Source organism: Tachyglossus aculeatus, chromosome 1, assembly GCF_015852505.1.
Source record: "Tachyglossus aculeatus isolate mTacAcu1 chromosome 1, mTacAcu1.pri, whole genome shotgun sequence".
NCBI lineage: Eukaryota > Metazoa > Chordata > Mammalia > Monotremata > Tachyglossidae > Tachyglossus > Tachyglossus aculeatus.
Window position 1 is genome coordinate 32,429,961 of NC_052066.1, and position 72,089 is coordinate 32,502,049.

The window sequence follows — 72,089 nt, forward strand, 5'->3', positions numbered from 1 at the left end:
TCGGTTTCACATTCATAACATCACTAAAATCTACCCTTACCTCTCATCCGAACTTCTACCCTGTTAATACAAGCATTTATCGTATTTCCGCTGCATCAGTCTCCTTGTTGACTTCCCTGCCCGCTGTCTCTCCCAAGTCCAGTCCACACTTCACTCTGCTGCCCAGGTAATTTTTCAATAAAAACGTTTAGTTTATGTTTCTGCACTCCTCAATAACTTCCAGTGGTTGCCCATCCACCACCTAATCAAACAGAATCTCCTTATCACTGGCATTAAATCACCTTGCCCCGTCCTACCTTACCTCATTGCTCTCCTACTCCAACCCAGCCTGCATGTTTAGTTCCTCTAATGAGAAGCAGCATGGCTCAGTGGAAAGAGCTCAGGCTTCGGAGTCAGAGGTTATTGGTTCAAATCCTGGCTCTGTCAGTTGTCAGCTGTGTGACTTTGGGCAAGTCACTTCACTTCTCTGGGCCTCAGTTATCTCATCTGTAAAATGGGAATGAAGACTGTGAGCCCCCCGTGGGAGAACCTGATCACCTTGTAACCTCCCCATCACTTAGAACAGTGCTTTGCACATAGTAAGTCCTTAATAGATGACATCATTTTAGACTGTGAGCCCACTGTTGGGTAGGGACTGTCTCTATGTGTTGCCAACTTGTACTTCCCAAGTGCTTAGTACAGTGCTCTGCACACAGTAAGTGCTCAATAAATACGATTGATGATGATCATCATCATCATTATTATTATTACCTTGATCTCATCCATCTCACCAAAAACCCCTTGCCTGCATCCTGCCTCTGGCAAGGAATACCCTCTCTCTTCACATCTGTCAGACGATTATTCTCTTCACCTTCTAAGCCTAATTGAAAGCAAATCTCCTCCAAAAGGCCTTCCTTGATTAAACCCTCATTTCCTCTTCTCCCTCTCTTTTCTACATCCCCCTTGCACTCAAATTTGCTTGCATTTTTCAATCCTCCCTCAGGCCCTCGGCACTTAGGTTCATATCTGCAATTCATTTATTTATATTAAGATGTCTCCCTCCCCGAAATGTAAGCTCGCTGTAGGCAGAGAACAGGTCTACCAACTCCGTAATGTTGTTATATTGCCTTCTCCCAAGTGCTTAGTACAGTGCTCTGCAGACAATAAGCACTCAATAAATACGATAGATTATTTAATTGACTTGTTAGACAGTGAGGTCACAGCTGAGGTAGTTTGCTTTAACACACTTAAACTGAACTAGCCTGGTAGGATAATTTCATGTTAGGAATGAAAGCACAGACTGCAGATTTTACAAAACTGCTGGTTTTGCCTTCAGTTCTCATAAACTACTGGGATATCCTTGGAAGATTTAGGCTTCTCTGCTATCAGTGGGAGAGCTCCATCCCTCTAAAGGAGGGGACAGAGTTTCCTCAGGAAAAGCTTGGAGAAAGAGTCTTCGTTTAGTTGTACTGTGGGCTTCTCATTTCTCCTGGTTAAACCCATATTCCCCTCTCAGGGTCACACCTATAGAGTTTCCAGTACTCTACCAGTCTCGACTATAGGAGGGACAGTCAAGCAGAGACAAACCCTTTCCATTCCTATATCGGGCAGGGGATAGTGGGTGGAAGGCAATCTGTTACAAGTCAAAACTCACCTGTGTTAGGCAGCAGTGACATGAGAGAGAGTCGAGGGCAGAGACTCTTTTACAGTGCAGAAGGAGGCAATGGTAAACCACTTCTGTATTTTTACCAAGAAAATGCTGTGGATACAGTACCAGAAAAATTGCATGTGGAAGTGAGGTGTTCTGGGAGAGATGTGTCTATGGCGTCACTATGGGTAGGACACGACTTGAAAGCATAAGACAACAGCAACAAGACCCATATTAGAGGAAGAGTTTCCCATCTTCATCCTTCCTGTCTCACAAGCCCGTAAACCTGACTCCTCTCTCTTATTCAACCTGCATATTCAATCCATCATTAAATCCTGTCGGTCCCACCCTCACTACATCACTAAAATCCTCCCTATCCTCTCCATCCAAACTGGAATATAATCATTCATTCTATCCCACCTGGATTACTGTATCAGCCTCCTTGCTGCCCTTCCAGCATCCTGTCTCTCCCCACTCCAGTCTATACTGCACTCTGCTGCCCACATCATTTTTCTACAGAAAGGTTCTGGACATGTCCCTTCACCCCTCAAAAAAACTCTAGTGGTTACTCCTACACCTCCCCATCACACAAAAACTCCTCACCATTGACTTTAAAGCACTCCACCTCCTTGCCCCCTCTTACCTCACCTCACTACTCCCCTTCTACAACCCAGCCAAAACATTTCTCCCCTGGTGCCTCAATCTCACTTATTTTCACCATAAACCTCTAGACCACATCCTGCCTCTGGCCTGGAATGCCCTCCCTCCTCAAATCTGACAGACAACTACTCTCCCCCACTTTCAAAGCCTTACTGAGGGTGCATCTCCTCAGAGAGGTCTTCCCAGACTAAACCATTCCTTTCCTCTTCTCCAACTCCTTCTGTGTTGCTCTAACTTGCTCCCTTTGTTCTTTCCTCCTCCTAGCCCCACAGCACTTACGTGCATATTTGTAATTTATTTGTATTGATGTCTGTCTTCCCACTTTTAGACAGTAAGCTCATTGTGGGTAGGGTATGTGTCTGTTGTTGTACTGTACTTTCCCAAGTGCTTATTACAGTGCTCTGCACACAGTAAGAGCTCAATAAATTTGATTGAATGAATGAATCATGATATTACTCTCTGCTTAAGATATAGTGTCTACCAACTCAGCTGTATAGTACTCTCCCAAGTGCTTAATACAGTGCACTGCACACAGTAAGAACTCATTAAATACCATTGATTGATTTACATGAAAGGCTTGTACCTTTTATATCTAAAGAAATCCCCACACTCCTTTTCTTAGTTCCCAGTTCTTCAGAATCTTGCATGATGAGCTAGTTCTGTCTTTTGATGATAGTATGACAGAACACTTGTAGCGAAAATTCCTCTTCTGAGGTTGTAAAGAAAACTGACTGATTCATCCTTCTTTTAATGTCCTCTTATGTAGTCAGAAACACATTTGTTGAGATTTCCTTGCTTGACTTCTAGTATGCGTAGACCTTGAAAAAACGATGACCAAATTGTCTGTCCCAGACTGATAGCACAGGTAACTTCCTGCCACTGTTCAAGGACTTATGAGAGGAAGGCCTTCTGCAGGAATTGTGATTTCAGAAGAACTTTGAAGAAACTGAAACAGACACTCCTCACCAGCTTACTATCTGCAGAGAACGGAACTATGCATCTGGGAGAGTACTATACAGCAGAGTCGGTAGACGTGTTCTCTGCATGCTCATTAAATATCATTGATTAATTGGCTGATTGACTGATTAGTTTTAAGGCACTCAATCAGCTTGCCCCATCCTACCTCACCTCGCTGATCTCCTACTGCAGCCGAGCCCGCACATTCTGCTTCTCTAGCACCAGTTTACTCACCATGCCCCAATCTCATCTATCTTGCTGCCAACTCCTATCCCACATTCTCCCCCTAGCCTGGAACTCCCTTCCCCTACATATATGCCAGTCCACCACTCTCCCAACCTTCAAAAAATTATTAAGGTGAGATCTCCTCCAGGATGCCTTCCCCAGTTAAGCCCTCTTTTCCCTAGCTCGCTCTCCCTTCTGCATCATCTATGCACTTGGATCTCTGACCTTTGGGCATCTGATATTCACCCCACCTCCAACCCCACAGCACTTATGTACATATCTTTAAATAATAGAGAAGGAGCATGGCTCAGTGAAAAGAGCATGGGCTTTGGAGTCAGAGGTTATGGGTTCGAATCCTTGCTCCACCACATGTCTGCTGTGTGACCTTGGGCAAGCCACTTAACTTCTCTGAGCCTCAGTTACCTCATCTGTAAAATGGGGATTAAGGCTGTGAGCCCCATGTGGGACATCTTGATCCCACTGTAACCCCCCAGTGTTTAGAACAGTGCTTTTCACATAGTAAGTGCTAAACAAATGCCATTATCATTATTGTTATTGTTATTATTATTATTATCGTTAATAGATTATGAATTATTTATTCATATTAATTTCTGCTTCTCCCTCAACATTGTAAGAGCATTATGGGCAGGGAACATGTCTGCTAACTGTGTTGTGCTGTACTTTCCCAAAGGCTTAGAACAGTGCTCAGCACATAATAAGTGCTCAATAAATACAATTAATTGATTGACTAATTGACCCTTTCCCCATGTTCTTCCTCAAGGCCTGAATTCCCCTCATATCCAACAGTCCACCACTTGTCCCACCTTCAAAACCCACCTAAAACCACATCTCCTACAAGAGACCTTCCCAGAATAAGCCCTTTAGTTCTCCTATCTGCCCTCTCCTCTGCACTAGGCTATAAATCCCTTAAGCATGTCATACTCACCCCAGACCCACAGTGCCTCTGTAAATATTCTTCTACTATACTATTTCCCCTTTCTCTAATCTATTTTAATGTCTGTCTCTCCCTGTAGACTGCAAGTATTTGGGGGCAGAGATCACATCTAACAACTCTGCTGTATTGTACTTTTCCAAATGCTTAGTACAGTGCTCTGCACACAGTCAGAGCTCAATAAATGCCACTGATTGATTGTCTGATTGGTCTGAGAGCAGCAGTCTGCCATATATTAAGGAGGAGAGAGCTGTAGGCTGGAGGAGGACATAAGCAAAATGTTGGCAGTAAGAAAGACGAGAACGAGCTATAGTGAACACTTCAGTTTGAGAGGAAGGAAGAGTTCAACTAACCTGATTACTTCAAACTTTTGGCAAGCTCATTGTGGGCAGGAATGTGCATATTTATTGCTATATTGAACTCCCCAAGCACTTAGTACAGTGCTTTGCACATAGTAAGTGCTCAATAAGTGCAGTTGAATGAATGACTAAATGAATGCAAGGTGTATGGACTGGCCTCTCTATATGTGGAGTTTTATTATATTCCATGTTGAAACGGAGCCTCTCAAAGTTCCCACTCATAAAGAGAGTCACAGAGCATCAAAGAAAAGCGCTAGTTACAAAAAGTCCCCATTTATTAAATACTAACATCAATTCAATAGGATAGAACTGCCAAACAGAAAGAATAGTACACCTTTTGGTAAACTTCTCATTGTACTCTTATGCCTTTAGACAACTCCTTTCCACTATGATCACTGCTCTCCCTATCTTCAAACTCTTTCTGAAAAGACATCTCCTCCATGAGGCCTTCCCTGATAAATATCTCAGCTGCCCATCACGTTTACCCTTAATACTGCCACTTCAGGATATTTTCATCATCTGCCCATATGCCTTCATTGAAGATTTTAAAGTCTGTAGCTTCCCCCTACTTGTAATTTATCATAATGCCTGTATCTCCTGCTACATTGTAAGGCCCTTGAAGGCAGGGACAGTGCCTAACAACGCTGTTGCATTTAGCCAAGAACTTAGTACATTGCTCTGCCCAGAGTAAGCGCTCAGTATATATATGACTAATGATTATAATGTTTCTTAAAAGTACTAAAACTGAACTGAAAACCACCAACTTGCAAAATCATCTTTTGGTTAGTACTTATTGCTATAGTTCTTTCCAACTTGCTGATTTATAGGATAAATTGAAAATAAGGAAATATAACTGACTCATCAAAGAACAATGTTAATAAACATTACTAGCACGGCTACTTCCTTCCATAAATCCTTTCACCCGGACAGCATAAGATTTCAAATAAATGTAACCTTTTCTTTTGGGTAAAGCTTGCGATTAAATCACTGATGCTTCCAAACTGTCCTTCTACAGGGTTTATATAAGCGTATAATTTTCATGTTTGTCCTTCTGGAAACTTAAGATAATGTACTAGTCATTCCTTGGGAAAACAGAAACCTGTGGCCAAGTTAAATAATACATTAGATAGAAAAATTGCACAAGCTTAATGACCACAGTGTTTAGACATATATATTTTAGGATGAATAATCTCTTCTGACAGGGAATAAAAAGGTGCAAAAAAATCATATTGTTTTCTTAGGAGGACAATATTTTATTTAGTTGATGGTTCACACAGTGTGGCCACTCTGCATGTTTTACTAGCTTCTCTGTTGTTGGGAAGTATAGCTTTAGTGTTTTTAGTAACTATTTAGAGTTGTGGGTTTGAATTTCATGACTATGTATTAGTTGATCTGTTTCAGAGTGCCCACATGCACAAGAGTCCATTGGAAGTAGGAGCACCAGTCCCAGGAATATGTGGAGTTCAATCCTACTCCCTGTCACTTCCAATCCCCCAGATGAGAATTGATCTGCAAGGTGGGCTTTTTCCAGAATAAACCATTTGGCTCGATGAGGTAAGGCACAAGCAATAATGCTAGATCAATTATCAGTCATTTTTTCCTCACATTTTTCCTGTTCTACTGGGGTTAGGTTTGGTGCCCATTTTTCCATTGATCAAAAGTCTTTATTGGATAATAATAATGGCATTTGTTAAGTACTTACTATGGGCAAAGCACTGTTCTGAGCACTGGGGGAGATAGAAGTTGATCAGATTGTCCCACGTGGGGCTCACAGTCTTCATCCCCATTTTAGAGATGAGGTAACTGAGGCCCAGAGAAGTTAAGTGACTTGAGCAAAGTCACACAGCTGACAATTGACAGAGCAGGGATTTGAACCCATGACCTCTGACACCCAAGCCCATGCTCTTTCCATTGAGCCACACTGCTTCTCTAATGTCTTGAATGTCAGCAGGGTTGGGAGATTAAACTTCAGTAGAAGATATGATTCCTGACCTCAGGGAGTTTAAAATGTCAATGCATAGTATGGTACTCTGCACACAATAAGGGCTAAATAAATACCATTGATGGATTGATGGGGGGAGTTTCAAAGGTACGAATTATTTACCAATTGTTGGGGCTGGATAGTTAGTGCCAACAACAATAAAGTGGAGATTTTGCTAGATTGTAAAATCTTCACTAGACTGAAAGAGCCTTGAGGGCATGGACCATAATCTATTTATTCCATTGTACTCTTCCTAGAGCTTAGTACAGTCCTAGCCACACCATCAGTGCTTGGTACTGTTAATTGATTTATTGATAGTAAAAGTTGAATAGATAAATAAATAAATAAATAAATAAATCAACTGTATTTATTGAGCACTTAGTGCAGAAAACTGTGCTGAGCAATTGGGAGAGTACAATAGAGTTAGTATCATCATCATCATCATCATCAATCGTATTTAATGAGTGCTTACTGTGTGCAGAGCACTGTACTAAGCGCTTGGGAAGTACAAGTTGGCAACATATAGAGACAGTCCCTACCCAACAGTGGGCTCACAGTCTAAAAGGGGGAGACAGAGAACAAAACCAAACATATTAACAAAATAAAATAAATAGAATAGATATGTACAAGTAAAATAAATAAATAAATAAATAGAGTAACAAATATGTACAAACATATATACATATATACAGGTGCAGTGGGGAAGGGAAGGAGGTAAGATGGGGGGGGTGGAGAGGGGGATGAGGGGGAGAGGAAGGAAGGGGCTCAGTCTGGGAAGGCCTCCTGGAGGAGGTGAGCTCTCAGTAGGGTCTTGAAGGGAGGAAGAGAGCTAGCTTGGTGGATGTTTGGAGTGAGGGCATTCCAGGCCCGGGGGTGACGTGGGCCGGGGGTCGATGGCGGGACAGGCGAGAACGAGTTACGGTGAGGAGATTAGCGGCAGAGGAGTGGAGGGTGCGGCCTGGGCTGGAGAAGGAGAGAAGGGAGGTGAGGTAGGAGGGGGCGAGGGGATGGACAGCCTTGAAGCCCAGGGTGAGGAGTTTCTGCCTGATGCGCAGATTGATTGGTAGCCACTGGAGATTTTTGAGGAGGGGATTAACTTGTCCAGAGCGTTTCTGGACAAAGACAATCCGGGCAGCAGCATGAAGTATGGATTGAAGTGGGGAGAGACACGAGGATGGGAGATCAGAGAGAAGGCTGATGCAGTAGTCCAGACGGGATAGGATGAGAGCTTGAACAAGAAGGGTAGCGGTGTGGATGGAGAGGAAAGGGCGGATCTTGGCAGTGTTGCGGAGCTGAGACCAGCAGGTTTTGCTGACGGCTTGGATGTGAGGGGTGAACGAGAGAGTGGAGTCGAGGATGACACCAAGGTTGCGGGCTTGTGAGACGGGAAGGATGGTAGTGCCGTCAACAGAGATGGGAAAGTCAGGGAGAGGGCAGGGTTTGGGAGGGAAGACAAGGAGTTCAGTCTTGGACATGTAGACATGGTTCCTGTCCACAAGGAGTTTGCAATCTAATTCATTAACTGAGAGTATGCTTAAGTACCATGTGTAGGTCATAAACCAAAGGAGTATTTGAAAAGAAAGCTCAGTGTGAGCACATTCATTATTCTAAATTCATGAGCATTTTGCAAGTTCTTTTTTTGAACAAGGATTTAACCTGTCTTTCTTTTCTTAACGTTCCAAAGAAATCTTACTGTCACAATCTACAATTACACATAGGAAACAGATCATTGAGGGAACAGGATATAAAATAGGTGAATTAAATGTACCATATCACTTTCATTGCCAGTGTAGTCCATGATAAATACTGTACTATTCATCAGAACAATACGGCAGCTCATTAAGCTGCAGAAATAACATTCAATAAACAACTGTAGCATTGCTCAATTGCTTAAGCATCCAAACGACCTGTCTTCAATGCATCATCAAGCAAAAGTCTGGTGTGTTGAAGGCACATTCAGATCTTTGGTTACATTTAAATAAGCAGTGACAACCATGCTTGCTAGGCAAGCAGCTGCTTGTTCATTCATTCATCCATTCATTCAATTATATTTATTGAGTGCTTACTGTGTGCAAAGCACTGTACTAAGCACTTTGGAGATTGAACTTACAGTCTATAGAGGGAGACAGGCATTAATATAAATAGATAGATAAATAAATAAATACATATATATATATATATGTGTTGTGGGGAAGGGAGGGAGGATGAATGTGAGCCCACTGTTGAGTAAAGACTGTCTCTATATGTTGCCAACTTGTACTTCCCAAGTACTTAGTACAGTGCTCTGCACACAGTAAGCGTTCAATAAATACGATTGATGATGATGATGATGAATGAAGGAGCAAGTTAGAGTGGTACAGAAGGGAGTGGGCAAATAGGAGAGGAGGATTTAGTCAGGGAAGGCTTCTTGGAGGAGATTGCCTTCAATAAGGTTTTGAAGTCAGAGGGAGAAATTATCTGCCTGATATGAGGAGGGAGGGCATTCCAAACCAGAGGTAGGATGTTGGCAAGAGGTCAGTGGTGAGATAGACGGATTGAGGTACAGTGAGAAGGTTAGGAACAAAGTATGTGGGCTGGGTGGTAATAGAAGAGTAGTGAGGTGACTTCGGAGGGGACAAGGTGATTAAGTGCTCTAAAGCCAATGGTGAGGAGTTTTGTTTGATGCGGAGGTGGATGGGCAACCATTGGAATGTTTTCAAAGGGAAATGATTTGGGCAGCAGAATAGAGTTTGGACTGGAGTAGGAGGAGACAGGAGGCAGGGAGGTCAGCAAGGAGGCTGAGGCAGTAATCCAGGTGTGATAGGATGACTGATTATATTCACGTGGTAGCAGTTTGGATGGAAAGGAAAAGGAGGATTGATTCTGAATCATATGTAAAATATTCACAAATATTCTAGACCTTCATTAATTCAGTCGTATTGCGAAGTGGATATAGCACAGGACTGGAAGTCAGAAGGTAACGGGTTCTAATTCTGGCTTCACCACTTGCCTGCTGTGTGACCTTGGACAAGTCATTTAATTTCTCTGGGCCTCAGTTCCCTCATCTGTAAAATGGAGAATTCATTCATTCATTCATTCAATCGTATTTATTGAGTGCTTACTGTGTGCAGGGAATAAGACTGTGAGCCCTATTCTCAGGACAGGGACTGTATCCACCCTAGTGCTTAGAAGGGTGCTTGGCATGTAGTAAGCACTTAACAAATGCCATCATTATTATTACCTGCCCACAGCAAGCTTGCAGTTTAGAGTGGGGGAGACAGATATCAATGCAAATACCTTCCTTCTATCCAGCAGATAATTTGATGGTCATGTCATTAATTTAATTTTTAAAATGCACTATTTGTGCTAATTCTCCTCTGTGCTTAAAAAAAATTGAAAGACAAATTACTCCATTCATAACACATATGGACATTGCACCATAACAGCTCTGCACATTGACATCACGGGAAAAGTTCAGTCAAAAACTTACAGCCAAACTGAAATCTTTCTTGAAAAGAAAGGGTCCTGAACATAGTTTAATTGTAGTCAGTATTTCATTGGCTTTTGGAAAGGACATATTCCTTTACAAACTAAAAACTGCCCTGGCAAAAAAGTCCCCCAGGCAGACTGAGCAAGTCAGAAGAAAAGATCCCAGGGGCAGGAGGGGTCAGCTCTCATTCATTCATTCATTCAATTGTATTTATTGAGCGCTTACTGTGTGCAGAGCACTGTACTAAGTGCTTGGGAAGTACAAGTTGGCAACATATAGAGACGGTCCCTACCCAACAGTGGGCTCACAGTCTAGAAGGGGGAGACAGAGAACAAAACCAAACACTCTCCTGCACTGAGTGGTTAATGGAACTCTTAAGAACTGTTAGTCAAGAGTTTCCATGTCTGGGGATGCACTGCTTTAAAGATCTGGCCTTCTGTGTCCTGAAGTAAACTAATATTATGGTGGCCTGTGGCTCATGGTGGGATTCATTCACCCACTCATCAAAATTCAATTGTACAGCATGGGCTTGGGAGTCGGAGGTTGTGGGTTCTAATCCAGGCTCCTCCACTTGTCAGCTGTGTGACCTTAGGCAAGTCACTTAACTTCTCTGTGCCTCAGTGACCTCATCTGCAAATGGGGATTAAGACTGTGAGCCCCATGTGGGACAGCCTGATTATCTGACTATCTGATTATTTTACCTGATTACAGCCCCAACCCCTCCCTACCTCCTCATCCCCCCGCCCTACCTTCTTCCCCTCCCCATAGCACTTGTATATATTTGTACAGATTTATTACTGTATTTATTTTACTTGTACATATTTACTATTCTATTTGTTCGTTAATGATGTGCATATAGCTTTAATTCTATTTGTTCTGACGATTTTGACACCTGTCTATATATTTTGTTTTGCTGTCTGTCTCCCGCTTCTAGACTGTGAGCCCGTTGTTGGGTAGGGACTGTCTCTATATGTTGCCGACTTGTACTTCCCAAGCACTTAGTACACTGCTCTGCACAAAAGGAAGTGCTCAATAAATACGATTGAATGAATGAATGAATGAATGAATGATCTTGTATCTACAGTGCATAGAACAGTGCTTGGCACATAGTAAGTGCTTAACAAATACCATCATTATTTTTATTTATTCAGTGCTTACTGTGTGCAGAGCACTCATTCTTTCATTCAATCATACTTATTGAGCACTTACTGTATGCAGAGCACCATACTAAGTGCTAGGTAGAGCACAATATAACAATAATAATAATAATAATAACAATAATGGTATTTGTTAAGCACTTACTATGTGCCCGGCACCGTACTAAGCACTGGGGTGGATACAAGCAAATGGAATTGACACAGTCCCTGTCCCACCTGGGGCTCACATTCTCAATCCCCATTTTACAGATGAGAGAACTGAGGCCCAGAGAAGTAAAGTGACTTGCCTAGGGTCACACAGCAGACAAATGGCAGAGCTGGGATTACAGCCCCGATCTTCTGACTCACTGGTTTATGCTTTATCCATTAAGCCATGCTACTTTTCTGAAGATATATTTCCTGCCCACAGTGAGCCTTCAGTTTAGAGGGGAAGACAGGCATTAATATACCTAGATAAATCACAGATATCTATGTGGGGTTGGGAGGAAGGATGAATAAAGGGAGCACGTCAGAGAGACACAGAAGGGAATGGGAGAAAAGGGAAAGAGGGCTTAGTTAGGGAAGGCTGGGTGTCCAGAGATGGCTGTAGGTCGAACCCACGGGACCTGGGAGTTGCCTTGGAGAATGGTTGCCTTGGAGAATGTCCCTTACACTGCTGCCAAACTAACTCCCGTTACCCAGAGAGGCCCTGGGACCACATTTGGGTCACACCAACATTAATAAAATACTCCGCAGTTTGGAAAAAATCCTATCAACACAGTGACATATGAAGCTTTTTCCAAAGTCCTTTCCTTTCAGGTTTTGTTTCCCTCTTTCCAATCAATCAATCAATTACATCTACTGAGCACATGTAATAGTAATAATAATGGCATTTGTTAAGCGCTTACTATGTACAAAGCACTGTTCTAAGCGCTGGGAGCGATACAAGGTGATCAGGTTGTCCCACGCAAGGTTCACAGTCTTAATCCCCATTTCACAGATGAGGGAACTGAGGCCCAGAGAAGTTAATTGACTTGCCCAAGGTCACACAGCTGACAAGTGGTGGAGCCAGGATTTGAACCCATGACCTCTGACTCCCAAGCCCAGGCTCTTTCCACTGAGCCACGCTGCTTCTCAGACACATTCCCTGCCCGCAACGAGCTCACAGTGTCTCAAAGGCAGGGTGAAGGGGGAGAGAAGATGGGGTGCGGCTGGGGAGGGGGGATCAATGTTCCCAGGCAATTCCAGAGGGCAAGGAAGCATAGAGTATATTCCAAATTGTGGGGAGTGAAAGACTGGGTCTCTCATCTTAGGGTGTGAAAGTAAGATGTTTCTGGTCCCTATGGCTTATTGTAAAGAAAATGACGGCGGGTCTGGGCTGCATTTGCACCCTGCCAAAGTGGAAAGACAGGGTATGGAAGGTCGGGGGTCTTGGAATCTGGCCAAGTAACTCCTGGAGGTGTCGGTACTGAAGGTCACAGGAAGAGTGAGTGGGAATCTAAGTTAGTGTCACCCCTGCTGCTTCACCCTAGAATCTCAAGTACCCATTTGGCATCTTGCCCATCATTTGATACAAAGTAAATATTTCAGATTATTTTTCTGATACAAGGAAAAAGTCTAATGTAGAGTGAAATACATGCCACTGAACACTTTGCCTCAGAAAACAGAAAAATAGAGGTAGGAAGATCTGGCTTCTAATCCTGGCTCTGCCATTGCCTGCTGTATGACCTTGGGAAAGTCACTTAACTGCTCTGTACCTCAATCCCCTCATCTATAAAATGGCAATTAAATCTGTTCTCCCCCTTAGGCTGTATCCAGCCCAGCACTTAGTCCATGGTAAGACCCTAGTAAACACCAAAATAATAACAAAATATTAATAATGGATAGTATCACTATTTTTTAACAGAGGCCCAAGATCATGAGACCCTAGTCAGGAAATCGTGAATTTATTCAAGCTCACTGCTAGACTGATTTTAATGATTTATTGAAAAATTACAAACAATAAAGACAATTGGGCATAATAATAATCTGGCTTCTGTCCCCTCCTCTCCACTGAAACCGCCCTCTCAAAGGTCATCAATGACCACCTTCTTGCCAAATCCAATAGCTCCTGCTCTATCCTAATCCTCCTTGACCTCTTAACCACCTTTGGCACTGTGGACCATTCCCTTCTCTTCAACATGTTATCCAACCTTGGCTTCACTGACTCCGTCCTCTCCCAGTTCTCCTCATCTCTCTGGCCGTTCATTCTCAGTCTCCTTCGTGGGCTCCTCCTCATTCATTCATTCATTCATTCATTCAGTCGCATTTATTGAGCGCTTACTGTGTGCAGAGCACTGTACTAAGTGCTTGGGAAGTAAAAGTTGGCAACATATAGAGACGGTCCCTACCCAACAGTGGGCTCACAGTCTAGAAGGGGGAGACAGACAACAAAACCAAACATATTAACAAAATAAAATTAATAGAATAAATATGTACAAATAAAATAAATAAATAAATAAATAGAATAATAGATCCTATCCCCTAAATTTAAGGGTCCCTCAAGGGTCAGTTCTTGGTCCCCTTCTATTCTGCATCTACACTCACTTCCTTGGTGAGCTCAATCATTCCCTTAGCTTATCATCTCTATGCAGATAACATTCTTGACTATGCTTTCTCATTCACCCCATATATCCAATCCATTACCAAAACTTGCTGCTCTCACCTTTATCACATCACCAAGATCCGCCCTTTCCTCTCCATCCAAACTGCTACCATGTTAGTACAATCACTCATTCTATCCTGACGGGATTACTACATCATCCTTCTTTCTGACCTCCCAGCATCCTGTCTTTCCCCACTTCAGCCCATACTTCATCCTGCTGCCTGGATTATTTTTCTACAGAAACATTCTGGACATGTCACCCCCGCTTCTTAAAAATCTCCAGTGGTTGCCTATCAACCTCTGTATCAAGAAAGACTCCTCACTATTGACTTCAAAGCTCTCCATCACCTTGCCCCTTCTTACCTCTCCTCTCTTCTCTCCTTCTACAGTCCAGCCCACACATTCTGCTTCTCTGGTGCTAAGCTTCTAACTGTGAATCGTTCTCACCTGTCCCGCCATCAACCCCTGGCCCACATCCTATCTTTGGCCTGGAAAGCCCTCCTTCCTCAAATCCACCAAACAATCACACTTCCTCCCTTCAAAGTCCTGCTGAAGGCTCACCTCCTCCAAGAGGCCTTCCCAGACTAAGCCCCCCTTTCCTCAGCTCTCCCTCCCCTCCGCATTGCCCCTACTCACTCCCTTTGCTCTACCCCCTCTCCCTGCCCCACAGCACTTGTGTATATATGTATCTACAGTTCTATTTACTTATATTGATGCCTGTTTATGACAGCACTTAGAACAGTGCTCAGCACTTAGAACAGTGCTTTGCACATAGTAAGTGCTTAAATACCATTATTATTATTATTATTATTATGTGTATTTGCCTATAATTCTATTTATTTATATTGATTCCTGTTTACTTGTTTTGATGTCTGTCTCCCCCCTTCTAAACTGTAAGCCTGGTGTGGGCAGGGATTGTCTCTTTTTATTGCTGAACTGTACTTTCCACGGGCTTAGTACATTGCTCTGCACACAGTAAGCACTCAAAAAATATGATTGAATGAATGAATGGTTAATACCTATAATTGTGAGCGCCAAATCTGAAAGATAACATTTATCTCATGTTTTGCGAGATACTATTGCACTTATTTTCTGGCTTTTTTATAGCAATTTATATCATAGATCTAAGTCCCGAAAAGAGGATGTGGGAAATGAAATACAAATGAAAACATGAAATAAAAGGAAAATGGCTTCATTTTCTCCTGAATGAACCATTCAAGTTTATGTATTGAGGGAAAGTGTGAATGAGAGATAAATCAAAATATAACTCACTAAACTAAGCATAAATTTTTTTCTGGAAAAAATTGGAGGAAATCTATTATGTTAGGATGGAATTTTACCCTTATTTATGCAGGAAAATGAAGTATTCTATGGGTGACATGATAGTTTAAACCATGTAAAAATATGTCATATAGTTTATATGTTCACTAGAAAATATATTTTCACAATTATGGCTTTTTTCATGTAATTTAAGTCATATGTAAATAATTTTAATTATAGTTTCTTCCACAACCCAAATTATATATGACCTTTATTCAACAAAATTTAATAAACAGTGATATTTGTCAAAGGATCATCATTTTTGCTTGATGTTTTTTGAAATAGATGTTAGGCATCAAATCTCATCAACCATGGTTCTAAGTAAGAGAATCAATGCTACAATGCAGGTGACCATTTGCAAAAATCGCTAATGACAGAGAAACCACAGAAAGCAACATAGATGCTACAAGAGTTTAGTTTTTATATGGAGAGAGTGCTAAAGCAAAGATAGATGTTAGATGCAGTTCTTATACTTCAAAAATTCCACCGGCTTTCTTGGGCTCAACCCCATATCTACGGACATTACTGATTTCAGTTCAATCACTCGGAGCGGAAAGAAGTATATCAGAGACATAGAGACAGAGGGAGTATAAATCTCTTCAATCGTGGATTTACAAATGTTTTTGCCCGACTTGCTATTAGTTACATGTCTCCTGGGCTTTGTGTGTCCAACCCGGGGGATTTCCAGAAGGCTCTGGGAATTGTAGAACGTTAGCATCCTGGGACTAGTAGTTCTCATAAAGGAGGGCTCAGAAATAGGCTTCCTGTTTCTCCTTTGACCCCCCTTTACTTACAGTTCTTCTTTCAAAAGTGATTGAGATATTCGTAAAACCTAATGATAATAATAGTGGTATTTGTAAGGGCTTACTACGTGACAAGCATTGTATTAAGCACTAGGGTAGATATAAGATAACCATGTCCCACATGGGGCTCACAGTCTAAATAGGAAGGAGCACAGGCATTGAATTCCCATTTTGCAGATGAGGGAACCGAGGCACAGAGAAGTTAAGTGACTTGCACAAGGTCACACAGCAGACATGTAGTGGAGCTGGGATAGAACCCAGGTCCTTTTGACTCCCAGGCCTATGGTTTTTCCACTAGGCTATTATACTTTCCTATAAAAAAGGACCTAGATATTTTTTATATAAAAGACCTATATATTTTTCTCTCTACCAAGAGAAAAATATTCCCATTTAAACTACTAAGTTTTAATTCAGAAGGTAATCCCTGGAACAGGACAATCATTCACTTATGTCCAAATAGCTTAATCCATTCATTTTGATGAAGGAACCTGGATAGAAAATAGGCCTGATTCCCTACAATTGTGTATTACATTTGGTAAGATCCAAAAGACAAATGATGAATGTCAATGGTTAACCCAAGAAGCATTTGACTGGGTTCTTTACATGCTTTTCAGGGTTATTTAGAAATGGCCAATTTCAGGGACATTTTTTTCTCTTAAGACTATGCCATAAGCACTGATTCAATCTGGCATCTCATCACCACCTATAGAAAAAACTTAGAGGCATTCTTCAGTGAATTCCTTGCTGGTGTCATTGTGGGCTTTTGTTCTCATATAATAATAATAATAATGGCATTTATTAAATGCTTACTATGTGCAAAGCACTGTTCTAAGCCCTGGGGAGGTTACAAGGTGATCAGATTATCCCATGAGGGACTCACAGTCTTCATCCCCATTTTACACATGCGGTAACTGAGGCCCAGAGAAGTTAAGTGACTTGCCCAAAGTCACACAGCTGACAACTGGCAGAGTCGGGATTTGAACCCATGACCTCTGACTCCAAAGCCCATGGTCTTTCCACTGAGCTATGCTGCTTCTCTATAAGGAAAACAGCATGGCTTAGTGGATGGAGCAAGGGCCTGAGAGTAAGAAGATCATGGGTTCTAAACCTGGCTACACCACTTGACTGTTGTTTGGCCTTGGGCAAATCACATAACTTCTCTGTGCCTCGGTTACCTCATCTGGAAAATGGGGATTAAGACTGTTAGCCCCATGCAGGACAGGGCCTATGTCCAAATCGACTTGTTTGTATTCATCACAGTGCGTGGCACATAGTAAGTGCTTAACAAATACCACAATTATTATTATTATTTAGGCTTCCAAATCATTGCACACTTGTTTTCTTCCCCCAGGTTGGATGTAATTGATGAAACTGGTTAACAAACATTCATAAAAATGGACAAAAATATTTCCATGATTTCTTTTCAAACTCCAACACACCTACATCACCTTAGAAAGCATAATATAAGATAAAAGTCCAATTAAATAAAAGCAGCCTCCATTTCTTGCTCTTTTTGCATTAGGCTATGTTTTCATGACACCACTCTGGTTGTAATTTACAGTCGGACAGTGAGTTACAGGCACTCCCAGTATTGGTGCAGTCACGTGAACCTCCTAAGTAGTAAAAATGCTTGTAACTCTCCATTCTGGTCATAAATTATGGTCCAGAAGGATGCCAAGATTCATTTAATTGCTCTCGTGAAGACAGGCCCATAGTTCCGTGAGGCCATGTATTTCCCTGCCTCCCTGGGTCTCACAACACCATATCTATATCCAGCAGGAGCAAATACTGATATTGTTCATTGGACCTTTAATGCTGTACACATTCTAAGGTCTTTGGAGAGTATGGCCAGCCTAAAAAGGAATAGGGATGGTATGAATGTTTCTTAACAGCAGAGAAGTAAATATTATCAAAGTCACAGGTGAGGTTGAAGTGTGTGCATCAGTTAACTGTATATCATTAACAAAACTGATGGTAGAATGAGTAAAAACTCATCCATTGGATTACAATAAAAATAAGAATGCATTGGCTTTAAAGGCCTCGATCAGCTCACCCACTACTACAATACTTCACTGATTTCCTTCAACAACACAGTTGGCTATTGGCTGTACCACAGTCTCATAATAATAATAATAATAATAATAATAATAATAATAATGGCATTTGTTAAGCGCTTACTACATGCAAAGCACTGTTGTAAGCGCTGGGGAGGTTACAAGGTGATCAGGTTGTCCCACTGGGGGCTCACAGTCTTCATCCCCATTTTACAGATGAGGTCACTGAGGCTCAGAGAAGCTGACTTGCCCAAAGTCACACAGCTGACAATTGGTGGAGCCAGGATTTGAACCCATGACCTTTGACTCCAAAGCCCGGGCCCTTTCCACTGAGCCACGTTGCTTCTCTAATCTATGTCACCACTGACCACTTGCCCAAGTCCTGCCTCTGGCCTGGGACTACCTCCACCTACATATGTGGTTGACTGTCCTCGCCTACAAAGCCTAATTAAAATCTCATTTCTTCCAAGAGTTCTTCCCCAAATGAGCCTTTATTTCCCCTACTTCCTTGCCCTTCTGTGTTGTCTATGCACTATCATGGCCTAGTGGATAGAGGATGCATCTGGGAGTCAGAGGGATCTGAGTTCTAATCCTGCTTCGAACACTTTGTTGTGTGACCTCGGACAAGTCACTTCTCTGTACCTGAGTTATCTCACCTGTAAAGTGGGGACTGTGTCTAACCTGATTAGCTTGTACCTACCCCAGATCTTAATAATAATAATAATAATAATAATAATAATAAAGGCATTTTATTAAGTGCTTACTATGTGCAAAGCACTGTTCTAAGCACTGGGGAGGTTATAAGGTGATCAGGTTGTCCCACGAGGGGCTCACAGTCTTAATCCCCATTTTACAGATGAGGGAACTGAGGCACAGAGAAGTTAAGTGACTTGCCCAGAGTCACACAGCTGACAATTGGCAGAGCCGGGAATTGAATCCATGACCTCTGACTCCAAAGGCCGGGCTCTTTCCACTGAGCCATGCCACTTCTCTAGAACGCCACTTCTCTTAGAACAGTGCTTGACACATAATAATAATGAAAATGATAACTGTGGTTTTTGTTAAGCCATTACCGTGTGCCAGACACTGTACTAAGCACTCGGGTGGATACAAGTAAATCAGGTTAGACACAGTCCTTGTCCCACAGGGGGCTCACAGTTTTAATCCTTATTTTATAGATGAGGTAACTGAAGTGCACAGAGAAGTGAAGTGATTTGCCCAAGGCCACACAGCAGACAGTGGCAGAGTCAGTATTAGAACTCATGTCTTTCTGACTCCCAGTCAAGTTCTTAACAAATACCATCATCATGATCCTCATCACTGGGGTCCATGAAGTTTAGGTATTTGGTATTTGCCCCAAATTCAGCCCCACATCCCTTATGTCCATCTCTATAATTTATTTCAATGTCTGCCTCCCCCTCTAGACTTGTGGGCAGGAAACATGTCTACAAACACTATTGTATGGTGCTCTACCAAGTGCACAATCCTCTGCTCACAATACGTGCTCAATAAATATCATTGACTGATTGCTTGTTGGCTGTATTTCATATAACATGGCTAAACCAAGGCATAAATATTTTGGAGCTATGGAAAAAAACTGCAGGCTGAACAACGAGCTTATGACAATTCTTAAACAAAATCTACAGCAATTGGTATTTGTCTTTTCACTGCCGGAACAATGTTCTTTTTTTTTTTTTAATGGTACATATCAAGTGTTTATTGCAGGCCAGACACTGTACTAAGCACTGGGGTGGATACAAGATAATCAGGTTGGACACAGTCCATGGCAGTCATGGGGCTCACAGTTTTAATCTCCCTTTTACAGAGGAGGTAAATGAGGCACAGAGAAGTCGTGACTTCATTCATTCAATCGTATTTACTGTGTGCAGAGCTCTGTACTAAGCACTTGGGAAGTACAAATCGGCAACATATAGAGATGGTCCCTACCCAACAATGGACTCACTGTCTAGAAAACGGGCTCACAGTTTAGAACTGACTTGCCCAAGTCCACACAGCAGACAACAATAATAATAATAATAATAGTATTTGTTAAGTGCCTACTATGTGCCAAGCACTGTTCTAAGTGCTGGAATAATTATGGTATTTGTTAAGTGCTTACTAGTTAAGTTCTAAGAACTGGGGTCGATACAAGGTAATCAGGTTGTCCCACGTGGGGCTCACAGTCTAAGCCCCCATTTTACAGATGAGGTCACGGTGGCATAGATAAGTTAAGTGGCTTGCCCAAGGTCACACAGCAGACAAGTGGCGGAGCCGGGATTAGAACCCACGAAAGTGGTGTAGCGCAGATTAGAATTCACATCCTTAGACTCCCAAGCATGTGATCTTTCCCTGAAAACATACGGCTTCTGCTTTGAGAAGCAGTGTGGCTCAGTGGAAGGAGCACGGGCTTGTGAGTCAGAGGTCATAATAATAATGATGATAATCGTATTTGTTAAGCGCTTACTATGTGCAAAGCACTGTGCTGATAATAATATTGATGGTGGCATTTATGAAATGCTCACTATGTGCAAAGCACTGTTCTAAGCACTGGGGAGATTACAAGGTGATCAGGTTGTCCCACGGGGGGCTCAGAGTCTTCATCCCCATTTTACAGACGAGGTCACTGAGGCACAGGGAAGTGAAGTGACGTGCCCGAAATCACACAGCTGATAATTGGCGGAGCCGGGAATTGAACTCCTGACCTCTGACTCCAAAACAAGGGCTCTTTCCGCTGTGCCACGCAGGTCATGAGTTCTAATCCCGGTTCCACCACTTGTCAGCTGTGTGACTTTGGGCAAGTCACTTAACTTCTCTGTGCCTTAGTTCCCTCATATGTAAAATGGGGATTAAGACTGTGAGCCCGACGTGGGACAACCTTGATTACCTTATATTCCCCCAACACTTTGAACAGTGCTTGGCACATAGTAAGCGCTTAACAAATACCAACATTATTATTATTATTATTCTGGTATTCAGTCAATCTCGATATTCTTGTTATTTAACAATCAATCAATTGTATTTATTCTGTGCTTACTGTGTGCAGAACTCTGTGCTAAGTGCTTGGGAGAGTACAATTCAACAGAATTGGAGGCATGTTCCCTGCTTACAGGGAGCTTCATTTTGGAAAGGAAAATGAACTTCAATTGAAGTCATTATTATTATCAACAAATCCCCTTCTCTTACCTTAAAATACTCTTATTGGATACTGCAAGATCAGGTGTACATAGTACTACTGACATTTTCCCAACAGGTCCAGGAGCTGATATGTGATTGAAGTGACTTTTTCCAAATTCTTCCTAATGGAATGGAAAGATAGAAGGCTTGTGTTGTATTTGGGAGTGGTAGCAAATTTCGAAGGAAAATATTTCAGGACAATAGCTCACCAACCAGTCCATGGTATTTATTTCTAGACTGTGAGCCTGTTGTTGGGTAGGGACTGTCTCTATATGTTGCCAACTTGTACTTCCCAAGAGCTTAGTACAGTGCTCTGCACACAGTAAGTGCTCAATAAATACGATTGAATGAATGAATGAATTTATTGTATACAGGGTACTATGCTAAGCATCTGGAAATTGAGATATATATGGACCCTGCTCTGAAGGAGTTTAAAATCTACTGGACAACCATTAGCCTATGACCACACAGCTTTCTCACTGTTATCTGAAAGTTCAAGTGTAAGAAGTACCACATATCTCGCTGAACTTCCAACAGACTTGGCAAGTCTGCTGAACACAGAAACCAAACCTTTCTGCAATATGGTAGTAAACCTCTTAGCAGACAGCTCAAGATAAGGGAGTACAAAATCTATGTTTGATTCCAAGAGAAGTGAAAGACCAGGAAGATTAATCTGAGGTGGAAACCTGGGAATCCGGTGAAGACAAAGACCCCAGATCTTTTGGATTGCAAACTCTTTCCCCATCCCACATAATTCACCGTGCACATCATGGAAAATAGATGTCTTAGGAAACACAACATAAACAGAGACTTGGAAATCAAAGTGACGAATAAATCCTTATCAGGAACACAGTGGTAGTGCTTAGGCATTTGGTGGATAATAATCTCCATCTTTACCCAACTGAAAAAATAACATTTAGGAGCAAAGGAGTGCTTAAGGCAGAATAAACGACTGCTCTCAAAGTTTGGTAAATGGTAGGAATCTTTTCTTTAAACCCCACTGGCAAGTGTGTAAATAAAAAAAAAATTTTCCCTGTGTCATTTCAAATTTAACCCAAACCCATCAACTCCTGGGGGGCGGTTGTGTGTGTGTGTGTGTGTGTGTGTGTGTGTGTTTTCCTCGGTTGCGTTCCGACACTTAATCCTTTTGCTTTAGAAATGTTACGAAGCAGGATCTCCTGAACAGTCCTGGACCTGATTTTAATTTATGGAATACCACATTTTCATGTTAATAACGATGTGTATTTAAGACATCTGTTTGAGAGTCGGCGAATGTTCATTAACCAGGGGGAAAAATAATCCAGTAAAAACCTGTTATATTCTTTTTTGAATTAACATTATGGCTGTTTAATGGGTGCTTTACCAGAGCTCAAATTAAAATCAGGTCTTTTATCTTTATAGCTCCTGCGTAGTCACAGCTGGTCTCAGTTAATGCCACAGATGAACTGTGCCTAATTGAAAATAAAAATGCAAATAAAACCTACCTCATAAGAAATCAGAATGGACTGGGGGAAACCCCTTGGGGAGGGGGTTAAGTCAAAAAAGGGGACCCTCTTTAGTGGCTGCAGGGAGAGGACACTTTATTTACAGGATCCACCCTCTTGTTTTGTTTTGCTCACAAATCACTAGAAATGTCCTAGGATACAGACAGTTTGACTGAGGATGAGGTGTGGAGCGCTATCCTTTGTGAAGACCACACAGCCGGAGGACTGAAACTCCCTCATTCTGGGACATTAAGACTAGATTGCAGGGAAACACCCAGTTTTCTTTTTTCTCCTGCTTCAGGTTCCCCTCTACTTACGTGAAAGACAACTGGCTTGGTGTGACCTTCCCGGGGCAGTGATAAAGTGCTCCTTTTTGCCTCCCTGAAAGGTCTCTGAAAACAATCTGGCATACTGAAAAACTAAAGGCAAGAAACAAACAAACCCTTTTGCTCTCTGTCCCGCAAGCAGTCTTTAAAACTATTCAGAATAGATGCTCTCGGCCCTTGCTGTCATTGTCTTTAAAGTGTGGGTTCATTCATTCATTCATTCAATCATATTTATTGAGCACTTACTGTGTGCAGAGCACTTTACTAAGTGCATGGGAAGTACAAATCAGCAACATATAGAGACGGTCCCTACCCAACAATGGGCTCACAGTCTAGAAGGGGGAGTGGGAATCCATAGCCTAGTGGGTTCCTTGAAAGTAAGGAATGGGTGCCAAACTTCTCTAGTTTTCGCCCAAGTGCTTAGTACAGTGCTTTGCGTGCAATGGGCTCTCAATAAATAGAATGAAATTGTATGAACTGTTTGAGGCTGTGGATCATATTTACCAACTCTAACATATTGCACTCTCCCAAGTGCTTAGTACGGTGCTTTGCATGCAATGGGCTCTCAGTGAATAGAATGATCAATAAATGGGATGTTACTGGGGTTTTTGCTATAAATCCAGGTGGAAAGAGCCCTTGGAGTCACTTTAGAAGGACACTGATCAGCCTCTGTTGGGTCCTAAAGCCTTTCAGTTCTTCCATTCTTCTAACACAGGGTTTTGGGTACAATATAGCTGTTCCCCGAGTCCCTGGAAGCAGGATGGCGTAGTGGATATTGCACAGGCCTGAGAGTCAGAAAGTCATGGGTCCTAATCCTGGCTCTGTCACTTGTCTGCTGTGTAATCTTGGGCAAGTTATTCTACTTCTCTGTGCCTCATCTGTAAAATGGGGATTGAGACTGAGCCCCACGTTGGACAGGCACTGTGTCCAACCTGATTTGCCCAGCACATGGTAAGCATTTAACAAATATAATGATAATAATGGTATTTATTAAGTGCTTACTATGTGCCAAGCACTGTTCTAAGCGCTGGGGTAGATACAAGTTAATCAGGTTGTCCCACGTGGGGCTCACGGTCTTAATTCCTAATCTTATCACTGGCACCACTCTATGGCTGCATCCCAGGAGTTTCTGCAAAGACATAGAGGTCATCAGAGACTAGCCTACCACCTCTCCTAGGACTGGCTGCAAGAAGCGCACAGACAGAGCATTCATTCCCACACCCACAGTTCCCCATGTCCACATGTCTTCCTGGCACCAGGACCTTCTTCTGTAGCCTCTACTATAATAATAATAATAATAGCATTTATTAAGCGCTTACTATGTGCAAAGCACTGTTCTAAGTGCTAGGGAGGTTACAAGATGATCAGGTTGTCCCACGGGGGCCTCACAGTCTTAATCCCCATTTTACAGATGAGGGAACTGAGGCCCAGAGAAGTGAAGTGACTTGCCCAAAGTCACACAGCTGACAAGTGGCGGAGCCAGGATTTGAACCCACGACCTCTGACTCCAAAGCCAGGGCTCTTTCCACTGAGCCACGCTGCTTCTCTAATATTATACTATAATATCTCTAATATCTCTACTATAGGTAGACCCCAAGGTCTGAGATCTCAACACAATTTGATATGTTCTTAACAAGGTAACAAATGAAAAGCAATCCAGTTCAAAATGCCTTTCCCTGGCTCCTCTATTTCCTCTCCAGGACCCTCTGTGTTTCCCTGTAGACATTCTCTCCTTCAGGGTCAGGAATCCCACTCCTCCAGAGTTCTAGGTGCTGGACACATAACCCTCCTGGGATCCTCCTACTTAGAATGTGAGCCTCTTGTGCCAATTAATCATAATAATGATAATCTCTGTGGTATTTGTTAAGTGCTTACTATGTGCCAGACACTGTACTAAGCTCTGAGATGGGTACAAGCAAATCAGGTTGGGCACAGTCAATCAATCAATCAATCATATTTATTGAGTGCTTACTATGTGCAGAGCACTGTACTAAGCACTTGGGAAGTACAAATTGGTAACATATAGAGACAGTCCCTACCCAACATTGGGCTCACAGTCTAAAAGGGGAGACAGAGAACAAAACCAAACACACTAACAAAATAAAATAAATAGGATAGATATGTACAAGTAAAATAAATAAATAAATAAATAGAGTAATAAATATGTACAAACATATATAGATATATACAGGTGCTGTGGGGAAGGAAAGGAGGTAAGATGGGGGGATGGAGAGGGGGACAAGGGGGAGAGGAAAGAAGGGGCTCAGTCTGGGAAGGCCTCCTGGAGGAGGTGAGCTCTCAGCAGGGCCTTGAAGGGAGGAAGAGAGCTAGCTTGGCGGATGGGCAGAGGGAGGGCATTCCAGGCCTGGGGGATGACATGGGCCGGGGGTCGATGGCGGGACAGGCGAGAACGAGGTACGGTGAGGACAGTCCCTGTCCAATGTGGGGTACACAGTCTCAATTCCCATTTTCCAGATGAGGGAATTGAGGCACAGAGAAGGAAAGTGATTTGCCTCAGGTCACACAGCGACAAGTGGCAGAGTCAGGATTGGAACCCATGACCTTCTGACTTTCAGACCTGTGTTCTATTCATTATACCATGCTGCTTTTCCCAGCACCCGATTATCTTCTATCTATTCATGCACTTAGTACAGTGCTTGGCACATGGGAAGTGCTTAAATAAATATTACAATTTTTCTTCTTATTATTATTACCCTTCCTCTTCCTCTTCTCCTTTCCTTCTTTTTCTCCTTCCCCTTCTTCTCTTTTCTTCTTTTTTAAGGTATTAGATAGGCACTTATATGTGACAAACACTGCTCTAAGAACTGATAATAATCGGGTTGGACAGAATCCTCTGTCTCACATAATTAAGCTTCATTTTACAGATGAGATAACTGAAACAGAAGTTAAGTGGATAAGCTGGATTAAAACCCAGGTCCTCTGACTCTTGAGCCCGTGTTCTTTCTGTTAGGCAACGCTGCTCCTCAGCATAGCCAAACTAGTTGTTGCAGTACCACTGATTGATTTATTAATTGATATAATTTATGGATTGATTGCCTTATTTTCTGACTGATGTCCTGCACTTGTGTGCACCAGTAGCAAACATTCCACATCCACTTTTCTTACACAGCTGTAAGCCATTGAAATCAATGAAATCATTGATTTCACCATGCACTCACAAGGTTTTGAAACTAGGCAGTCAAGGGGCAGGGCCTTACTAATATTTCTCAAAGTTTTTTTAGGACTGAATAGCATTTAATAAAGTTTATAAAAGTATAAAAAAGTAAAGTTGATTTTCTTCCACCTGTTGCCTCCAATGTACTGGATTTTGAAAATTGTTTTATAAAGAGTCAAACGGGTTCACGGGCAAGGGAAACAGATTTTGGCTTTTTCCCTTCATTCACTGTCTTTCAATGTCCAATGTATACAATAAATCCTGTTTTATCTTGGCTGAAGATTTAAAAGTGATATAAACAGATAGTGTTTCCTAGCCAGATGTGAAGTAGAGCTGGGCTCTGGAATATATAAGCAGAGAAGGAGAGTTCCCTTTCTATTTTCCCATTTCTGTCCTGAATGGTGAAAGTTTGGTGGGTTGAAGAAACAGAAGTCACTTCCTAAGAGGGACAAAGCTGATGTCATAGATGCAGTAGCAACAAGATCATTTGGCAGCTGTGATGGGAGAAGGAAGAATTAGATTTCATATGAGATCAAAGAGGATGGGAGATGGTAATTTCTAAGGTGAGTCTTTCCCGGATTTAGTAGGTACTGCACCTGACACTTCTCTCAGATCATCCGTCTATGTGTCACCCACATTCACAAAGGGAGTTATACTGATCTTACCCAATCCATACCTATTTCCAGGTTCTCATGAGCCAGGTTGGATAAATTGACCATATGCAGCTGTGAAAAATCTATGGTCCTTTAAATGACCCATTTTAAGAAAACTGAAATCGGATAATCCCAATCTGTCTCGATTCCTGCAGTCTCTGGAAGGCATCCTGAGTGGGAGGGTACCCTCTTTAGAGACATTTACACATTTACAAATTAAGTTAAGATGATATTCTTTGGATTAACTGGTTTTCTTTTTGCAGGAAATGGTCCTAGTACTTGGTGTTATTTGTTTTAAAACAGAAATTGTCCTGTGAATGGTTATGGACTCGCAGTAGAATTTAACATGAAAACAGATGGACTGAAAGAACAGAAAGAGCTACAAAACTCAGTAGAAAGATACTTTTTCAAAATTCAATACATATTACAAAAGCAGCATCTGCTTTTGAAGTCTTCGAGGGTCAAACTGAAGCTGGGGAGGATTACTCTCAATCGTTGAGCACTTACTTGAGCAGAGCATTGTTCAAAGCACTTGGGAAAGTACAACACCAGAGAAATTAGCAGACAGATTCCCTGCCTATAAGGAGCTTACAGGCTGGAGGGGAAGGCCAACATTAATATGAAATACTCTCACAAACAAGAGACCAGTCAATCCTGGAAAGCCATTCCATATTCCAGATAGCTCTGGCTGAACAAACCTGCAGGATATTAAGCATTTGTTCTATCTAAAAGACTCTCATCAAGAGGGAAAGAATGGACTGGCAGACTCAAATTGCCCCCATGTGATTAGGAGGAAACATATACAATTTCTGTATGGACTAAGCTAAGTAATTAAGTAATCCAATGAACACCGTGCAACTAACTGGAAGTCAAGGGCCTGTGTATAATTTTCATCTGTGCGTTTCCCCCTCCCCCACCAGGGATAGTACAATAATCTACACAAAGTAATAATAATAATAATAATAATAATAATAATAATGGCATTATTTAAGCGCTTACTATGTGCAAAGCACTGTTCTAAGTGCTGGGGGGATACGATTTGATCAAGTTGTCCCATGTGGGGCTCACAGTCTTAATCCCCATTTTTACAGATGAGGTAACTGAGGCTCAGAGAAGTGAAGTGACTTGCCCAAGGTCACACAGCAGACGTGGTGGAGCCGGGATTTGAACCCATGACCTCTGACTCCAAAGCCTGTGCTCTTTCCAATGAGCCACGCTGCTTCTCTAATGACATTTTATTAAGCACTTACTATGTTCAAAGCACTGTTCTAAGCGCTGGGGAGGTTACAAGGTGATCAGGTTGTCCCACGGGGGGCTCACAGTCTTCATCCCCATTTTACAGATGAGGTAACTGAGGAACAGAGAAGTGAAGTGACTTGCCCAAAGTCACACAGCCGACAATTGGCGGAGCTGGGATTTGAACCCCTGACCTCTGGCTCCAAAGCCCGTGTTCTTTCCACTGAGCCGCGCTGCTTCTCTATGTAGGCACTTAATAAATGCCATTAGTTCTAGAATTATTCCGATATCAATATGTAAGCTGTGGCAACTCTGTAACTTTGAAGCTTTTGACATTTACATGATTAAGTGAATGATATGATTAAGTACTTACTTAATTTTCCCATTTAAACAATTCTTTTCCATGATCATTGAATTTCTTGAAGGATAAGGAGGAATAAATGAATATAAATAATAGTTCTAGACACCACTATGGAATAGTTAACTCAAAACAGGGAGATCATTTAATATAAATAAGGACAGATGTAAAAACTATCTTCTACCCTCCTCTATGTTGTAAGCCCCTTTTGGGCAGAGTTTGTCTATGGAATTGTAGTCAATCAGTCTATCATTTTTATTAAACACTTACAGAGTGCTGACCCCTGCACTAAATAAACACATTCCCTGCCCACAACGAGTGAAGAATCTAGAGGACGAGCTTACAGACTAGGGGATGGCGTTCTCTCCCATGATAATAATAATAATAATGGTATTTGTTAAGCACTTACTATGTGCCATTCACTGTTCTAAGTGCTGGGGTAGATGCAAGGCTATCAGGTTGTCCCACCTTGGGCTCACAGGTTTAATCCACATTTTACAGATGAGGTAACTGAGGCACAGAGAAGGTAAATGACTTGCCCAAAGTCACACAGCTGACATGCGGCGGAGGCAGGATTAGAACTCATGACTTCTGACTCCCAAGCCCGTGCTCTTTCCACTAAGCCACGCTGCTTCCCATGCATTCCCAAGCACTCTTTCACGTGTTCTGCATATTGTAAACTCTCCAAAAACACCACCGGTGGATTGATTCTCCTTAGCATTACCACTTGACATTTCAAGCCACTTTTTTCCAACCTCTCTATTTTCAAATAGTCATCCATCGGCAGCATGGCTCAGTGGAAAGAGCATGGGCTTTGGAGTCAGAAGTCATGGGTTCGAATCCCTGCTCTGCCACATGTCTGCTGTGTGACCTTGGGCAAGTCACCTAGCTTCTCGAAGCCTCAGTTACCTCATCTGTAAAATGGGGATGAAGACTGTGAGCCCCACGTGGGACAACCTGATCACCTTGTATCCCCCCCAACGCTTAGAACAGTGCTTAGCACAGAGTAAGTGCTTAACAAATGCCATTATTATTATTATTATTATTTGGAGTAAAGAAATCTATATTTTAAAGATGAGGGAACAGCTCAGAGAGGTGGAAGTTCTAAGATTACAGGATTAAGTCAAGATTCAATCAGTCAACCAATGGTATCAATTGACTTTCTGTGGAGTGTAATGCATTGAAAACTAGGGAAATTACAACAAAACAAACAAGGCAATTTTCTGGCCCAAAAGAACTCTAACATGTAATACAGACATGAACGTATTCATAAGTAGTGTCATCAGCAGTAATAAAGTGAATGTTCAAACAAATATGCATATATACACAAGTGTAGAGAGAATGGGTATAGAAGAATTCATATCGGCTAGAGGTGACTGATGAATTGATACAATCCAGGGTGCTGCTAATTGGTCAAGGAAGGTTTGTTGGAGAAGGGTGACACTTTAGGCTGGCTCTGAAGGTGGAGACAAAAGTAATTTACAGAACATGAAAGGAGGATAAATAATGATGTAAAAGGTGGTGGAATTAGTATGGAATGGCTGAATAAATAATTGAACATACAACTGAATATTCATGTGAACATAAATGCCGAGATTCAGCGTGGCTCAGTGGAAAGAGCCTGGGCTTTGGAGTCAGAGGACATGGGTTCAAATCCCGGCTCTGCCAATTGTCAGCTGTGTGACTTTGGGCAAGTCACTTAACTTCTCTGGGCCTCAGTGACCTCATCTGTAAAATGAGGATGAAGACTGTGAGCCCCCGTGGGACACCTTGTTCACCTTGTAACCTCCACAGCACTTAGAACAGTGCTTTGCACATAGAACAGTGCTTTGCACATAGTAAGCTCTTAATAAATGCCATTATTATTATTATTATTATTATTATATAGAGAAGCAATATGGTCTAGTGGACAGAGCACAGGCTTGGGAGTCAGAAGGACCTGAATTCTAATCCCGGCTCTGCCACTTGCCTGTTGTGTGACTTTGGGTAAGTCACTTCACTTCTCTGTGCCTTAGTTGCCTCATCTGCAAAATGGGGATTGAGTCAGGGACTGTGTCCAAACCTAATTATCTTGTTTTGACCCCAGAGCTTAGAACAGCGCCTGGCACATAGTAAGCACTTAGGAAATACCACAATCATTATTATTATTATTAACAACATGCATGAGGGATAATGATGGCTGTTGTGTTGAAGCAACTAGGTTCTGATTAGAATTCAAAGACTTCTGAATTTAGGCTTCTGTATTATATTCAAATTTAGACCATCCTTTCTCTCCTGACAACACTGTCTTTCATCATTTTGTTCAGTTTCTTAAATCCACTAAGTCTCAGTAGGACTTTTATCAATGACAGTTTTTCTCATTAGTAAATTTGCCTGAGTTAAATCTCTTCATAAATTGGTGATCACGTACTAATTCAGTCCTCGTTCTAATAAATTGATATCACCCCTACCTCTCTCTTCCAGAAATTCACAACTTCGGTGTCATTCTCTATCTCTTCACTGTCTTTCCACTTTCACAACCAGTACAGGGCTCTGCACACAATAAATTCCCAGTAAATACAGTGAATTAATTATTGCCAAATCCTGCAGATCTACATATCCAACATATTCCCATATTGGTTCCAAAGAGGTCCAATCCTGGTATGACTTCCCCTCCCCATCCCCCCCGCCTTACCTTCTTCCCCTCCCCACAGCACCTGTATATATGTATATATGTTTGTACCTATCATTAATCTATTTATTGATTGATTTTATTTGTACATATTTATTCTATTTATTTTATTTTGTTAATATGTTTTGTTTTGTTCTCCGTCTCCCCCTCCTAGACTGTGAGCCCACTGTTGGGTAGGGACCGTCTCTATATATTACCAACTTGTACTTCCCAAGCGCTTAGTACAGTGCTCTGCACACAGTAAGCGCTCAATAAATACGATTGAATGAATGAATGAACTTCTAGTCATATAGGACTGAATGAATGAATGAATCATAGTTAGACTTTGGATTTTGCCTTTGTTTCACTGCCACTGGGGAATCACAGATGAAGAGAAGATGATCACAAACTATAGATTGGAGGAGACAGAGGGTAAGAGGCATGGAGATAAATGAATATCACTCTCATCTTTCCCACCTCTATCCCACTGCTTATCTGTTTCCCTGATTTGAAAATTCCTCCCTGCACAAATCTGACAGGTGACAACATTCCTTATACTTACAGTCCTTCTGAAATCCCACCTCCCCCAGAAGCCTTTCTTGATTAGATCCCAGCACTCTAAAATTACATAGTCATTGCTTTTTACTAGTATTTATGAACTTACACCCTTAATCTAAAGAGGCCTTCCCAGACTGAGCCCCTTCCTTCCTCTCCCCCTCATCCCCCTCTCCATCCCCCCATCTTACCTCCTTCCCTTCCCCACAGTACCTGTATATATGTATATATGTTTGTACATATTTATTACTCTATTTATTTATTTATTTATTTTACTTGTACATATCTATTCTATTTATTTTATTTTGTTAATATGTTTGGTTTTGTTCTCTGTCTCCCCCTTTTAGACTGTGAGCCCACAGTTGGGTAGGGACTGTCTCTATATGTTGCCAACTTGTACTTCCCAAGCGCTTAGTACAGTGCTCTGCACATAGTAAACGCTCAATAAATACGATTGATTGATTGATTGATTAATGTGTATATATATATGTGTGTGTGTGTATATATATATTTGTTCAGTTATAAATTCAATTATTTATTTTGACTATTCTATTTGTAACTATTTTTATGTCTACCTACCCCATTATAATATGAGGTCTGGTAATGTGTCACTTTTTTGTTTTGTATTATAGTTTATTGCTCCTAGTGGTTATCCAAAAAATACTGTTACTACTACTACTACTTCTACTACTAGAGAAGCAGCGTGGCTCAATGGAAAAGAGCATGGGCTTGGGAGTCAGAGGTCATGGGTTCAAATCCCAGCTCCACCAATTGTCAGCTGTGTGACTTTGAGCAAGTCACTTAACTTCTCTGTGCCTCAGTTACCCCAACTGTAAAATGGGGATTAAGACTGTGAGCCCCACATGGGACAACCTGATCACCTTGTATCTTCACCAGTGCTTTGCACATAGTAAGCACTTAACAAATGCCATTATTATTATTATTACTACTACTAATTTCAATAAACCATATTTATTGAGTGTTTACTTTGTACAGAACAATGTACTAAGTGCTTGGGAGAACAATAATAATAATAATGGTATCTGTTAAGTGCTTACTATGTTCCAGGCACTGTTCTAAGCCCTGGGGTGGATACAAGCAAATTGGGTTGGACACAGTCCCTGTCCCATGTGGGGCTCACAGTCTCAATCCCCATTTTTCTGATGAGGTAACTGAGGCACAGAGAAGTGAAGTGACTTGTCCAAGGTCACACAGCAGACAAGTGGTGGAGGCAGGATTAGAACCCATGACCTTCTGGATTCCAGGCCCATGCTCTAGCTGGTAGACATGTTCCCTGTGCTCAAGGAGTTTCTACTGCTGCTGCTGCTGCTGCTACGTGCTGTGAAGAAAAAGTGGATAGAGTTAGTTATTTGTGTAAAGCTGTTACCCACACTGAAGAAACATAAGCAGAAATAAAACATACCTTGCAAACATCAATCTAGCAGTATGCACGAGTTTCTGAGCCTACAGAAAATCAAGCAATATTACTTTCTCACACTTTAATTCACTTCAGTAATAACCACTATTCTAAATGGAAGGCAACAGTGATACAAACTAGAACTATAGCAAGTACTAATGCCTGGTCTAAAAATATCTGCTGACATTGAGATCAGGGAGTTAAGTGGGTATTGAGTTGCAACAAGTACCTGAGGAAGTTGGAGGGGGTGTGTTGGGGGGTTGGGGGAGAATCAGAATCAGCAACCAAGCAGCCCCTAAACCAAGCAAGAAGCCACTGGGCTTTGACTCCCTGAGAATTCAGATTACTGGCCTCGGGCTGCCACTGCCTCTGGGGAATATTTCACACTGGCTCTGGAGTCCGGCTCTATATTTAGGAAAACCAGGCATAAATCCACATAAGGCCTGACTCAGATTGAATGGCCTGCGAAACATTATCGCAGAGCACCCCTGCCTCCATGCTGTTACTGCCTTTCTTACCATTCCACGCTAAGGATTCCATCATTTGTGCCCACCTCCTTGACCTAATAATAATAATGATAGCAAATGTGGTATTTAAGTGCTGAGGTAATAATAATAACAATAATTGTGTTATTTGGTATGTAATATTTCTAGACTGTGAGCCCACTGTTGGGTAGGGATTGTCTCTATATGTTGCCAGCTTGTACTTCCCAAGCACTTAGTACAGTGCTCTGCACACAGTAAGCGTTCAATAAATATGATTGATTGATTGATTGATTGATACAAACAAATTGGATTGGATAAAGTCCCTGTCCCACATGGCGCTCACAGTCTTATTTTATTTAAAGAGAAGTGAAGTGACTTGCTCAAGGTCACACAGCCGACAAGTGGTGGAGCCAGGGTTAGAACCCATGACCTTCTGATATCCAGGCTCCAGTACTATCCACGACACCATGCTGCTTAGATACAGAGTCATCAGATCAGGTACCATCCCTGTCTCACGTGGGGCTCACAGTCTCAGAGCAGTGCTGCCTCTCAGCATGTATGGGCTGGAGAGAGTTTTACAAATGGCAGCAACATGGAGCAGGAAGTGCAAAGCAAGAGGCCTTCCCAGACTGAGCCCCCTTTTTCCTCTCCTCCTCCCATCCCCCTAGCCCTACCTCCTTCTCCTCCCCACAGTACCTGTACATATGTTTGTACAGATTTATTACTCTATTTATTTTGCTTGTACATATTTACTATTCTATTTATTTTGTTAATGATGTGCATTTAGCTTTAATTCTATTTGTTCTGATGACTTGACACCTGTCCACATTCATTCATTCATTCAATCATATTTATTGAGCACTTACTTTATGCAGAGCACTGTACTAAGTGCTTGGGAAGTACAAGTTGGCAACATATAGAGACGGTCCCTACCCAACAACGGGCTCACAGTCTAGAAGTGGGGGACAGACAACAAAACTAAAATGTGGACGGGTGTCAAGTCGTCAGAACAAATAGAATTAAAGCTAAATGCACATCATTAACAAAATAAGTAGACTAGTAAATATGTACAAGTAAAATGGTCACGGGTTCTAATGCCAGCTCCGCCACTTGTCAGCTGGGTGACTATTGTTGTCTGTCTCCCCCTTCTAGACTGTGAGCCCATTGTTGGGTAGGGACCATCTCTATATGTTGCCAATTCATACTTCCCAAGTGCTTAGTTCAGTGCTCTGCACACCGTAAGCACTCAATAAATATGATTGAATGAATGAATGAAAGCTCTTTGAGTATACCTGCCATGGAGACATCGTGTGTCTGCCTGTTATGCATCTGCATCCAATCAGGTCTGTTGGTGGAGAGGGTAATGATAGGTTTAAATAGAAGAGTATAATGAGATGTACATGTTTAAGGGACGTAATGAAATGCAGGAAGGGAAAGGTGTAATGAGATGCATGTTTTCAAGAGTTGAAATGAGATGCTTGAAGGAATAGTGAAATTACATGCATATGTTTAAGGGGTGTGATAAGATGTCTGACGGAAAGGTGTAATGAGATCTGTAAAGGGAAAGGTTTAATGAGTTGCATGAAGACACAATTGTTATAAGATGAGTGATAGGAAGAAGGTAATTGAATGTGCATGTTTAATGAGGGGAAAAGGATAAACGAAGGGAAACTGCAGTGGGATTTGAAAGGTGCAATGAGATGTTGAATGAAGGGATGTAAGTGGATATGAGAAGGAAGGGGATGTTCTGCTCATGGGATCCTTAGTTGACTGTGTGTCTAGGCTGTGTCTAACTTAGAGGAGACTTGTAGTCTGAGCACACAGTCACACATATAGAAAAATAAAACCCCGGAAAATTGTACATGTGATAAAATGAAAAGGAAACTGGGAATATTTAACCTGGGGAAGAGAAGGCTGCAGGAATGTTGTCACAATTTTCCAGTATGTTGTCTCATCAGACATCTGTTCTCCATTTCATCTGAGTACAAAGCAAGAGGAAAGGAGTTTAAGACGGAAGGATGAGGCATTCTGCTTAGACAAAAGAGAGAACTTCCTTTCAGTCAGGTGGGCAGGAGCTGTAATAGGTGACTGGGAGGAAGTGGTGGAATCATCATCCCCTTTGGAAGCCTTTTACTAAAGATGAGAATTGTATCCATCTGGGCCAGCAGGGGAAGGGACCTTCCTGTAAACCAAAAAGCCTCTCTAGGTGTCTTTGAGCTGTGATAGAAGCCCTAAATTGTCTTTCCTGATCTCTCCTTCCTGAACTCAAGAAAACCGGGCAAATCAACACCACCTCAGATTCAATCCTGAGTCTCTGACTGATGTATGCCTTTCACTAAAGAGTCAAAGGATGTAATTACTTCCTTAAACATGATGTCTATGACCAGTATGGACAGTCATCTGATTTCTGACTGGACAGCTTAGTTTACAGCTGAATGGTCCCCATCCAGTGTTGATAAAGACCTGGATAAAAACTACTTCTACTATTAACAATGGTAATAATAACAACAATAATCGTCATATCTGTTGAGTTAATCATATACATTGAGCACTCACTGTATGCAGAGCACTGTACTAAGCTCTTGGGAGAGTACCATATAACAGAGTTGGTAGATATGTTCACTGCCCAAAAAGGGTTTACAGTCTAGAGAGGGAGACACCACAATATAAAAAAAATACAGATATGGACACAAGTGTTGTGGAGCTGAGGGAGGGATGAGTGCAAGTTCTTACAAATATGCCAAGCACTCTACTAAGCACTGGGTTAGAAACAAGGTGATCAGGTCAGACAAAGTCCCTGTCCCACATGAAAATCACAGTCTAAGGAGGAGGGAGAACAGGTGCTGAATCCATGCTTTACAAATGAGGGCATCAAGGCCTGTAAAAGTTATGTGATTTGCCCTAAAAAATTAAATAGGCAAGTGGCAGAACCAGGGTTAGACTCCAAGTCCTCTAGCTCCCAGGCCCTGGATATTTCCACTAGGACATACTGGTTTTCAATGCTATTCTGTCCTTTTCGTTTGTTTGTTTTACTTTCAGAGCCTTTTCTCCCTCCACCGCAGCTGCTGGTGCAGAATCCCACAGCTATTGCTTCTGAGACTGTGGCTCAGGCTTGCCAGACTGCATGCCAACCTGGGAGTCAAATGTGAAGGCTTTAAAGCCAGAGGGAAGTTCAGAGATTCCCCAGATTACCACTCTTGGATAATGCGGAAGTCTGGGTACATTGGGAAAATGATGCCCTTGATGGCAGTATAATACTATTGTTCCAGCTCCCTTCTCCTTGCCTCACTGTCACCCCCCATAATTTGACAGGGTCCTTATACAGATTCAAACACACACACAAACGTACATATATGTGTGCATATATATATATATATATATATATATATTTTTTTTTTTCTTGGAGTTCAGAGACACTCACAGCGAGATTTTAGACTCACACGCCATTGCAGCTAAGACAAGTCTGCGATTGATGGCCTTTCCACATTTTTCCACATCTTCTAGAGTGTAAGCTCCTCATGGGCAGGGAATGTGTCTACCAATTCTACCGAATTGTGCTTTCCCAAGCGCTTAGTACAGTGCTGTGCACACAGTAAGTGCTCAATAAAAATGGTTGGTTGGTTGATTGATTGATCTTGGGAATGAAGAGACTGTACCTTGCTAAACTGTTGGATTTGCTGCTTAATATGTCTGGCACCATTTTCATTTCTTCTTCTTTCTGTCTTCTGCTGCATAAGTCTCTGTTCTAAGATGATAACACTATGTCTAGCTGCCAATTCCCAAGCTGAACTGTCATCCGCTGCTGCTGCTTCCCAACTGGCAGTTGCTATGCCTCAGTTTAAGGCATTGCTTCACTGTGACTTCAAGTGATTCTTCTGTCCAAACAGCTTAGGGTTGCCTCATTCCAGCTCACCGCAAAGTAGCTATTTGGGTATCCTGTGGTCATCCACTCTTCTTGCCTGCCCTGCCTAATGATAGCCTGATTCTCTTCCAGCTCCTCAGAGTCTGTGATCCTGGCTCGTGGCATGGCATGGCATGGGCTAGTAAGTAGACCACAGGCCTGGGAATCAGAAGGATCTGAGTTCTAATCTCGGCTCTGCCACTTGTTTGTTTTGTGACACTGGGCAAGTCACTTCACTGCTCCATGCCTCAGTTGCTTCATCTGTAAAATGGGGATTAGGACTGTGGACCCTATGTGGGACAGGGAATCTAACCAGAGTTGCTTGTATCCACCCCAGTGCTTTGTTCTGTGCCTGACACACTGTAAGTGCTTAACAAATACCACAATTAATATTATTATTATTTTTAATGTTATTATTATAATCATTTATTGTGGCATGAAAATGCAAAGAGGAATGGAACCTGCCCACCAAGTGGCTGGGTGGGTACACACTGATCCCTCTCAGAGGTATGTATCTGTTTATTCATTCATTCAATCATTTATTTAGTGCTTATTGTGTACATAATAATAATAATAATAATGGTATTTGTTAAGCACTTACTATGTGCAAAGCACTGTTCTAAGCACTGGGGGGATACAAGGTGATCAGGTTGTCCCACACGGGGCTCACAATCTTAATCCCCATTTTACAGATGAGGTAACTGGGGCACTGAGACATTAAGTGACTTGCCCAGCGTCACACAGCTGACAAGCAGTGGAGTCGAGATTAGAACCCCTAACCTCTGACTCTCAAGTCCGTGCTCTTTCCACTGAGCCACGCTGTACTAAATGCTTGGAAAGTACAATTCAGCATAGGGCTTTGAAGGGGGGAAGAGAGCTAGTTTGGCGGATGTGAGGAGGGAGGGCATTCCAGGCCTAAGGTAGAACGTGGGTCAGGGGTCAACGGCGGGATGGGCGAGAATGAGACAAAGTGAGGAGATTAGCGGCAGAGGAGCGGAGGGTGCGGGCTGGGCGGTAGAAGGAAAGAAGGGAGGTGAGGTAGGAGGGGGCGAGGGGATGGAGAGCTTTGAAGCCAATAGTGAGGAGTTTTTGCTTCTTGCGAAGGTTGATAGGCAACTAATGGAGATTTTTGAGGAGGGGAGTGACATGCCCAGAGCGTTCCTCTAGAAAGGTAATCTGGGCAGCAGAGTGAGGTATAGACTGAAGCGGGGAGAGACAGGAGGTTGGGGGATCATATTGTACTCTCCCAAGTGCTTAGTACAGTTCTTTGCACACAGAAAACACTAAATAAATATGGTTAAATGAATGAGTGAATGAATGGGGGAAGCTAGTGGGATCTGCGCCACCCTGACTTACTCCCTTACTCTTCCCCGCTCCCAGCCCCACAGCACTTATGTACAAATCTGTCATTTTATTTAACTGTATTGATGCCTATTTGCATTGATGTCTATCTCCAACCCTCTAGTCTGTGAGCTCATTGCAGGCAGGGATTGTTACTATTGTACTTTCCCAAGTGCTTAATACAGTGCTCTGCACATAGTAAGCACTTAATAAATACAAATGAATGAATAATAATAATAATGATAATAATAATTATGGTATTTATTAATCACTTCCTATGTGCCAGGCACTGTACTAAGTGCTGGGGGGGATACCAGCAAATTGCATTGGATACAGTCCCTGTCCCACATGGGGTTCACAGCCTCAATTCCCATTTTACAGATGTGCCAATTGCCAGCTGTGTGACTTTGGGCAAGTCACTTAACTTCTCTGTTCCCTCATCTGTAAAATGGGGATTAAGACTGTGAGCCCCATGTGGGACAACCTGATCACCTTGTAACCTCCCCAGCGCTTAGAACAGTGCCTTGCACATAGTAAGCGCTTAATAAATGCTATCATTATTATTATTATTATGTGGAAACTGAGGCCCAGAGAAGTGTAGTGACTCGCCCAAGGTCACACAGCAGACAAGTGGCCTTCTGACTGCCAGGCCAATGCTCTAGCCACGATGAACTAGAAGCAGCGTGGCTCAGTGGAGAAGCAGCATGGCTCAGTGGAAAGAGCCCGGACTTTGAAGTCAGTGGTCATGTGTTCAAATCCCGATTCCGCCAATTGTCAGCTGTGTGACCTTGGGCAAGTCACTTAACTTCTGTGGGCCTCAGTTACCTCATCTGTAAAATGGGGATTGACTATGAGCCCCCCGTGGGACAACCTGATCACCTTGTACCCCCACTGTTGCACATAGTAAACTCTTAGTAAATGCCATCATTATTATTATTATTACAAACACATTACTCTGTATACCCAGAGAAATGTATATGATATCACCTGTATCTCCTTGTCTGGGATTGGATAGAGCCATCAATTCATGTCCTCTCTGGAATCTATTAAAGTACATTTTGTGAATATAATATCAGTACAGAACCTACAGAAAATATGCCATAGGGTTGAAAATATCATGGAATATTTTCTGTGGCTCTTAGTGTTGCTAATTTAATTACTGGGAGTTGAAATTCCAAATAGCATTTTGACCAGATTTATTAGGAAGATGGAAATATACAGTAATTTCTATCTGTCTATCTCCATTTCCTCACTCTTTCCTGCCCTGTTTTTTTTCCTTCCCCTTAATTCCTCAGCATTTACATAGGGCTTCCAAGCAGTCTTTGGCATCAACTTCGACACAATTTCAAGGGCCTAGTAGAAAGAGTGAATGCCTGGGAGTCAGAGCACCTGAGTTCTACTTCCAGCTAGGCTTCTTGCCTGTTGTGCGACTTTGGGTAAGTCATTTATCCATAAAATGAGGATTCAATCCCTGATCTCCTTTCTACATAGACTGTGTGCCCCATGTGGGACAGGGACTGTGTCCAACCTGATTTACAACCTTTTTTTTTTTTTGGTCTTTGTTAAACACTTACTATTTACCTGGCACTGTTCTAAGCACTGGGGTAGATACAAATTAATTGGGTTGGATACAAGTTAATCAGGTTCCAACTGGGGCTCACAGTCTTAATCTTCATTTTACAGATGAGAGAACGGAGGCCCAGAGATCCCACAGCAGGCAATTCCACCACTTCTCAGCTGTGTGACTTTGGGCAAGTCACTTCACTTGTCTGTGACTCGGTTACCTCATCTGTAAAATGGGGATTAAGACTGTGAGCCTCATGTGTGACAACCTGATCACCTTGTAACCTCCTCAGCGCTTAGAAAAGTGCTTTGCACATAGTGAGCACTTAATAAATTCCATCATTATTATTGTATCCCCCAGCCAGTGCTTAGAACAGTGTCTTGCACATAGTAAGCACTTAACAAATGCCATCATTATTTACTATTTAGAGAAGCAGCGTGGCTCAGTGGAAAGAGCATGGGCTTTGGAGTCAGAGGTCATGGGTTCAAATCCCAGCTCTTCAGTTGTCAGCTGTGTGACCTTGGGCAAGTCACTTAACTTCTCTGGGCCTCTGTTACCTCATCTGGAAAATGGGGATTAAGACCGTGAGCCCCGCATGGGACAACCTGATCACCTTGTAACCTCCCCAGCACTTAGGATAGTGCTTTGCACATAGTAAGCACTTAATAAATGCCATCATTATTATTATTGACAGAGACAGGATGAGAACCCAGGTCCTTCTCACTCCCAGGCCCATGCTCCATCCATTATGCCATGCTACTGCTTGATTATCTGATTATTATCTGATTAGCTGATTATGTGGAATCTGCACCAGTGTTTAGTACAGTGCTTAGCACATAGAAAACACTTAACAAATACTACAGTTATTAGGTTTTCATAGAAATGCACATTTGCCGGTGAATTCATTAAATCTTCAGCCAAACATGTGTTGACGTTCTTTTACCTAACTGGAGCACAGCTTCAGAGGAGTCAACTGTCTAGTTATTGGTAAATTCCCAAGTAATAATAATGATGGTATTTCATTCATTTATACAATTGTATTTATTGAGCACTCACTGTGTGCAGAGTACTGTACTATTTGTTAAGCACTTACTATGTGTCAAGAATGCTTCCATATTTTCAGCAGGCCATTCGCTGCAAAAAAAAAGAAGCTAGTGTAAAAAATAGCCATTTGTTTTCACCTTTTGGCGCAAAGTTGGCCTGTAAGTTGCAGTTTCAATTGAGTTGCTCTCCATATCGACAAGGAGACCTTAGATGTCATTCCGGACCTTGTTGACAATTACGTCTAGTGTGGCCAGGTGGTCAGCAGCATTCGGACAGCCACTTGGTCAGATTGACCTCAACGACGTGAACACAACAGGATACGGTTCTTCCATAGCGATTTTCAAGACCAGCTGAAAGGGAAGGGAAAACCCCATATTTTTCTTATTAAATCATCCTGGCAACTAAGAAGCACATTTTACTTTGAAACATAAGGCTCTTTCTTTTAATCAAATGGGCTTTTGTGACAAGCATTCAACTTCATTTTGAATCTAAAGAACTCACTTCAAAAAAAAAAGCAATGTTCAAAGCTTTGCTTATTTTTTTTTGGGAATTTTAGTTGACACTAGGAATTTCTCATCAAACATCTAGTGTCAAAACACTCAAGCTTTTACAGTAACTCTCTCCCAGTTTGGCGCCTCAACTGTTCCCAATTTGGCCTAAAGTACGGACAGACCAATGTAGAAAGTTCTGCACAGTGATGAGACAAGATATGTGTGGAGATGATTCAGTTTGCCCTTAAACTATTTCAGCAAACATTAAAATGCTTTTTCCTTTGGGCACCCATATTGGGCACAGGATAAGCAAATTGAGGGGCTTTATTTTTATTTATTCGTTTTTTACCAAGTGCCAGTCACTATACTGAGAATTGGAGTAGATACAAGTTAATCATGTTAAACACAGTCCGTGTCTCATTTTACAGATGAGGTAACAGATGCATAGATAATTTTAGTGACGCGCAGAGTCACAAAGCAGACAAGTGGCAGAGCTGGGATAAGAACACAGGTCTTTCTGATTCCCAGGTCCAAGCTCTATCCACTAGACCACACTACTTCTATTCCAATACACTGAACGTGTGGCAAGGTTTGACAGCTTCCTCTAGGTAATTCTGTCAAAAAAGTCCTCAGGTATTCAACATTATCAGAACTTTCTATTTGCTGTTGCCAGAAGCAATCTTTATGCCTCTTTTTGACTTTGTTTTGCTCTTCCCTATCCCTTCCAAATTAAGCCATTTTGGCCAAATGTTACTTTTTTGAAAAAAAAAACCCACAAAAAAAACAAAGAAAACTCAATAACTAAATCTTCCAATTTTGCTTCCAGTCTTCCAAGTGAGGAAAACAAGACCTCTATTTTTATCTTTCCACTTCCCTTCACTGCCTTTGTTTAGTTATGTCATATAGGTAAAAAAAATAAAACACTACAAATATTGAAAACTTTAAAACTGTTTTTAGCACAATGAACTAATTGTGTGAACCAAAAAAATTCCAGGCATGCGAATAAGGCAAAATGGCAGAGAAAGTATGTTTCTATCACATTAATGTGGTAACTGAGCCTGGGATTGTAATCAAAGGCAGCTCAATCAGTGCCAGCACTGGCATGTCCAGCTGGGACTGTTTACTCACATTCTGGGCTATTTCAGCCACAGAACCTGCCACCAAACTGCCCTCCTCCACCCAGTAAGACTTGTTGGCTCACATGAGCACTTTCAGATGCTTACTCTTGTTTAATGACTTGCAATTGAAGAAAGTGTAGGTATGGAATTTTCACATTTTTGGGGTTTGTGGCACATTACTAGCAAACCCAAAGCATTTATCACTGCCTCCTTCGTCAATATCGCATGTTGCTTGGCAGGATCGGGAAGAATGAGCTGCTCTCAGAGAGGCAGGGCTTACAGACAGGGGACTTTGGGGTTCAGCAAAAGTGGTCTGAACTGCTTTTTTAAACTCTGCATGTTTGGCAGACCCCAAACTTAATTTGTCAAAAATGTCTCTCTTGGTTTCCCAAACTCGTGCTAAGAGAAATCTGATATAGTTTGTTCCCGATCACGTGGACTTGAAGTCAAAGGCCTTTGATAAGATCTATAGTGGAGCCTTTTGGAACAGAACTCCTTTGAGCTGTTAATTTAGCTAGGATCAAATGGAACATCCAGAGGTTCTAAAGTCCCAGTCAGGTCTGATTGGACCCAGTACGTTTTCCCATTCCAGTCTATACTTCCAGAGCCCAGGCCTGAGAGGCAGAAGGTCATGGGTTCTAGTCCCAGCTCTGCAGTGTGACCGTAGGCAAGCCACTTCACTTCTCTGGGCCTCAATTACCTCATCTGGCAAAATGGGGATAAAGACTGTGATCCCCACGTGGGACAGGGACTGTGTCCAACCTGATTACCTTGTATCTATCCCAGCTCTTAGAACAGTTTCTGGCACATAGTAAGCGTTTAACAAATACCATTATTATTACTATTCTGCTGTAAACTCATTGCAGGCAGGCAATATGTCTGTTTATTGTTATATTGTACTCTCCCAAGCACTTGGTATGGTGCTCTGCACACAGTGAATGCTCAATAAATATGACTGACTGCCTGGGGTAGGAATGGATGAGACAAGAGTACTCTCTTTACTGAAACCCACATTGTTGTTGTTGTCTTATGCTGTTGAGTCGTGTCTGACCCATAGCGATGCCTTGGACACATCTCTCCCAGAATACCCCACCTCCGTCTGCAATCGTTCTCGTAGTGGATCCAGAGAGTTTTCTTCGTAAAAATATAGAAGTAGTTTACCATTGCCTCCTTCCATGCAGTAAACCTGAGTCTCTACCCTTGACTCTCTCCAATGCCACTGCTGCCCAGTACAGGTGAGTTTTGACTTATAGCAGATTGCCTTACACTTGCTAGTCACTGCCCAAGCTAGGAATGGAATGAGCATGCCTCTGCTTGACTCTCCCTCCCGTCGTTGAGACTGGTAGAGTACTGGAAACTCTCCAGGTGCGACGCTGAGAGGTAGAAACCCACATACCCCATTTTAAATCAGACTCTGACAAAAGAAATATTCAGCACAAGATTTAAGTCAGTTTGTGTTTACCAACACTGAGGTTAATTATTCAACATTATGGTTGTTACATCCTGATTATACTAACTGAGACTCCTCTGTTTTCTCAACTGCTTTCATTTAGAACTTTCTTCCATCCAAGGATTGCTTCAGAGAACCAAAATTTAAAACTTCCATCTTCTGTAGTGTTGATTCTTATTGAAATCGGTGCCATAAAATGCTAGGTTTCAATCGCAGTACCACAACAACTTCCTTTGAGGCTCTCAAACATCTTTCAACAATTCAGACTGTGTGTGTCTTTTGGATGCCCTGTTTAACAGACTAAAAACATGTTGTATTATCTAGTATTCCACTTCATGTTCACAAACACTTGGCTACTTAGGCATTCATTGGCTCTTCTTGTTCCTTTCTGTTTGGTTCAGTTACTTTTAGTGTGCTACAATGCGCTGGAAATGCAGATGTCTCTCTCTTGTAGATGGAAAGCATCAGGGATCTGACATTCCTCACCAATCCACCATAGGAACTGATTTTACATAGCTGGACTGTTTCCTCTATCCTCTTGATGGATAAATAACTCTGCATAGGAACCTGAGGTAGAGAAAAGAACATAGGTCTCTACTTAGCATATCACTCAAATCTTGAAAATTTAAATACATCATTTTGAATGGTGTTTGTTAAGGGCTTACTATGTGAAACATACTATACTAAGTGCTGGGGTGAATAAATAACAACTAATTAGTTTCAACACAGTCCATGCCACACATGGGCTCACAACCTCAATCCCCATTTTACAGATGAGGTAATCAATCAATCAATCAATCGTATTTATTGAGCGCTTACTATGTGCAGAGCACTGTACTAAGCGCTTGGGAAGTACAAATTGGCAACACATAGAGACAGTCCCTACAGTGGGCTCACAGTCTAAAAGGGGGAGACAGAGAACAAAACCAAACATACCAACAAAATAAAATGAATAGGATAGAAATGTACAAGTAAAATAAATAAATAAATAAATAAATAGAGTAATAAATATGTGCAACCATATATACATATATACAGGTGCTGTGGGGAAGGGAAGGAGGTAAGATGGGTGGATGGAGAGGGGGACGAGGGGGAGAGGAAGGAAGGGGCTCAGTCTGGGAAGGCCTCCTGGAGGAGGTGAGCTCTCAGCAGGGCCTTGAAGGGAGGAAGAGAGCTAGCTTGGCGGATGGGCAGAGGGAGGGCATTCCAGGCCAGGGGGATGACATGGGCCGGGGGTCGATGGCGGGACAGGCGAGAACGAGGTACAGTGAGGAGATTAGCGGTGGAGGAGTGGAGGGTGCGGGCTGGGTAGTAGAAGGAGAGAAGGGAGGTGAGGTAGGAGGGGGCGAGGTGATGGACAGCCTTGAAGCCCAGGGTGAGGAGTTTCTGCCTGATGCGCAGATTGATTGGCAGCCATTGGAGGTTTTTGAGGAGGGGAGTAATATGCCCAGAGCGTTTCTGGACAAAGATAATCCGAGCAGCAGCATGAAGTATGGATTGAAGTGGGGAGAGACATGAGGATGGAAGATCAGAGAGAAGGCTGGTGCAGTAGTCCAGACGGGATAGGATGAGAGCTTGAAAGAGCAGGGTAGCGATATGGATGGAGAGGAAAGGGCGGATCTTGGCAATGTTGCGGAGCTGAGACCGGCAGGTTTTGGTGACGGCTTGGATGTGAGGGGTGAATGAGAGAGCGGAGTTGAGGATGACACCAAGGTTGCGGGCTTGTGAGACGGGAAGGATGGTAGTGCCATCAACAGAGATGGGAAAGTCAGGGAGAGGACAAGGTTTGGGAGGGAAGACAAGGAGTTCAGTCTTCGACATGTGGAGCTTTAGGTGGCGGGCAGACATCCAGATGGAGATGTCCTGAAGGCAGGAGGAAATGCGAGCCTGGAGGGAGGGGGAGAGAGCAGGGGCAGAGATGTAGATCTGGGTGTCATCAGGTAACTGAGGCACAGATAAGTTAAGTGACTTGCTCAACGTCAACCAGCAGACAAGTGGTGGAATATTAATGTCTTTTTATTATTATTGAGTGCTGTTGAGTTGTTTCCAAATCACAAAGACTCCATGGATACATTTTCTCCAGAACATTATCTTCCATAATCCGTAACCTTTCTAATGGTTCTTCCATTATCATTGTTATGGTCTCTATCCATCTAAGCTGCTGGTCTGCCTCTTCCACGTTCTCCCTGGACTTTTCCTAGCATTAGTGTCTTCTCCAGAGAATGAGTCCTCCTGATCATGTGTCCAGAGTATGCTAATCCAGGTAGTCATTGGCCTTCCAAAGATCACTTTGGCTTAATTTGCTCCAAAATCAATTTGTTCGTCTTTCAGGCAGTTCATGGTATTTGCAAAAGCCTTCTCCAACACCACATTTCTAAAGAATCGATGTTCTTCCTATACTGTTTTCTCACTGTTCAGTTTTTGGATCCATACATTGTCACTGGAAACACTACAGAATTGACAATTTGTATTTTTGTGGCAATTGTTACATCAGCATATTTCATGACTTTTTCCAGGCTCTTCATAGCAAGTCTTCCTAACATTAATCTTTGGCATATTTCTTGACTACTAGTTCCTTTATTATTGCTTATCAATCCCAGGAGAGAAAAATTGTCAACTGTTTCAATCTTCTCTCCATCCACTAGAACTATGTTAAAACTTCCAGTTGTCATGATCTTTGTTTTCTTGTCATTCAAATATAGGCCCAACTTTATGCTATGTTCCTTAACTTTTAATAATCAGCCCTTCAAATCTTCTTCACTTCCTGCTAGTTGGGTTAGTATAAGCAGCACTCATATTCCTTCCTCCAATCTCTACTCCCCAATCGTCTTCATCCAATCTGGCTTCTCTCGTTATATATTCGGTATAAAGGATGAACAGATATGTCTAATCACTATAAATCAGTGCAGCGAAGGACAATCTTTGTGTGTGTACCACATGGTTGCAACTAGTCTTTTCAATCTCTTCTGCACCAGTAGCTGAATCTTCCCATGAGTAACATCTTTGAGTTCATCTGTTAAGTCTAGGCTTCCCTCAGGCACCTAGATAATAGAACCATTGTTGGGCATGCAAATGGTAGTTCTTGAGCCAATTGTAGTTTTCTGGGCTTAATCTTTCGAATTATATTCATTGAGCACTTTCTTTGTGCAGATCACTCTATTAACTACTTGGGAAAGAACAATATAACATTGTTGGTAGGTGTGCTCCTTGTCCAGAAAGAGCTTACTGTCTAGGGATTCTTGAATGGAGAACATCTACTTAGCAGTTCTCTGCTAATAGCCTATTGTGTTCAGTTCTCACCCATTACACAACTACCCTGATCACCTAAAGAGTACTAGTCCTGCCCAGTATAGAACATATAAAGTATAGTATGAATAATTACAAAAGCTGTAACCTTTACAGCAAAGAGAACGCTACAGTATTTTTAATGGCATTTGTTAAGCACTTACTATGTGCCAGGCATTGTACTATGTCCTGGGGTAGATACAAGATAATTGGGTTGGACACAGTCCCTGTCTCACAGAGCACTCACAGCTTTAATCATCATTTTACAGATGAAGAAACTGAGTTACAGAGAAGTTAAGTGATTTGCCCAAGGTCACACAGCAGACAAGTGGCAGAGCCAGAATTATTCATTCAGTTGTATTTATTGAGCACTTACTGTGTGCAGAGCACTGTAGAAGCCAGGCCCTCTGACTTCCAGCCCCGTGTTCTTTCCACTAGGCAAGACTGCTTCTGCAAATTGCTTCTTTATTTGACCACTTCTCTCTCTCTCTCTGCTCAGCCCACCTCGGGACCCTTGAATCTTAGGAGATGATTTTATGTTCTTCCAACCTTGATGAGTTTACCTACCCTCATTCTCCAGCCCCTAGGATGGGTCAGGATCTTAGCACCGAGAATGTGTTATGAAATCTCTTTGGAAGGAACTCAGTGGAAACACACTTGATGAAAGGCCATGCTACATAGACCATGGATTCCCCCTTCATTTTTTCACATGTTCTTCTTTTTGCTTATCAATTACCCAGGGTTTTTTTTTTCCTTTTCATGAGCACTTATTCTAACAGAGAATAAAATCAGTTGGGGAAGTTAATGCTTAAAATTAAAACATATGAAATTCAATGGGAAATCAAGAATGTGTATAACTGTTATCTACTTAAAACTCAGAGGTCTGGCAGGGGGCATTTCTGCCCCTGAGATTGGTGTGGTGTGATGGGGGTCTGGTGATTTAAGGCAGAGAGAAAAGGTGACAGCACTGGGAAGAGCATTTAGAATGAGGATGTGGCACTGGACCACAATTGCAAATACCACAATTAACAAATACCACAATTAATTACCAATAGCACAACCCTCCCTGTCTCTCCTTCCAAACTATCTGGCCCTGCCAAATTTACAATTGGTCATTTCCTGCTCTGGCAGATAACCAGGCAGTGAAAGCCTCCAGGTTGCAATTTACAGGCTCTCGAATCCTTTAAAAACAGCTTTACTATAAGCTTTTTTCACTTCATTTCTATTTGCTTTCCTTCTGATCCTAATTTTAGAAAGCACTCTTCAGTTAAGTACTTAATAGCTGGTTACAAAGGAAAACAAATTGTCTACATCTTGGCAGGGCTCTTTGTACACATTCAGTACTGCAATATGTACACATAGTTTTTTCCTCAAGGAAATTATATTTTCTAAAGAATTGGAATTTGGTCCTTGTCACAAACCTTGTTCCTGCTTCTTGTAACTTCAAGAACTTCCATCCCTGCAAGTGAGATGAGGAGGGTCACATTTTTCATGTCTTCTTCCTTTCTGTATAATAAAAGTGCTTTGTTTGCTCTATTATTTGCACATAGTTCTTTCCTCAAGGAAATTATATTTTCCCAAGAATTGGAATTTGGTCATTATCATAAACACTGTGCTTTCATTCATTTAATCATATTTATTCAGTGCTTACTGTGTGCAGAGCACTGTACTAAGCGCTTGAAAAGTACAATCTGGCAACCAGTAGTGACAATCCCTACCCAACAACAGGCTCACAGTCTAGAAGCGGGGAGATAGACAATCAATCAATCAATCAATCAATCAATCGTATTTATTGAGCGCTTACTGTGTGCAGACACTGTACTAAGCTCTTGGGAAGTACAAGCTGGCAACATATAGAGACAGTCCCTACCCAACAGTGGGCTCACAGTCTAGAAGGGGGTGACAGAGAACAAAACCAAACATACTAATAAAATGAATAGAATAGATAGGTACAAGTAAAATACAAAACAAGTAGATAAGCATCAATTGCATCAATATAAATAAAGAGAATTATAGATGTATGCACATCATTAATAAATAAATAGAAGAGCAAATATGTACATATATACACAAGTACTGTGGGGTGGGGAGGGGGTATAGCAGAGGGAGGGAGTAGGAGTGATGGGGAGGGGAGGAAGAGCAGAGGAAAAGGGGAGTTCAGTCTGGGAAGGCCTCCTGGAGGTGAGATTTCAGTAGGGCTTGAAAGGAGGGAAGTGTGCTAATTTGGTGGATGTGAGGAGGAAGGGCATTCCAGGCCAGGGGTAGGACGTGGACCAGGGGTCGATAGCGGGATAGACAAGAATTAGGCACAGTGAAGAGGTTAACGGCAGAGGAGTGGAGTGTGTGGGCTGGGCTGGAGGAGAGAAGGGACCTGAGGTTAGAGGAGGCAAGGTGATGGAGAGCTTTGAAGCCAATAGTGAGGAGTTTTTGCTTCATACGAAGGTTGATAGGCAACCACTGGAGATTTTTGAGGAGTGGGGTGACATGCCCAGAGTGTTTCTGTAGAAAGATAATCCGGGCAGCAGAGTGAAGTATAGACTGAAGTGGGGAGAGACAGGAGGTTGGGAGATCAGAAAGGAGGTGTTAGACCTTGTACCTGCTTCTTGCAACCTGAAGAACATCCATCCCTGAATGGGAGATGAAGGCATTAACATTTTTCATGCCTTCATCCTATTTGTATAATAAAGGTGCTTTGTTTGCTCTATTATTATAAGTAGTTTGAGTGCAGGGATTCCGACTACCAACTCTATGTTGTACCTTTCCTAGCACTAAGTACAGTGCTCTGCACAAAGTGTTCACTAAATACCATTAATTAAATGATTGATTATTACTCCCTTTCCTAGGTTTAGGAAGTAGAATATTGACCAAGTACTGGGAACCTCTTCCTCAACCCCTGCCCTAATCTGTTTCCAATCTTCCTCATCTCACTGTCCTCTTTTACTGATTTACAACTTTCTTTACTCCTCCCTTTCCCTCTCCTTACTTCCATTCATCTTTCATTTAAAAATATTCAGCATAACGCTCCCAAAATGAATTTTTAAAAATCCAAATATTAAAATAATCAGCTCAAGAATTATTCTTTCTGCTTTGTTTCCCCATACATTCTGATGAAGCACTTCCTTTATTTTAGTCTAGATAAATTCTGGTTTTCTACTCAATAAACACTTAATTTCTGGACACATACTAGAACTGTGTCTTTGTAATTTTATCTCCCTCCTTCAATCAATCTTCCTCCATACCACCCAGCCAACTGCCACCTCAGCACTTCCCATTTACCTAAGCCCTTGAATACTTGCTCCTTATGTCTATATCTTTATACTTTATTCCTCCCTCCTACCTGTAATTCATTTTATTTTCTGTCAACCCAGATAGACCGTGAGCTCCTTGAGGGCAGAAAGCATAGACCGGCTCCTCCAAAAATCTGCTGTGTGACCTTGGGCAAGTCACTTCACTTCTCCAGGCCTCAGTTACCTCATCTGTAAAATGGGCAGTGAGACTGTGAGCCCCATGTGGGACAGGGACTATATCCAACCCTACTTACCTGTATCCACCACAGAGCTAAGTACAGTGTCTGGCACAGTGTAAGTGCTTGACAAACACCACAATTATTATTATTATTATACATCAGGATCAAGTATAAAAGAAATAAAATTAAAACATCTTGTGAAAACAATCCCAAATTGCTACTGTGAAAAAGAAGGGGCAAGCACAAAGAATTCTGAGGAGAAAAGTCCAATACGCATGAAGAGTTCATTCTTGGTCATCCAAATGAAGCCCAGGATAAGTGGAGGTCAAATTCTCATTTAAAGCCAAATGTTTTCCATTTAGCAGAATGAAGAGGGTTTAGTTATGCCATACTGTATACGTTAAGCAGATGAAATGTTAAAATTTCTTGGTCTTTTGGATTGGTTTAAAGAGCTTTTAATTACATAATAGTCATGTAATTGTCCACTCCAAATAAACCTTCCCTAAAATCTGGGCCTTCACTCTTGGACTTGAGCTGAGCGAGTGGAGCTGGGAGGGTCTCAATCAACCAGAGATGCAGCATTGGGCCTTGCACCCCACTGACCTCCAACCAATCAATCAATCAATTGTATTTGTTCAGTGCTTACCGTATGCAGGAAGTCATTCATTCATTCATTCATTCATTCATTCAATCAATCATATTTATTGAGCACTTACTGTGTGCAGAGCACTGTACTAAGTGCTTGGGAAGTACAAGTTGGCAACATATAGAGACTGTCCCTACCCAACAACGAGCTCACAGTCTAGAAGGGGAAGCCATACTAATTATGGGGTGAGTGTGATACAATAAGGTAGGTGGAGAATACCCCTTCCTACAGCAATCTTACAGACTAGAGAGGGGGACAAGACATTAAAATCAATTAGATAGGAGAAACGGCAGATAGGGTATGTACAAAAATGTTGTGGAGTGGGGGTGATATGAAAGTGCACAGTCTACACAAAGAAGAGGGGCAATAGAATAGAGAAATGAGGATTTATTCAGGGAAGTGTTCTTGGAAGAGATGTGATTCAATGGACTTTGATAACGGGGAGAGTGGTGGTCTGTTGAATAAGAAGGGGGAGGATGTTCCAGGACAGAAGGAGAACAGGGGCAAGGAGTCAGTGGCAAAACAATTAAGATTGAGGTACAATGAGTTGATTAGTGTTACAAGTGTGTATGTGGGGCAGTAGGTTAGCATAGTAACTTAAGGGGAAGAGAGCTTATCGAGTGCCTTTAAGTAAGGAATTTCAGTTTAGTGCAGAGGTGGTTGGGCAGCCATTGCATAAATTTGAGGAGTGTAGTAATATGAATCGATTTTTTTTTCAGAAAAAGTATTGGGGCATTAGAGTTAAGTATGGACTATAGAGGGGAGAGAGAGGAGACAGGGAGGTGATCAAGAAGGCCGATGTAGGAGTCAATATGGGATACGATAAGTGCTTGGATAAGCATGGTAGCCATTTGAATATATATATGTTTGTACATACTTATTTACATATTCGCATATTTACATACATATTTATTACTCTATTTATTTATTTATTTATTTTACTTGTACATATCTATTCTATTTATTTTATTTTGTTAGTATGTTTGGTTTTTTTGTCTGTCTCTCCTTTTTAGACTGTGAGCCCACTGTTGGGTAGGGACTGTCTCTATATGTTGCCAACTTGTACTTCCCAAGTGCTTAGTGCTCTACACACAGTAAGTGCTCAATAAATACTATTGATTGATTGATTGATTGATTTGAATGGAGATGAAAGGAGGGGTGTGAAGGTAAACTGACAAGATTTGGTGACAGACTGAATATGCAGTTGAGTGAGAAAGATGGGCAAGGATAATGCCAGGGCTTGTGAGATGGAGAGGATGTTGATGTGTGCAGTGGTGAGAAGGTCTGAGGGAGTACAGAGAGGTTGAGGAGGAGTAGGATGGAGTATAGACCATTGGATTTGGCAAGAAGGAGATTTTTGATGACCTTGGCGAAGGCTTTTCCCATGGAGTGGGTGGGGTGGAAGCCAGATTGCAGAAGGTCAAGGAGAGAGTTGGAGAGAAGAGGCATCAGTGAGTGTAAGCAACCCCCTCAAGAAGTTTGGAAAGACATAAATAAAAATAATGTTAATAATAATAATAATGGTACTTGTTAAGTGCTTACTATGTGCCAACCACTGTTCTAAGCACTGGGGTAGATACAATTTAATTAAATTGGACACAGATCCCATTCCACATGGGACTCACGCTCTTAATCCCCATTTTACCAATTAGGTAACAGGCCCAGAGAAACTTGCTCAAGGTCACAGAAGACAAGAGGGGGAGGCAGGATTAGAATCCCAGACCCGTATTCTATCCACTAAGCCACATTACTCTTTGGGGTGATAACTTAAGGGTGATGTGATCTCTTGTACATATTTACTATTCTATTTATTTTGTTAACGATGTGCATCTAGCTTTATTTCTATTTATTCTGATGACTTAACACCTGTCCACATGTTTTATTTTGTTGTCTGTCTCCCCCTTCTAGACTGTGAGCCCGTTGCCAGGTAGGGACCGTCTCTATATGTTGCCAACTTGTACTTCCCAAGCACTTAGTACAATGCTCTGCGCACAGTAAGCGCTCAATAAATACGATTGAATGAATCAATGAACAAATGAATGAATAAAATACCGTCTCTATATGTTGCCAACTTGCACTTCCCAAGCGCTTAGTACAGTGCTCTGCACTCAGTAAGCGTTCAATAAATATGATTGAATGAATGAATGAATGAAAGGATTTTGTTTAAGTTAAGGGATACCTCGGCATGTTTGCAAGCAATTTAGAAGGAGCCATTAGAAACTGACCTGTTGAAGATGGCTGTTTGAAAGGGGAGAATGGAGGAGGCGACTGTTTGGATGAGGTGAGAAGGGATGGGATCAGAAGCCCCAGTGGAGGAAGTAAAATTTGAAAGGAAATGGTAGATCTCTTCTTAAGATACTGCAAGGAAGATAGGGAAAATTGAAGAGGAAGTGACTGGAGAAATTACAGCTGAGCAGGAACCCCTGCCCCTATGCTGTCATAATAATGATGGCATTTATTAAGCGCTTACAATGTGCAAAGCACTGTTCTAAGTGCTGGGGAGGTTACAAGGTGATCAGGTTGTCCCACGGGGGGCTCACAGTCTTAATCCCCATTTTACAGATGAAGTAACTGAGGCCCAGAAAAGTTAAGTGAGTTGCCCAAAGTCACACAGCTGACAAGTGGCAGAGCCAGGATTTGAACCCATGACCTCTGACTCCAAAGCCCGGGCTCTTTCTTTTGTCTCTGATTCGCCTTGAATGACCAGGGCCAGGAAGAACTCAAATACTGTCAAAAAGGGTGAAAATACACCAAAATAAGCCTGATATATTTTGGTAAAATATAAATAACCAGAATGTCCCTTCTAGTATGACATTAACAAGTCAGAGTGAATGGTAGCTTTAGCAGCTGTGAGTTGCAGTGTGGCCCACAGTGAGCTTAGAGTCAAGAGGAACCAGCAGCTTGGTGTAATATATAGAGCATGGGCCTGGGAGCCAGAAGGTCATGAGTTCTAATTCAGCTCCACCACTTCATTCATTCCTTCAATCGCATTTATTATTAAGCATTTACTGTGTGCAGAGCACTGTAGTAAGCTCTTGGGAAGTACAAGTCGTCAGCATCAGTCGGCACTACTTGTCTGCTGTGTAACCTTGGACATGTCATTTGACATCTCTGGGCCTCATCTGTAAAATGGGGATTGAGACAGTGAGTGCCACGTATGACAGGGAGCCTGGCTGAATGGAAAGATCACAGGCTTGGGACTCAGGGGTCACGGGTTCTAATCCTGACTCGGCCACTTATCAGCTGTGTGACTTTGGGCAAGTCACTGAACTTCTCTGTGTCTCAGTTCCCTCATCTGTAAAATGGGGATTAAGACTGTGAGCCCTACATGGGACAACCTGATTACCTTGTATCCACCCCTGACCTTGGGCAAGACACTTAACTTCTCTGAGCCTCAGTGACCTCATCTGTAAAATGGGGATTGATTGTGAGGCCCACGTGGGACAACCTGATCATCTTGTATCCCCTCCAGCGCTTAGAACAGTGCTTTGCACATAGTAAGCGCTTAAGAAATGCCATCATCATTATTATTATTATATTATTAATTATTATTATTACCCCAGCACTTAGAACAAGTGCTTGGCACAATAAGCACTTAACAAATACCATCATCATTATTATTACTATATTTGTCTCCACCCCAGCACTTAGTATAGTGTCTGGCACCTAGTAAGTGCTTAACAAATGCCATAATAATAATAATAATTATTATTATTTCAGTCTTGCACCACTGCTCCAGCTCTGCACCACTGCTTCAACCCAGAAGCACTGGTCCAGTCCTAAATCATTCATTCATTCATTCATTCAATCATATTTATTGAGCACTTACTGTGTGCAGAGCACCCTACTAAGCACTTGGAAAGTAGAATTTGGCAACAGATAGAGACAATCCGTACCCAACAACGGGCTCACAGTCTAGAAGCAGGAGAAAGACAACAATACGAAACAACTGCTCCAGTCCTCCACCGCCGCTCTAGATCTATGCTCTTCCTCCAGCCTAGAATCACTGCTGCAACTGTGGGCACCTTGCAGGCATGGCTGTGGTGCTTGTTCTGGCCTTCAGTCCCTGTTCGACCTGTTTCTTGGTTGTCCTCTCTTTGTTTCACTCCATCTTCTCCGGCTGAGGCCTTGGGCTGTAGGTCTAGTGTCATTGAAGGGCACATAAGGGGGTCTTCTTCAGTGACCACTCTAATACTGAGGAGAACCAGCAGAACAATTAGGAGAAGGAGCCACAGCCCACACTTGAAATCCAGGCACAGGCTAAACAGAGAGGGGAGGAGCTGGAAATCAATCAATCAATCAATCAATCATATTAATTGAGCGCTTACTATGTGCAGAGCACTGTACTAAGCGCTTGGGAAGTACAAATTGGCAACATATAGAGACAGTCCCTACCCAACAGTGGGCTCACAGTCTAAAAGGGGGAGACAGAGAACAAAACCAAACATACTAACAAAATAAAATAAATAGAATAGATATGTACAGATATGGAAACTGTTGGAAACTCATCCCTCCTCTCCAAGAATGCTCATTTAGAGTTCCGGTTTAGCGTGGCTTTGTGGAAACAGCATGGGATTGGGAGTCAGAGATCATGGGGGTTCTAATCCCAGCTCTGCCACTTAACAGCTGTGTGACTTTGGGTAAGTCTCTTCCCTTCTCTGTTCCTTTCACCTCATTTGTAAAATGGGGATTAAGACTGTGAGCCCCACGTGGGACAACCTGAGTACCTTGTATTTATGCCAGGGCTTAGAACGGTGCTTGGCACATAGTAAGTGCTTAACAAATACCATCATCAATATTATCATTATCAGAAATATTTTTGTTTCCACCACTAAAGGATGAAGATTGCACAAAGTTTAGAATCCTGGGAAGTGTGACTGGAACTGACTACTGGACTCTGAGCCTTAAAAACCCTTTAACTCTGCTCTAGTGCCTCAGTGCCCTATGATTTTTATTACTATTAATCGTTTTCTTTGAATTTTACATTTTTGTGTTTTTATCATTTCCTCTTTCCTTGTGTGTTCATCCCTCATCCTTGACCACTTTTTCTTAGATCATGAGGCCCTCCTGGGTCAGTGGCCATGTCTAATTCTCACCGGAGCAATTTTTCCTAAAACTTAGCATGGTGTTTTATATTAGTAGGTGCTTAATAAAAAATAATAATAATGATAATAATAATAATGACATTTGTTAAGCACTTACTATGTGCAAAGCACTGTTCTAAGCACTGGGGAGGTTACAAGGTGATTAGGTTGGCCCACTTGGGGCTCACAGTCTTAATCCCCATTTTACAGATGAGGAAACTGAGGCCCAGAGAAGTGAAGTGACTTACCCAAAGTCACACAGCTGACAAGTGGCAGAGCCGGGATTGGAACCCACGACCTCTGACTCCCAAGCCCTGTTTTTTTCCACTGAGCCACGCTGGTTCTCAATTACTAATATTACTATCACTAACACTCATTTCCTCTACTTAACTAACTAGCCTAGAACCTTTTCTAAGATGAAGATGCCAGTCTAAGGAGATAAGAAAGTTATTTTCCTCATGCACCTCATTTAGATCTAGGTAGTACCTGATTTTTGAATTTAAATTTCATTGTCTACTTGAAGCCAGCCTCTGAACTACATGAGATCACTGTACTTATGTGTCGGATGTCTTTTGAAAGATGGTACTAGTTTACTGGACTAACATTATGGAAAATCTGCTCCAAGATATTTTTCAGAGAAATTATTTTGCCGACAAGTATGCTTTCCTTGACAATCTCATGCATACATGACAATTCAGTTCTTGGAAACAATACACACATCTCCAGTTCAACACGTCCACTCAACTTATTGGAGAAGGACACACCCTGCATGAAATGATTTCCTTTGGCTTGCTGATGGGTGAAATTTGTTGCGCTCTCCCTCATTTCCTTAAGTTGCATTGTGCCATTACTTGGCTTTTGCCTCATTCTTTTTTATTGTTCCTCAAAGGAAACTGATGTCTTTTCTTCCCGACAAAAGACATTGAATTATTTTCCAATAGAAGCTTTCAACATTTCCACTAGACGAGAAAGCTGGGGTCTCATGGTCTTTTACGTGGTTTCCCTTTATCTTTATTTCATTTCGATGGGATGCAAGCTGCGGAATTACTAGCATGATGTAGTGAAAAGAAACATGGATCTGCGAGTCAAAGGACCTGGGTTCTAGTCCCAGTTCTGTTATTGTCTTGCCCTGTGACCTTGGACAAGTCATTTAACCTTGCTGCACCTCTCTGCACTTTGCCTCCACGAGAAGCAGCGTGGCTTAATGGAAAGAGCATGGGCTTGAAGTTAGAAGATGGGGGTTCTAAGCCCGGCACCTGCTGTGTGACCTTGAGCAAGTCACTTAACTTCTCTGTGCCCCAGTTACCTCATCTGTAAAATGGGGATTAAGACTGTGAGCCCCATGAGGAACAACCTGATTACCTTGTATCTACCCCAGTGCTTAGAACAGCGCTTGGCACATAATAAGCGCTTAACAAATATGATGATTTTTATTATTATTAGTTTCCTCAGCTGATAAACCCCATCAATTATGGTATTTATATGGTAATAATATCATAAATGCCATAATAATAATAATAGTTATTATTATAAATACCTGCACTGTTGTAAGGACACAAAATGACTTTAGTAATATGAAATTGTTATGGAAATCAAAGGTATATATAAACCAAAGTATTCTATTTCTCTTGTAACATTCACTATTTGTGTTTCTTCAGGAGGGACATGTGCTTATCTTGTCCATGACACTGTCATTTCCTTGAGAGATAAGCCCCTAGGTCTTCTTTTGTAATCTCCCTTGTGCCTAAAATGGTGATTCACAAATCTCAACTGTTCAACACATTTTTGCCCACCAACTGATTGTTTGCTACTATGAATTTAGTTAGACATGCACATATCCCAGGGCCCCTGGTCTCCTGGGAAAATTTCAGAGGACAGCTCTCCACACTCCAGTCTGGCTCAAGTGAGGTTCTGATCCATTACTTATTTTCTCAGATCTCAGCAGAAATTAGGCATCATTTAGAGCAATGGAAGATTATCTGTCATTCTGTTTCCTTTTTTCCCCCCTTACTTCCCTAGCTCTCAAGTGTTCAGGATGATATTTTCTCACACAGAGTCCTGTGCCCCATCCAGCCCAGAACTTATTTTCTGATTTCTTTTTTTCTTACTTTCTGATTGCTTTCTGATTTTTTTCTTTTTACGTTGAGCATGGGATTTCCTCAGATTGAATAAGATTGTCTGGGTTTTTCCGAGTTGTCCACCATTGACTTCCAACCTAGAGAAGAAAGAAAATGCCCAGGGTAGAACATCACCACGAAAGATGATAGCCTTCTAGGCTCCATGATAATAATTGTGATAATTATTGTACCCAAGAAAGATGATAGCCTTCTAGCCTCCATGATAATAATTGTGATAATTATTGTACCAAGTGTGATAATTAGTGTACCAAACACTGGGGTAGATACAAGGTAACCAGGCCCCACATGGGGCTCATATTCTAAGTAGAAGGGAGGACAGGTATTGAACCCCCACTTTGCTGATGAGAAAAATGAGGCACAAGGAAGTGAAGTGATTTGCCAAGGTCACACAACAGACAAGTGGTGGAGCAAAAGTTAGAACCCAGGTCCCGTGGGTCCCAGACCCGTGCCTCTTCGACTAGGCCATGCCGCTTCTCAACTTGATCAACTTGAAACCTCCACTCAGCTGAAAATCAATAGCAGGATGTTACCAGCAAATGAGCCATTTCCCTGCCTGATCAACATACCTAGGTTGGCCCATCCATCCTCTGAGTTATGAACAAGTGGAGGGATTCTTATTACTAAGTTGCCTGCTTCCTGTGGTCACTGCCAAGGAGAATTTGGATTCTCCACTCCAAACTTGAGAACATGAAAGCCCAGTTGCTCTTGGCTGCTGAAACCTTTTGCTCTCCGGCCAGCTACACCTTTTATGGCTATTTTCTTGAACCTTTTTTCACAGTCGTGTAATTATAGCGGATGTTGCCAAGAAAGTTTTCCAGCAGCATTCCACCACATGTTGACTGGAATAAGGCCAATCTGACTGCTTAGGGAGCGGCTCCTTATACCAAGCAGGGCTTTTTCCAAGTTCAGAAGAAAGCCCCTTCAACACAAGGTGGATTGTTTCTTGCAAAGGTCAGGCCATAGTTAGGGAATCGTCAATTAATAAATAATCTGCTAAAACTGGCAGCCATGTGCTTTGCCTTCCTGTCCAACCATGTTACTGAAGCGCAGTGTGAGAACAGAGACAAAATTGAATGTTGAGAAAAGTCTTCTTTCCCCTAGAACACTGATGCTCTTTGGCCGCTGTTGTTAAAAAGAATAACCCAAGAAAGGTCAACACCTCATAATTTAAGCATGAAACGACTCTCCGTCCCATATAAATAAGACTTTGGCTTCAGAAGTTTAAAATGGGATTGTTATAGGATTGGGACCAAATTTGATCTGGTAGGAAATAGCCCCTTTTCCCTTTAATTAGGCGTGGTTTAGTCCTCACAGATGTATAACGTGTTGATGATAATTAAAGGCTGGTCTATTTGCCATGTGATATTCTGGGTCACCATTATGCACTAATTTCTAAAACCATGCTAAGTTGCAGCATGAGAAAAGAGAACTAAATGGAGGCAGGTTGGAGTTTTCCTCAGGAGAGACACAGAGAAAGGAAAGCAGCATTTGCCAAATGGAAGAAAACATGAAATCAAGAGGCCAAAAGCCATTTCTTTCTTAAGCATGTAAAACAATATTATAAATAATTGGAAGTTTAAAAATTAAGTATCTGACAGACTCTCTTTAAAAGCTCTTTGGGAATTCATATTACTCATTCTTCTATAACAACTTTCAACTCTCTTGATGGTCTAATGTATCAATATAAAGCATTTTGGTCTGGGGACCTTTTTTTATTAAGGGACATTCTGCCAATTGGCATTTTGTCTTTCAAGCCAGTCACCATTTTTCAATCCAGAATAACAATCTGTTTAATTTGATTGTTCCTAAGCAGACTCTGAAACTAACTGACTTTATGAATCACCTTAGATTTATTGCCAGTTGCTGCATGCTGTTCTATAATAACAATTTGTCCTGCTTTTCACACTCTGAGCATTTGTGAAGCACTTCGGGATATTTTTTGAGTGGAAATAATCATAGAGGAGCATGTGGAGCAGCAGATGAAAGTTATATGCTTTAAACTACATTAATAAAAAGATTTTGCACTTAGAAATGGAATAAAAATGAGTTTGGACCAATGTTGGTACATTAACCTCTCAAGAGGTATCCTCTCACTATCTTTTTAAGAATTAAAACTAAAGCAAGATACACATGTATACTGTGGCTGGAGTGGTTTCCATAGTAGCCAGGCAGACAGGTGCATTTCCCTATGGTGGGTTGACAATCTTCATTCTCAGCAGAACTCTGACATACCTGGTTACAGTACTTTCCGTATGTGCCCGCTAGACAAGCTTAGAGGAGAGGAAATGTAAACCCCATGAATTAAATTTGTCTTTATAAATATAGCACTAAAACAGAAAGCTGGGGAAAATTTATTAAATAAGACCATTGCCTACAGAAGTGTCCAGCCCTCTGGGACTTAGGTTTCATTACATTTACTTGGGGATTACTTCACTGTTTGATTTTGTTTTGTTCAGTCAATTTGTGACCAACTGTCAAGGGCCAGCTGCAATTTTCTTGTCACTGCAGAAAATCATAGGCTGGTGTCAGGTAAAATCAACTAAAATAATAGTATAATTCATGAGGGACCACATATCTGGATAAAGATATTTTTCCCCCCAGGCAACTAGTTTAAACTTTCAATGTTGTTTCAGTTCATATTTCTGTAGGTGCTGAATTTTTGGTCACTGATTGGACTTTCTTCTTTTTTTCTTCTTTTCTCAGCTACATTAACTCTAGTTTTCCTCACCAATTTCTGAAAAAAATAATATACAGTTCTCTTGATAGAAAAAGCTTCTTGGGGTTTTGAAGGCTAAGGAGTGTTATTCAGCACTTTCATAGCGAGGATGGCCAAAGGGAAAAGCCCTTAAAGATGTCTCACCAAAGAGGTTGTTCTGATCCCCCAAACTCTCCCTTTTTCTTTGATTCTGTTGATTGAAATACCAACATATTTGTTCTTTGTCCTCGAAACTGGTTAACACTAATGGGAAAAGTTCACCTGAGGAAACAGGTGTGACTGAAAAGGCCAAAATTGCACTCGCACTCCTGACCTCATGGCTCACAAAGACAACACTCCGTTGTTTTTTGCTTACGGCGCCTACTGTTGTTTATGATCTCATCGCTTTGTTTCAACTCTCGTGAGGCCTTTGCTCAAAGGATCACTCCTTTTTTGACTTCACTGCCATACTGGTCTGAATGATGCAGTCATCTTCAAGCTAGACTATTCCTGTCAGAGGCTTTGTTTCACTGCACCTTTAAAATGTTTCCTCTGTCTTTCTCATTTTCAGTTGCTCATTTTCAGATCACAGAGATCATGACAACTGGAAGCTTTAACACGTTTGTAGTTTTTGGAGAGAAGATTGAAATAGTTGACAATTTTTCTTTGGTGGGATCGATAATCAATAATAAAGGAACTAGTAGTTAAGAAATACACCGAAGATTAATGTTAAGAAGACTTGCTATGAAGAGCCTGGAGAAAGTCATGAAATGTGCTGATGTAACAATTGTTACAAAAATACAAATTGTCAATTCTATGATATTTCCAGTGATGATGTACATATACCCGAAAGCTGGACAGTGGAAAAACAGGATAGAAAGAACATCTATTCTTTTGAAATGTGGTGTTGGAGAAGGTTTTTGCGAACACAGTGAACTGCCCTAAAAACAAACAAATGGATTTTAGAGGAAATTAAGCCAAAGTGGTCTTTGGAAGGCCAAGTGACTCGGCTTAGATTAGCATACTTTGGACACATAATCAGGAGGACTGATTATCTGGAAAAGACCCTAATAGTAGGAAAAGTCGAGGGAAAATGTGAAAGAGGCAGATCAGCACCGAGATAATGATAAAACAGAAGATCCGTTAGAAAGGTTGCAGATGGCAGAAGATAGGATGTTCTGGAGAAAGTATATCCATGGAGTCGCTATGATTCAGGAAATGACTCAACAGCACAATAATAATAATAACACCTCATCTGTTTTGGATATCCCACTTTTATCTATATTTCTAATATATTTCAACCAGAAAAACTTCACTGAGGTGAGGTTAGTTTCAAGCTGAGAAGCAGTATAGCCTAGTGAAAAGAATACAGGCCTGAGAGTCAGAAGGACCGGTGTACTAATCCCAGCTCTGCCACTTGTCTGCTGTTTGGCCTTAGGCAAGTCACAAAACAGCTCTGTTCCTCGGTTAACTATTCTGTAAAATGGGTACATGGACTGAATACAATCTGATTGTCTTATATCTACCCTAGTGCTAAATATGGGGTCTTTTTTTTTAGTATTTGTTAACCTCTTTCTATATGCAAAGAACTGTACTAAGTAGCGAGGTAGAAACAAGATAATCAGGTTGGACACGTCCCCTGATCCATACAGGACTCACAGTCGTAATCCCCATTCCCCTGGAGGACTCATTTGCTCCCATGGCTTCAACTACTACCTCTATGCAGATGAACCCAAATCTACATCTCCAGCCCTGATCTCTCTCCCTCTCTGCAGTCTTGCATTTCCTCCTTCCTTCAAGACAACTCTATTTGGATCTCCTCCTGTCACCTCAAGCTTAACATGTCTAAAACAGAACTGATTATCCTCCCTCCCAAACACTGTTCTCCCTCTGACTTTCCCATCATGGTAAGAGGCACCACCATCCTTCCTGCTTCACAAGCCTGTAACCTTGTGACGGCTCTCTCTCATTCAACCCACATATTTATCATTTAATCATGTTGGTTCAACTTTCACAACCTCGCTAAAATCCACCCTCTCCTCTCCAACCAAACTACCACATTAATATAAAGTCACTTGTCCTATCCCACCGGGATTACTGCCTCAGCCTCCTTACTGATAACCCAGCCTCCTGTCTCTCCCCACTTCAGTCCATACTTGACTCTGCTGCCCGGATCATTTTTCTACAAAAAGCATTCTGGACATATTTCCCTACTCCTCAAGAAACTCCAGGGGTTGCCCATCCACCTCTGCATCAAACAAAAACTCCTCACCATTGGCTTAAAGGACTCAATCACCTTGCCCCCTCCTGCTCCCTTCACCTTCTCACTGTACCTCAATCTTGTCTATCTTGCCACCAACCCCTTCACCACATCCTCCCTCTGGCCTGGAACACGCTTCCTCCTCACATCTGACAGACAACGACTCTCCCCCTTCTTCAAAGCCTTATTCAAGGCACATCTCCTCCAACAGGCCTTTCCTGGCTAAGCCTCCCTTTCCCTTTCTCCTTTTCTCTTCTGCATCACCCTGAGTTGCTCCCTTTGGTCATCATCGTCGTCTCATCCTATCCTGGCTGGATTACTGCATCAGCCTCCTCTCCAATCTCCCATCCTCCTGTCTGTCCCCACTTCAGTCCAGACTTCATGCTGCTGCCCGGATGACCTTTGTGCAGAAATGCTCTGGGCATGTTACTCCCCTCCTCAAAACTCTCCAGTGGCCACCAATCAACCTACACATCAGGCAAAAACTCCTCACCCTCAGCTTCAAGGCTCTCCATCACCTTGCCCTCTCCTACCTCACCTCCCTTCTCTCCTTCTACAGCCCAGCCCACACCCTCCACTCCTCTTCTGCTAATCTCCTCATTGTGCCTCGTTCTCACCTGTCCCACTGTCAACCCCCTGCCCACATCCTCCCCCTGGCCTGGAATGCCCTCCCTCAGAACATCCGCCAAGCTAGCTCTCTTCCTCCCTTCAAAGCCCTACTGAGAGCTCACCTCCTCCAGAGGGCCTTCCCAGACTGAGCCCTCTCCTTTCTTTCCCTCTCCTCCCCCTCCCCATCCCCCTGCCTTACCTCCTTCCCCTCCCCACAGCACCTGTATATATGTATATATGTTTGTACATATTTATTACTCTATTTATTTATTTATTTTACTTGTTCATATTTATTCTATTTATTTTATTTTGTTAATATGTTTTGTTTTGTTGTCTGTCTCCCCCTTCTAGACTGTGAGCCCGCTGTTGGGTAGGGACCGCCTCTATATGTTGCCGACTTGTACTTCCCAAGTGCTTAGTACAGTGCTCTGCACACAGTAAGTGCTCAATAAATGCGATTGAATGAATGAATGAATCGTCCCTCCCCATCCCACAGCAGTTATGTACTTATCTGTAATTTATTTATTTGTATTCTTGTTTGTCTTTGTCTCCCCCACTCTAGACAGTAAACTCGTTGGGAGCAGAGACTATGTCTGTTTGTTGAATGAATGAAGTTTAGTGACTTGCCCAAGGTCACACAGCAGACAAGTGGCAGAGCCAAGTTTAGCACCCCAGTTCTTCTGCCTGGCACAGAGTAAGTGCTTAACAAATACCATATAAATTTATACATGATATATATATATATATATATATATTTATGTATAAATTTATATATTTATATTTATGTATAAATTTATCTCCCCCTCTCAGGGCCACACCTGGAGAGTTTCCATTACTTTACCAGTCTCGACTACAGGACGGAGAGTTTAGCAGAGTTTGCCTACCCATTCCATTCCTAGCTTAGGCAGTAGTTAGTGTGTGGAAGGCAATATGCTACAAGTCAAAACACACCCATGCTGGGGAGCAGCGGCATGGGAGAGAAAGGAGGGCAGAGACTCATTTACTATGTTGAAGGAGGCAAGGGTTAACTACTTACATATTTTTACCAAGAAAACTCTAAGGAACCACTACCAGAACAATTGCAAATGGAAGTGGGGCGTTCTGGGAGAGATGTGTCTATGATGTCTCTGTGGGTCGGCCACAACTCGACAACATAAGATAGCAACTATATATATATATATATATATATATATATATATATGCACACACACACATATAAAACTCTGACCTCATTCTGGGACTCTGTGATCCTATCTTGCCAACTGATATTGAGTGTAAGCCTTCAGTGATGTTGATGACACTCAAAGAGTCGGTTGTGGTGTGTACGGGAGGTATCAATCACTCCATCAGTCATATTTATTGAGTGCTTACTATGGGCAGAACACTATCCTGAGCACTTGAGAGAGCATAATACAACAAAATTATTATAATCTAGACTAACCTGTCCAGATCCTCACTTTAATAATAATAACGATAATAATGATAATAATAATAAATGTTAAGTGTTTACTCTGTGTCAAAAGCTCTTCTAAGCACTGGGGTAAATCAATCAATCAATTTTATTTATTAAGGGCTTACCGTGTGCACGGCACTGCACTAAGCTCTTGGGAGAGTACAATATAACAATATAAAAAGACATATTCCCTGCCTACAAGGAACTTACTGTCTAGCAGGAGAGGCAGATACTAATATAAATAAATAGATTACAGATATAATAATAATAATAATAACAGTGGTATTTGTTAAGCGCTTACTATGTGAAAAGCACTGTTCTAAGCGCTGGGGGGATACAAGGTGATCAGATTGTCCCCTGTGGGGCTCACAGTCTTAATGTCCATTTTACAGATGAGGGAACTGAGGCACAGAGAAGTGAAGTGACTTGTCCAAAGTCACACAGCCGATAAGTGGCGGATCTGGGATTAGAACCCATGACCTCTGACTCCAAAGCTAGGGCTCTTTCCATTGAGCCACGCTGCTTCTCTATGTACATAAGTGTTGCATGTACGTAGTGCTGTGGGGCTGGCGGGGGGGATGATTAAAGGGAGCAAGTCAGGGTGATGCAGAAGGAAATGAAAAAAAAAAAGGAAAAGAGAGCTTAGTCAGGGAAGGCCTCTTGGACTAGATGTGCCTTCAATAGGGTTTTGAACTTATTACTCTATTCATTTATTTTATTTGTACATATTTATTCTATTTATTTTATTTTGTTAATATGTTTTGTCTTGTTGTCTGTCTCCCCCTTCTAGACTGTAAGCACACTGTTGGGTAGGGACCGTCTCTATTTGTTGCCAACCTGTACTTCCCAAGCGCTTAGTACAGTGCTCTGCACACAGTAAGCGCTCAATAAATACGATTGAATAAATGAATGAATGAATGAACTTGGGGAGAGTAATTGTCTTTCGGAAATGAAGATGGAGTGCATTCCAGGCCAGGGGCAGGATGTGGGTGAGAGGTTGGCACAGAGATAAATGAAAGTGTGGTACAGTGAGCAGACTAGCATTGTGGGAGTGAAATGTGTGGAATGGGTTGTAGCAAGAGAGCAGCAAGGTGAGGAAGGAGGGTGTAAAGTGATTGATCGCTTTAAAGACAATGATAAGAAGTTTCTGTTTGATGCAGAGGTTGATGGGCAAACCCTGGAGGTTCTTGAGGAGTGATGATGGTATTTGTTAAGTGCTTACTGTGTCAAGCACTGCTCTAAGCACTGGGGTAGATACAAACTAATCAGGTTGGACACAGTTTCTGTCCCATATGGAGCTCTCACTCTTAATCCCCATTTTACAGAAGACATAACTGAGGTACAGAGAAATGAAGTGACCTGCCCAAGGTCATACAGCAGACAAGTGGAGCCCGGATTAGAACCCAGGTCCCTCTGGCTTCCAAGCCCGTGCTCTATCCACTGGCCATTTGGACTGATTGTTTTTACAGAAAAATGATCTGGGGAGCAGAGTGAAGTATGGACTGGAGTGGGGAGAGACAGGAATCTGAAAAGTCAGCAAAAAGGCGGTTACAGTAGTCAAGGCAGGATAGGAGAAGTGCTTGCATTAACATAGTAGCACTTTGGATGGAGAGGAAAAGTCAGAATTTAGCAATGTCGTGAAAGTTGAACTGACAGGATGTAGTGATAAATTAAATATGTGGGTGGAATGAGAGAGAGGAGTCAAGGATTATGCCAAAGTTATGGAACTGTGAGACAGATAGGATAATGGTGCTGTCTACAGTGATGAGAAAGTCACAAAGAAGCAGAGAGGCTTAGTGGAAAGAGCATGGACTTGGGAGTCAGAGGATGTGGGTTCTAATCCCACTTCCCCAACTTGTCTGCTGTTTGAATTTAGGCAAGCCACTTAATTTCTCTGTGCCTAAATTACCTCATCCGAAAAATAGGGATTAAGACTGTGAGCCCCATGTGGGTCGACATGATTACCTTGAATGTACCCCAGTGCTTAGAACAGTGCTTGGCACATAGTAAGTGCTTCACAAATACCATAATTATTATTACTGTAATTATTAATAAAGTTAGGGGAAGGTCAGGGTTTGGGTAGAAAGATAAGGTGTTCTGTTCTAGACATTCTAAATTTGAGAGGAGGGGAGGACATCCAAGTAGAGACGTCTTGAAGGCAGGAGCAGATTTAAAACTGCAGAAAGGGTCAGAGAGTCGAGGTTATGTGAGAGAATGAGTTCTCCAAGGGAGTGGATGTAGTTGATGAATAGAGGGGCACCAAGAACTGAATCTTGGGGTACACTCACAGTTAGGGGGTGAAAGGATCCCATGAAAGTGACTGAGAAAGAGTTGCCAGAGAACTAGGAGGAGGACCAGAACTGGACAGTGCCAGTGAAACCTAGGTGGGAGAATGTTTCTGGGAGAAGGGGGTGGTTGACAATCTCGAAGGCAGCTGAGAGGTCAAGGATTAGGATGCAGTAGTGGCCAATGGATTGGCAAAGAGGAGATCATTTGTGACCTTTGAGAGGGTGGTCTCTGTGGAGTGAAGAGGACAGAAGTCCTATTGGATGGGGTCAAGGAGTGAATTTCAGGAGAAGAAGTTGAGAAGCAGGATAGCTTAGTGGATAGAGCATGAGCCTTGGAGTCAGAAGGATCTGGGTTCAAATCCCAGCATCACTTGTCCACTGTGCGACCTTGGGCAAGTCATTCACTTCTCTGTACTTCAGTTCGCTCATTTGTAAAATGGGAATTAAGAGTGTGGGCCCTATTTGGGACAGGGACGGTGTTCAACCTGATTAACTTGTATCTACCCCAGTGCTTAGAACTGTGCTTGGCACATAGTAAGCACTTAACAAGTCCCATAATTATTATTATTATTAGCAGGTGTAGACAACTTACTCAAGAAATGGTAGGAGGGGGTGGGGCAATATCTGGAGGGATCTGTGGGGTCATGGGAGGGTTTCTTTAGAGCACAGCATGTTTGAAAGCAGTGGGGAAGAATCCATTGGAGAGCAAACAGTTGAACATGGTGGCTAAGGTGAAAAGAAGGGAGGGGCAAAGTGCTTTGATAAGATGTAAAGGGATAGGATTGGGTAGGTGGAGGCAGTGGATTTTGAGAGAAGACAGTAGGCCTCCTTTTGAGATATTAATGGAAAAGATGGGAGAGTTGAAGAAGTAGGAGGAGGAGGGAGGGAATGGAGATGGGCAGGAGAGACTACAGGAGATCACGTCTGATAGTTTTGTCTCAATAAAGTCTCAATATTGTCTCAGTCTTTGGTATGTAGTTATGAGGTAATCATGTTGGACGCATTCCCACCCCACATGGGGCTCACAGTCTAAGTAGTAGGGAGAACAGGTTTTGAATCCCCATTTTACAGATAAGGAAACTGAGGCACAAAGAAGTTACTTGCCCCAGGTCAACCAGCAAACAAGTGGCAGATCAGGATTGGAACCTACATCCTCTGAATCCCAGGTCCCTTCTATTTCCAGTAAGTAATTTCTCTCTCCTCTTTGGTCTAAAGCCTAAAAGCATATTTCTGCCATACTGATAATCTCCATCTTTCATGTTGGACTTCATAATTCTATTTTCCACTTCCTTGTTTTTCATTGTTTTGTTGGCCCAGTATGCTGCCTAGGTAATACAATTATGGACTGTTTTTAGGTTTTGCGTTGTCAGTGAAGATCTTTGGTTGGGTGAGAAGTTTTCCAGGTTCTGGCTGATATATATTATTTCAGCTCTCTTCAGATTTATTGTAAGTCTGTTATGCTTGGCTGATTTGTCACATTTGACAAAGGGCACGCTTCTTTTAGAAAGTCATCAGCTATGGAAAATCTTGAATGACCATCTCCCTCCTATTTAGACTGTGAGTGCCAAGTGGAATCGGGACTGTGTCCAATCCGATTATCTTGTATTTACCCTAGCAGTTAGTACAATGCTTGGTACATGTTTAGTATTTTTTAAATGGTATTTGTTAAGCACTTACTACGTGCCAGGCACTGTACTAAGCACTGGGGAAGATACAAGGTAATCAAGTTGAACACAATCCACGTCCCACATGGGGCTCACAGTCAAGGCCCTACTGAGAGCTCACCTCCTCCAAGAGGCCTTCCCAGACTGAGCCCCTTCCTCTCCCCCTCGTCCCCCTCTCCATCCCCCCATCTTACCTCCTTCCCTTCCCCACAGCGCCTGTATATATGTATATACGTTTGTACATATTTATTACTCTATTTATTTTACTTGTACATATCTATTCTATTTATTTTATTTTGTTAGTATGTTTGATTTTGTTCTCTGTCTCCCCCTTTTAGACTGTGAGCCCACTGTTGGGTAGGGACTGTCTCTATATGTTGCCAACTTGAACTTCCCAAGCGCTTAGTACAGTGCTCTGCACACAGTAAGCGCTCAATAAATACAATTGATTGATTGATTGATTAACCACCTTTTAAAGAAACGAGGTAACCGAGGCACAGAGTAGTGAAGTGACTTGTCTAGGATCACACCCCAGACAAGAAGAGGAGCTGGATTCAAAACCAAGGTCCCTCTTACTACCGGGTCCATTCTCTTTCCACTATGCCAAGCTGCTTCCCATACCATTGGTTCATTCATTCATGCAGGACTTGTCTATCAGGTTGGAAAAGTTTTCTGAAAAACTTAAGTGGTTTCTAAGGCCAGTATCAAGATCCCTTGCTGTATCCCCCAACATAATAAATTGAATAGAACCAAGACGATGACCTATTCTTGTTTTACCCAATTGGAGATGTAGAATATGTCAATCAGGGTACCCTCAATCTCTACCACTGTTCTGATGGCTATGTCCTTGTGAAACAGCTATAGAATCTCAATGAATTTCTTAGGGCAGCCACGTTCACTAAACAATTTTCTGAATCTGGATCTATTGATGGGGTCAACTGTTTCTATAAAGTCAATGAAAACTAGAAGTCTTAGTGCTACTCCCTAGTCTTCTCCCACAATTTATTTTAAGGTCCACCTTATTAGCAGTCAGTCACATTTATAATAATATCAATTAATAATTATGATACTTGTTAGGTGCTTACTACATGCCAAGCACTGTTTTAAGTACTGGGGTAGGTACAAAGAAGCAGCATGGCTTAGTGGAAAGAGCCCGGGCTTGGGAGTCAGGGGATGTGGGCTCTAATCCTTGCTCCGCCACTTGTCTGCTGTACGACCTTGGACAAGCCACTTGACTTCTCTGTGCCTCAGTTACCTCATCTTTAAAATGGGGATTAAGACTGTGAGCCCCACGTGGGACAATATAATTACCTTATATCTACCCCAGTGTTTAGAACAGTGATTGGCATCTAGTAAGCGCTTAACAAATACCATAATTATCAGTATTATCATTACAAGGTAATCAGGTTGTCCCACATGGAGCTCAGTCCTAATCCTCATTTTATAGATGAGGTAACTGAGGCACAGAGAAGTCAAGTGGCTTGTCCAAGGTCGCACGGCAGACAAGTGACGGAGTCAGGATTAGAACCCATGTCCCCTGATTCCCAACTTTATGCATTTGCCGCTAGGCTATGCTGCTTCTCATGCTGCACTCACTTATGGAGCGCTTACTGTGTGCAGAGCACTGTATTAAGTATTTGGGAGAGTGCAATACAACAGAATTGACAGTCACGTGCCCTGCCCACAAGAAGCTTACAATCTGGAGGGGAAGGTAGACATTAAAATAAATTAAAGATACGTGAATTAGTGCTGTAGTCCTGAGAATTCAATCTTAAAAGACAGTTTCTTTTACACTGGACATTTCAATCCTCAAGAAGGAAGAGAAAGAAAATTCTGATTTTGTAGAGTCCCATCTGCATGTAGAAACTCTATTAAGCCCTAGCCCACTTTCG

At 42.0% G+C, this 72,089-nt stretch overlaps 1 non-coding gene across 1 annotated transcript; it reads right to left on the reverse strand.

The window, feature by feature from the left end:
- Positions 1 to 44,404: 44,404 nt before the first annotated feature.
- LOC119934655 lies at positions 44,405 to 44,542 on the reverse strand. The gene has a single exon (XR_005452993.1). It is a non-coding gene; the product is annotated as a small nucleolar RNA SNORA7 (small nucleolar RNA).
- Positions 44,543 to 72,089: the final 27,547 nt, after the last annotated feature.